This window comes from Ostrea edulis, chromosome 9 (assembly GCF_947568905.1).
Source record: "Ostrea edulis chromosome 9, xbOstEdul1.1, whole genome shotgun sequence".
NCBI classification, from domain to species: Eukaryota; Metazoa; Mollusca; class Bivalvia; order Ostreida; family Ostreidae; genus Ostrea; species Ostrea edulis.
Genome location: NC_079172.1, coordinates 65,028,291 through 65,100,379, shown reverse-complemented (window position 1 = coordinate 65,100,379; position 72,089 = coordinate 65,028,291). Strand labels below are relative to the sequence as shown.

The 72,089-nt window shown below is 35.1% G+C and overlaps 4 protein-coding genes and 2 long non-coding RNA genes across 11 annotated transcripts in view; 1 reads left to right on the top strand and 5 right to left on the bottom strand.

Annotated features, from left to right (window-relative positions):
• The window catches only part of LOC130050293 (uncharacterized), an 18,167-nt gene extending 9,904 nt beyond the window's left edge, over positions 1-8,263 (bottom strand). Inside the window, exon 1 of the mRNA XM_056149929.1 lies at positions 8,156-8,263. The gene's annotated coding sequence lies outside the window, so the exon portion shown is untranslated. The remainder of the gene's footprint in view (positions 1-8,155) is intronic.
• Positions 8,264-14,460: 6,197 nt separating this feature from the next.
• On the bottom strand, positions 14,461-30,493 carry LOC130046576 (uncharacterized). Of its 2 annotated transcripts, XR_008798732.1 has the most exons (6): positions 30,385-30,493; positions 22,002-22,042; positions 17,704-19,691; positions 17,512-17,564; positions 15,403-15,556; positions 14,461-15,196 (listed from the first exon to the last, which is right to left on the bottom strand). It is a non-coding gene; the product is annotated as an uncharacterized LOC130046576 (long non-coding RNA). The 2 variants fall into 2 exon arrangements; XR_008798733.1 differs by lacking the exon at positions 15,403-15,556 and having other exon boundaries at positions 30,385-30,492.
• Positions 30,494-36,586: 6,093 nt separating this feature from the next.
• LOC125660490 (uncharacterized) lies at positions 36,587-49,242 on the bottom strand. 5 transcript variants are annotated; one of them, XR_008798729.1, is made up of 5 exons: positions 49,068-49,242; positions 43,669-43,969; positions 39,937-41,900; positions 39,744-39,796; positions 36,587-37,815 (listed from the first exon to the last, which is right to left on the bottom strand). XR_008798729.1 is itself a non-coding variant. In XM_056149928.1 (3 exons), the coding sequence occupies exons 2-3, from the start codon at positions 43,685-43,687 to the stop codon at positions 40,315-40,317; spliced, it is 1,605 nt and encodes a 534-aa protein (XP_056005903.1). In that variant the 5' UTR covers positions 43,688-43,969; positions 45,320-45,808; the 3' UTR covers positions 36,587-40,314. The 5 variants fall into 5 exon arrangements, 1 of the variants encoding a protein (XP_056005903.1); XR_008798728.1 differs by lacking the exon at positions 49,068-49,242 and adding an exon at positions 45,320-45,808; XR_008798731.1 differs by lacking the exon at positions 49,068-49,242 and adding an exon at positions 45,320-45,808 and having other exon boundaries at positions 39,744-39,759.
• A 5,188-nt stretch (positions 49,243-54,430) lies between these two features.
• On the top strand, positions 54,431-58,181 carry LOC130050292 (uncharacterized). The gene is made up of 3 exons (XR_008798727.1): positions 54,431-54,766; positions 55,089-55,231; positions 57,870-58,181. It is a non-coding gene; the product is annotated as an uncharacterized LOC130050292 (long non-coding RNA).
• A 1,196-nt stretch (positions 58,182-59,377) lies between these two features.
• On the bottom strand, positions 59,378-61,583 carry LOC125660488 (E3 ubiquitin-protein ligase TRIM71-like). The gene is made up of 2 exons (XM_048892326.2): positions 61,348-61,583; positions 59,378-61,246 (listed from the first exon to the last, which is right to left on the bottom strand). The coding sequence occupies exon 2, from the start codon at positions 61,229-61,231 to the stop codon at positions 59,591-59,593; it is 1,641 nt and encodes a 546-aa protein (XP_048748283.2). The 5' UTR covers positions 61,232-61,246; positions 61,348-61,583; the 3' UTR covers positions 59,378-59,590.
• Positions 61,584-69,290: 7,707 nt separating this feature from the next.
• Positions 69,291-71,583, bottom strand: LOC125658613 (E3 ubiquitin-protein ligase TRIM71-like). Its single transcript, XM_048889922.2, has 2 exons — positions 71,305-71,583; positions 69,291-71,203 (listed from the first exon to the last, which is right to left on the bottom strand). The coding sequence occupies exon 2, from the start codon at positions 71,186-71,188 to the stop codon at positions 69,566-69,568; it is 1,623 nt and encodes a 540-aa protein (XP_048745879.2). The 5' UTR covers positions 71,189-71,203; positions 71,305-71,583; the 3' UTR covers positions 69,291-69,565.
• Between the last annotated feature and the right edge of the window lie 506 nt (positions 71,584-72,089).

Sequence of the window (72,089 nt, the reverse complement as noted above, 5' to 3'; positions counted from 1 at the left end):
TGAAAAGGGATTTGATCAGTAGATGCATTCGCAACTGTTAACGTAATCAGGATCACGTTAGCTGGCGTAGATTTACATTAGTCGGTGTCACAATGGTTGTAAATTAATGAAAGGTGAATATAACGGAGTTATTTGTAGTCAAAATCAGTGTGCCAAGAACGGCCTAACAATCGGTATGAAAGAAGTCAGACAGCATTTTACCAAATGATAGGTTGTATTTGCAAATTAGATCATTATAACGACCGTAGAATTTGCGACATGCTGATTTTAAGAGAGACTGTTGAAACCCCTGCACCATCAACTTGTCTGTCAGTAGCCTGCCTCGATTTATAAATTGACCATACGCTGAACGAGTTCTTGCATATCAAATCAGTTGAGAGATATAAACACCATATGCAGGTGATAATGGAATATTGCTACAAAATATGGAAAATTGACGATGGAGAAGCTGAAATCATCCCGTTTCTCATAAAGTTGAGTTGTTAGTTTGCAGTTAGTATCTACTTTCAACAAAATATCTAAGTTTGTTATCTTCACTTTTCATCGAAAAAATAATGCCTGCACGATTTAAAACACCACATTTTCATATATATGTTCAAGCAATAAAAATAATGGTTAAAAATTCTTTAAATATACCATTTCCATCGTCAATGACCATGTAGCTTGTGACAGTATGGCGAGAATTCCATCGTCATCGAAAGCAAGTTTTTTTGGGGGGACTTGACTAAATGGTCGAGCGGTCCAGTGCGATGGTTACATGCTGCTTGGAGATTTCGTTCGGTAGGTCGTGAGTTCAACCACGGGTTGGGGCGGAAGTGGGTATCCAAATAAAATAAAGTGAAATTATCACTGCTTAAAGTTAAGTATTCCTATTTTTTCACTTAGGGCAGTTGTGTTTATTTAAGAGTTGAATGCTAATCCTGTTTGCTATTTCCGTGATATATATATATATATATATATATATAGAGAGAGAGAGAGAGAGAGAGAGAGAGAGAGAGAGAGAGAGAGAGAGAGAGAGAGAGATACAATGGAGCCTCGGTAATCCGGACGCCATTAATCCGGACGCTTCACCTCCCGGACGATTTTTCTAGGGAACGGAATTTCTATACATTATTTTGCATCCTTAATCCGGAAATTCGCGTTCCGGATCCGGACGGTCACTTTTTACTACAAAATGTTATTATGCATTGAAAATTGAACCGTTAATCCGGACGGTAATTTTGTTTAGGGAGGGTCTGTGTCGGACAATTTTAACAAGGCGTCAACTATAAAGAAAACAAATCAAACTGTCTAATTGAAGCGATTACCTGTACCCTGTCAACACCTCCCTATAATTAGGTGGTGTGTGATGATATGTCAGTTAGATAGCACGTGCCGATCGAGACATTGTATTGCCAATTTTCGCACATAAGATCTTTATTGCGTGTAGTGTTGGATCTTGTAATTAAATATGTAGCATATTATTTTATAGTCTTGATCAATAGCCTAATAGTATTACTAAATTAAACATCATGCCGTAATGATAATTTTTTAACTGCTACACATATTGATTGTACTGATTCGTAAATTGATTATCGGCTTATGCAAATCTAAAGAGTGTAGATTATACTTCTAGATTCTGGATTTTATACTGTTGATTGGCGTAAAATATACATGTATGTTCATGCACATGCATAAGTACTAAGTTTTTAACGTTTAAAATGTTGTTAAGATGTTGTAGAGCTTTCTTGCTTTCGAATTTTTAAACTCTGGGTAGAAGTGAGAAAATTATCATTTTAAGGAAAATGACAATTAAATTTTGTATATACCCGTAATGTTAGTTTCACCCGAGTTTTGTTCCGTTATTATCGCATCATGAAAATAATAGGTGCGCGTGGCTAGATCAAAGCAGTAGTAGGTCTTGATATTATGAACTTAAATGATTTTTGTTCTCCCGATATTGTCTTGGATAATTATAGAATAAGAAATATAAACTCTGGCAGATTGAATTTTGGTTAAAGAATGTTGTCAACTGACATGATAATCACGAAATTTTTATATCAACATTGGACGATGAAAATTGTTTTAATAGACCGCCATCAATCGTAACAGATGGAAATTACCGGCCTCGTTAAGAAGTAAAAATGTGATGAAATGTTTGAAGTGTAAATTATTATGTTAGTTATTAATGATTCATTTACTTATAATTACATAAAGTGCTTCATTATTTGTTTTAGTGCATACGGTAAACAGTTTTGTATATTTATTTGTAGAGCTCATATATATGTACAATGTAAGCACAAACAAATACACTGAACACGTACATTAAATTTTAGTGCTTTGAAATACATGTAAATGTTAACATCATAATAATTTATTTACTAATGCAAATGGTCAAATCCAATGATAGAATGTGTTTAATTCACTATGCATCAATAATGTAGGCATATATTGGTTACTTATGTAAAGATAGAAAATATGCGATTCAATTATCCGGACGCTTCATTTATCCGGACGATTTTGCTGGGAACCAAAGTGTCCGGATTAACGAGGCTCCACTGTATATATATATATATATATATATATATATATATATATATATACGAACAGGTTTAAGACCAAAACATTCTTGCGAAACTGTATTACATAATATTATTGACAAATGGCTTGACAACATTGATAAAGGGAAACTTACAGGTGTACTTTTTATTGATTTAAGCAAAGCATTTGACACAGTTAACCATGATGTATTGTTGCACAATTTTTATCTTTTGGTATTTGTGAAAACACCTTTAACTGGTTTCATTCTTATCTATATGAGAGGTTGCAATGTTTCAAATGGAAAGGGGCCATCTCAAAGGAAAAATATGTTACCATCGGAGTCCCTCAGGGTTCTATATTGGGCCCTCGGTTTTTTATTCTGTTTGTAAATGACTACCAAACATGTCTTAAGCACCCTACAGTCAATGTCTTTGCAGATGATACCACACAAGATGTTTCTTAGAAATATTCAAATGTGATGGAATGCGGGTGTGACCGGTCGACAAGGGATGCTTACTCCTCCTAGGCACCTGATCCCACCTCTGGTGTGTCCAGCGATCCGTGTTTGCCCAACTATCTATTTTGTATTGCTTGTAGGAGTTATGATATTGATCACTGTTCGTTATCTTCACCTCTTATGCATAAGAACAAATTGACAATAAAAACGGAAATTATCGAAATTTATCAATGTTGGTGAAATTCTATATGGAAAATGTCAAATGCGCCACACTTTTAGGTGTTTACATCGATGAATGTCTTACGTGGTCTTATCACACAGATGTCTTATGTAAAAAAAAAAATTAAAAAAAACTTAGTCAGAAACTAGGTCTTTTAAGGAGATTGAGTACTTTTAAGACACTACTCAAAATTTACAATACAATTGTGTTTCCTCACTTTAATTATTGTTGTACAGTGTGACAGGATACAAAGAACAAGACAAATATTGATAGGCTTTATAAATTACAAAAGAGAGCAGCAAGGATAATTTTACACATCAAAGTACCTCATTCAGTTTCAACTTCTTGTATGCTATTAAATTGTAGATGGGTGCCTTTGTTTGACTATCTTGTATATCAATACCGCTAACAGTGCAGGGGATACAACAATGTTGAAAATCACACTGTTCATTAGACTGCTACACAGCAAATTCCACATCAATATTCTAAAGCATAATGGACACACGTTCTGTGACACAGGACCTCGGTTTTTGCAGTCTTTTCTGTAGTATCGCCCCATTTAGCATATCTTGTATATCGAAATATTATTCTTGTGTATAAAGTGACTCCAGAGTATTTGAATGTTTTTAGATTTGTGAATGAAGTAAACACAAGAAATATAAGACACAGATCTAATAATTTTATTCATGTTACAAGAGCCAAAACAGAATATTTTAGAGGATCTTTTATCATTTCAGCAGAAATTTTGTGGAACTCATTACCAGATTTTATTAGAAAATGCACAACTACCATATCTTTAAAATCAGCCTATTTCAAACATTATTTTGATCCTCAATAATACTCATGTGTTTATGGTCTCTTTTCATGCAAGGTGAAGATAACGAACAGTGATCAATCTCATAACTCCTACAAGCAATACAAAATAGATAGTTGGGCAAACACGGACCCCTGCACACACCAGAGGTGGGATCAGGTGCCTAGGAGGAGTAAGCATCCCCTGTTGACTGGTCACACCCGCCGTGAGCCCCATATCCTGATCAGGTAAACGGAGTTATCCGCAGTCAAAATCAGTGTGCCAAGAACGGCTTAACAATCGGTATGAAACACGTCAGACAGCATTTGACCCAATGCGAGGTTGTATTGACGAACTAGATCGTTATAACGACCATAGAATTTGCGAAATGCTGACTTCAATCGAGACTGTTGAAATCCCTGTACCATCAACTTGTTTGTCAGTAGCTTACCTCGATTTCAAAACTGACTATACCCAGAACAAGCTCTTGCATATCGAATCAGTTGAGATATATAAACACCATATGCAGGTGATAATGGAATATTGCTACATAAATGTGGGAAGTTAACGATGGAGAAGCTGAAATCATCCCGTTTGTCATACAGTTGAGTTGTTAGTTTGCCGTTAATGTCTACTTTCAATAAAATATCTAAGTATGAAGCAGAAGTGGACGACTCTGTGGTGTCCTTTATTTCGAGCTCACAGGGATATATCAAATCGACATATGAATGAAAGCTATCATTGTTAATAGACAAAACGTCATCGATATATCTATAAGTCGAATTGAAGGTCACAGCGAGAGATTTTTTCTTCTCACGTAGAAGTTTTTGAATAAATTCTGCTTCATATGAATATAAAAACAGGTCAGCTAACAAAGGAGCACAATTCGTGCCCATGGGGATTCCAACAGACTGTTGGAAGACCTGATCACCAAAGACCACGAAGATATTGTCAATGAGGAACTCTAGCATATTTTTTATTTCAACTTCAGAGTACTTGTGCGTGGAATCAGAGTGGTGTTTAACAAAGTAAGTTTTTGAATGACTGATCACTAGATATGAATATTTCCGTTTTCCGTTTTTGTTGAAGAAGCAACTGTCTATGATGTCAGAAAGTCTAGTCTTTAATTTATCGTGAGGAATGGTCGTGTATAGTGTTGAAAAGTCATAGGTTTTAATGCTATTGATTTCGGAAAAATTCTGTGATTTCAAATTTACTAAAAGTTCTTTAGAATTTTTTAGAATCCACATTTGATTAACATGTAGTTCTTATCTCTATGGATATAAACTGTGATATTTCCATGTTTTGGGATGTATGTTCTCCACATATATATATATATATATATATATATATATATATATATATATGTGTGTGTGTGTGTGTGTGTAAAACGTATACGGTACCAATTTTGATGCACCAGATGCGCATTTCGACAAATAATGTCTCTTCAGTGATGCTCAACCGAAATGTTTGAAATCCAAAATAACTATGAAGTTTTGGAGCTAAATATAGCCAAAAACAGCATGCCAAAAAAGTGGAGCCAAATTCGTCCAAGGATAAGAGCTATGCACGAGGGAGATAATCCTTAATTTTGAAATGAATTTCTAAATTTTATAACAGCAATTAAATATACATCCGTATTTTCAAGCTAGTAACGAAGTACTAAGCTACTGGGCTGTAGAGACCCTCGGGGACTAACAGTCCACCAGCAGAGGCCTCGACCCAGGAGTCATAATGTAAAACGTATACGGTACCAATTTTGATGCATATATATATATATATATATATATATATATATATATATATATATATAATCCAAAATATAAGTAAATATCCACACAATTAATAGTATAATAAAGAAAAATTAGAACGCCGAAAATAACTCAACCGGTTTCATTTTCAATTTTCAAGAGTTATGACATTATTGCTTAGTTACACATTATAGATTTAACTATGCCTTCAAACCTGACGGATTGTATTGACGCTTTAACAAAGATCATTATGACGTGATGATACAACGTTATGAAATAATACATGAGAAAAGAAATAAAGGAAATAAAAACACAGCCGACTTTTGGTCTGTGCAAGATAAAAAAAATATACAATATGTACAATAATAATGACAAGTTTGTTTACATAGCAGTTGACTTCTGACCTATGTGTTAACAATCAAATAAAACAGATTTATAATGCGTGAAAATTTTTATAAATCATAAAAATTTTTGCATTTTATGGAGCGTTTAATGCAGGCTTGTATCCTCGAATAAACAATGTTTCTTTAGTTTCACGCTCCGTTTCCGTAGTATATATATATGGAGATCTTTTTATTCCAAAAACAATTTTTTTTTCTGTTTTAATACATTGAATGTTGTCAATGAATGCAGAGAAATTCTAATCGATTACTAACTGCGTGTCGGGTAGGCTTGAAACTCCAGAAAAGCGTGCTCTGGCCATCAAAGGAAATCGAACGCGATATTCAAGAAATTGAGTACTCAAACACGCGTTTATTTTATTAAACTATCCCTTTGAAAATAAAGAGCGATCAAAGAATATGAACATTTAAATATACAGTTTCTTTTTGTCGCTAGTATGAAAGGTGAAGATAACGAACAGTGATCAATCTCATAACTCTTATTAGCAATACAAAATAGAGAAATGAGCACATATGGACCCCTGGACACACCAGATCAGGTGCCTAGGAGGAGTAAGCATCCCCTGTCGACCATTCACAACCGCCGTGAGCCCTATATCTTGATCAGGTAAACGGAGTTATCCGTAGGCAAAATCAGTGTGCAATGAACGGCCTAACAATCGGTATGAAACAAGTCAGACAGTATTTCACCAAATGATAGGTTGTATTTGCAAACTAGATCGTTATAACGACCATAGAATGTTCGAAATGCTGACTTTAAACGAAACTGTTGAAGCCCTGTGCCATCAACTTATTTGTCAGTAGCCTGCCTCGATTTAAAAACAGACTATACCCAGAACAAACTCTTGCGCATCGAATCAGTTGAGATATATACACACCATATGCATGTGATAATGGAATATTGTTACATAAATATGGGAAGTTAACGATGGAGAAGTATGCATCTAATCCAGGACGCCCCCCCCCCCCTGGCACCCTGAGTGAAGATCATAAGGGGGTCTCTGCAGAGACTTTTTCCCAAATATAAACGAGTTATTTGGAAAATAAAGACTGTTTTCAGGTTTAAAAAGGGCAGTCGGAGTAAAAGTAGGATTACCAAAATAAAGTTAACGCCAACTTCGTTTAAAAGACAATGTTACAAGCTTAGTCAGCTGAAACCAAAAACAGAACGTATAACTTTACATCTATAAATTCATAATTCAAATGCTTTCTTTGTTTGTTACAAGGGATATAAAGGTCGCAACCATTGTAGAAAATATTAGCATTAGCAAGTTTTTTCTGCAATGTTGCGACCTTCATCTCCCGTTTGACAAACCAAAGAAAGACATTTTATTATTTGCTTTTTTTATATATAAATACTTTCAAGTAAGTAAAATGTAAGTATTAGTGTAAGTTATTTAAAGGTAACAGCTAAAATGTAAGTATTATTGTAAGTTATTTAAAGGTAACAGCTAAAATTCGCTTGACCTTGACTTGTTTCCATATTTGGTAGTGATTTCTATATTTGAATAATGGTAATGGGCACTAGTCTAAACTCTTAGAATAAACCCCGTTATTCATTATTCTAAATTTAAAATTTCAAATAAAAGGTAAAGAATAAATCAAAAAGAAACATTTTAACAATACCGAGAAATAGGTCACGGAGTACATGGAATGTGAAGATTTACAGAGGGCACTAAAAACCGGATCCAACTAGATGTGTCTTCATAGTTGCAAATGACAAGCAATAGGTTTCGATAAAAATGAAGCAGAATACACGCAATGAATTTGAACATTTTACTGATTATAGATATTGTTCGAAATTCCTCAAAATATTTGCGAAAACAAAAATGAAAATACATGTATATTGATTAGATACTAAATCAGTTGTTACTGACGGCACGCCGCATTACATGGGTATGTTTATAAATAATCTACATGAATAGAAAAGAATGTCTGACAAAAGATTTTAAAGTTGTAATATCGATCTATCTAGATAATAGTAGATATATTGATATACAGAATATTACTTACTGTAATGTCGAAAGATCCTTGCTTTTTACAGATAACAAGACACGGGTATTTAAATAGAATTCAAGCAAAACATTGGAAGATATATATGTCTATAATTCAGACCTAAACGTGCATATACGCAGACTTACAAGTGGAATACAGTAAGGGTTTGTTTTTTTTAAAATCCACATGCAAATTGATTTTCAATTCTTCAGTGATTTAAACGTTAAATAATAATAAAGAGGCGCATTACAGTTTTAAACGCCTTGTTTATTGGTCTCTTCACACGAGAGAGACAGAGAGAGAGAGAGAGAGAGAGAGAGAGAGAGAGAGTAGTGTCCATCTGATCAATGTATAACCACAACAGATACTAAAGAGTCGTCCAGTTTTAGGACTTGTATGTGATGATAAACCACGAGCTTCTACTGGTCAGCATATTGAATGGACATGAATGATATATTTCTTTTACTCACATTTTCACTATTTCACACATGGTGATGGAGATTAGGTCACGTGTATTTATGCACACTTTTAGGCCTATTTCAATAGTTGAAAGGTTATATCATATCAACCTTCAGTTTCAGTTAGCCTGAACGTTAAAGGAGACTCGGAGTGAATGTAAATATCGGTGTAATGTAATGTTTTATGGATTTATGAATAATTCTGGATTAGATTTCTATCAATTTTATTTGATAAAGATTGAATTCAATATATATGTTAATATATAGCACAGAAAAATCAACTTTATTTCATTTGGATACCCACTTCCGCTCCTACGCGTATTTGAACTCATGACCATATCTTCTAGCAACATGTGACTACCGCACTTGACCGCTAGGCCATCTAGGCAAGTTAAAAATCGTGCTTTCGATGACGATATAATTTCCGTCTCGCTGTCACACGCTACACGATCATTAACCATGGAAATGTTGCGGAAAATCAAATGTAACTATGTTCGGCACAAAGTCCCTTAAACCTCATCAAAATCACTCAAGTGTGACAAAACTTCATTTTGAACTGTAAACATACTGTAATAAACCACATACCAAGTTTCAGCTTTCTAAATTAAAACATGATGAAAGAAGTACGGAAGACCAAGTGGGACAGACAGACTGGTGGACAGACGGATTCACTTGTAGAGGATTAACTAGTTAGAAATGTTTGTATTTTAGTGACAGTGCGAAAGAAGACTTGGGTGTAATCAGACAAACAAAAGACCCTATAGATACCTTTAAGAAGAAAATTCTTGACAAACGTCTGACTGACATAGATGAATTAAAGGTAAAGTTACTGATGTTAACTAATTTAATTTGCATAATCCAGTTATACCAGTTAATTGATCATATTTGTGCTCTTCGGGAAATATATCCCCTTTGGTTGAAAATGTTAAGGATTTTTTTAAAGTAAAGTCAGATTCTAAGGTCAAGGTCACTCGATCAAAAGTTTTTGTACCATATGATTATCTCCCTCATGCATAGCTCTTATCCTTGGACGAATTTGGCTCCACTTTTTTGGCACGCTGGTTTTGGCTATATTTAGCTCTAAAACTTCATAGTTATTTCGGATTTCAAACATTTCGGTTGAGCATCACTGAAGAGACATTATTTGTCGAAATGCGCATCTGGTGCATTAAAATTGGTACCGTATAAGTTTTACATGAAAAGCCAACTGTGAAATATCTATTGAAAGCCCCATCGCCATAGTTCAAAAGAGACAAACAATGTTAAAGTCTAAGGTAAGTAAATCAAAGTCGAAGTCCACTAAGGCCAAAGATCTTGGTACCATATGAAAAACCTCGTCATGAGACATTCATATGTAAAATATCAAATCCCTACCCGCTTTGATTGAAAAGAAATAGCCAAAGTTGCAGATTTTAACAAGTAGGTCCAAGTTCAAAGTAAAGGTAACTAGGTCAAAAGTCTTGGTACCAAATAAAAGGCCGATTTTGAGGCATCTTTATATGAGATATCAAAGTCCTACCCCTTTGGTTGAAACGGTAGAGGCAAGGTTAACGTTTTTTCCTTAAAAGTGGCGCCGACACCGGGTCATGACATAGCTCTCATAACATTTGTCCCGGAGAGGAAAAAGTGAATTGGAAATGAAAATGAAGACAGAATTCACAGACTTTGTTGTGTCTTTTATATCGAATCAACATATGAATGACAATTATTATTGTTAGTAGATAAAACGGCATCAAAATATCTACAGACATAATTTATTATATCATCGAAAAAACTCTGAGAAAATATTTCATTCAGTTGAGAATGAACCAGGTTGTAGGAACAGTGCGTACTTAAATTCAGTATATACAGAATGATCGAACTATTGGGATGAAGCACGTTGAACAGCAGGTTTATAATTTAAATCATAATAACGACCGTAGAATTTGCAAAATGCTGACTTTAAGCGAGACTGTTGAAAATTGAAAATTGGGACTTCACACCCACCAAAAAGATTCTCTCTACTAAGTTCATGTATTTGCTAAAATATAAAAGAAACCAACAAAACACTGTTTTCCTTTTCACCGGCATCTTTTGACGAAATTTAAGAGTAATGAATTCTAATGCATATAGTGGGTTGGAAATGAAAATATGTTTCCCGTTCGTTCAGCCTTGTGTAAAAGATTTGGATCTTATCTGATTTCATATATACACGTTGTGCAGGAAATAAATATTCCTTGTAATTTCATACTGTGTACTTATTTTGCGCATTTAAAATTTCCCGCAGTCGGCGTTGATGTACTATTTGCCCCAGTCATGGTTTAGCACTTGTTCTATGTTTGAATAAAAAGAAATTTTCCTATTATAAACTAATGCTTTTGCTTCATCGCGAAAGCCATTACAATTTTAATCCACCTAAGATAAGTACATTTACAGTTTGAGTTTGGCGGATCACCGAATTTTAGTCGACATGAGCATTAGCCAATCAGATAGCTCCATTTACAACCGCGTTCTGCAGCTAAGGATGTTCAGCCATATATCACGATATCGAATAGGTAGTTTAATCGTTTATTTGGACCGAATTTGACGTATATATATATATATATATATATATATATATATATATATATTACTCAAAATTTGATAAGGATCACTAGGTTATATGTGTGTAATTTACCACTAACATAACAAAAGACATAAATTTGACTCAGAAACGTGTTTACTCAGGTTATGAATGAAAATTCACGAACGGCATGAACGTTTATCAATACGGAATGCTTGAAATCTGATAACAACACCAAAAGGCATTTCATTACAAAAAGTTAACAGCAAACCAGAGAAAGAATTACACAGTTTTTGGGAATAGTCCATCATTACACTTAGTCGATGAAGTGTCAATGCCGGGTATGGCCTCCGCTTGCATCAATGACGGCTTGACAACGTCGAGCCATGCTGTCAATAAGCACCCGGATGTTTCCAATGGGAAGGTTCTTCCACTCTTCCACGAGGGCGTTTCCGAGCTCTGCCAAAGACGTGGGTTGTGCTCTACGGTGTGAAAGGGCAACCTGCAGCATGTTCCATACATGCTCAATCGGGTTCAAGTCCGGCTAGCGCGCTGGCCAGTCCATACGGACAATTGTCTCCTGCTGAAGGTACTGCTCCACCACCCTGGCCCGATGAGGACGGGCGTTATCATCCATCAGGATGAACTCAGGGCCAACAGCACCAGCGTAGGGTCTGACGTAAACATCGAGGATCTCATCCCGGTACCGCACCCCCGTCATTGTTCTTCTCTACAGGACATGAAGATCTGTTCTTCCATCCCTGCTGATTCCACCCCAGACCATGATGGAACCACCACCATAACGGTCATGTTCACTGATGTTGGCATCATGGAAACGTTCACGTTATCGTTGCCACACTCGGTACCTCCTGTCTGTAAAGTCTAAACAATACCTGGACTCATCGGTGAACAGAACTTGAACCCAATCGTTCTGTGTCCAAGTGACATGATCTTCAGCCCAGTCCAATCGCTCCCACCGGTGTCGAACAGTCAGAGGAACTCGAACACATGCCCTTCTCGAGTTGAGACCTGCATTGTGAAGCCGATTCTGTATCGTCTGAGTGGACACATTCACCCCCGAGGCGTTCAGGAGGCCGTTACGTAGGCTGGTTGCTGTCCAGAAGGCATGGCGTCGTGCCTGAAGAGCCACAAAATGGTCTTGGCGTTGGGTTGTCGACCTCTGACGACCACCCCCATGTCGGAATGCTGCTGTACCAAAAGTTTGCTGTCGGTTCCAGGCCCTGTTTACAACGCTCTGGCTGACGTTTAGTGCATTTGCATCGTCACGTTGTGAATAGCCAGCGTCAAACATTCCAATACATTTGCCCAGTTGTTCTGTCGTCAGGCGACGCCTTACACGTTGAGGGGGCATTGTGTTGATAAACGTAGTGTAAACACTCAAGTGAGTTTGAAATTTTAGAAAGAATCAGACACCGATGCCTGAGTGAAAATCGTGCAATGGTAGCAAAAGCATAAACTGTGATGAGAAACGCATTTCCCATGGCATGAAATGCACGTGCAAGTTTGTTGAAGACGTTTTTGATTTCACTTGGACACAACATTGCCAGTTATGCAGTTATTAATTTTTTAAACAGAAAAATATCTATGATCCTTATCAAATTTTGAGTAGTATATATATATATACAAATGGTGAAACAGTGTTGCTGGGGAATATGTAATACAAACAGCCAATATCGCCATCGACTTCAGAGGGTATTGTATTTATGCCATTTCCGGGTAGAGATCTGGAGAACACAAGGAAATGGATAAAACTGAGAGGCATTGGAGGAATTCTGAAAGATCGAGAAAAGACCAAACACTTATACGCATGTTCAAAGGAAATATAATAATATACTTTATATATATGCATTGTAAATATATAATTGTATGTGTAATTTGAATCGAATTCGTCTATGTAAAAATGTGCCCCCTCTACAGTAAGGTTATTCTTTTTAGAGAAATGGACGAGAATAGCCTCTATCTATGTAGGCTATTCTTGTCCACTTCTTTAAAGAGAATAACAAGAAGATATGTTGATAGGGAGTCTAGGGTCAAAATACACCAGGCATGTAGAATCAAAACTTGGGTAGAGAGGGTAGTGAGAATTATAGATATAAATTAAAATCTTTTGAAATTTTTTGACAAACACTTGAAAGGCACATTCCTAGAATGAGTAGGGGCAATTACCTTCCCTCACATCCTCCCCTTTGTTCTACAGGCTTGTAGGTTTCGATATTCAAGATTTCATGAATTCAATAACATCAATTAAAAGCTTAGCAAATTCTCTCAAATGTTTAAGCTGATTTTGTTACAAAATTCTAATTGAAAAAGAAAAAGAAATACAATATTGCATGACTAATCAAAGAGAGTAATTTAATTATTAGTTCAAGTCATCATTTTATAAGGTTGCAGCACTTTGTAAATGACAAACCTTCTGAGACATACCCTGATCGAATTCCAGGGAACAGCTATAATATTCTAACACCTTGCAGGAAACCACCTAGTTAGAATAATCTAATGGTGTCTAGAGACAGTTCCTCGCCACAGTTAGAATGCCTTCCACATACCCGTAATGTAACAGAAAATTGCAGAATTGCTCTAAAACAATTTGAAAATCACCAAAGAATAAACGCGTACATTTAGAGTTAAAATTGAATAAAACTAACCTAATTGATAATTGATAAGTAATTGGTAAATATTGTAAATTGAACACTTTGAAACGTTACTTTTCTCGATTGAAATTGGCATCCATTTTACCGGAAACTGTCAATGGAACACCCTGCTGTTTTCGTAAACGAATTCTTCAAATGAAGAACCGCCCAATACTATATAAAGAAATCGGTGAAACGTACCTTTTTCAAAGAGCTTGCAGAGAAAAAGAATACGTTGTGCTGTGGACACAGAATTATCCTATAGATTTCAAAGACGAAGAGACAGAGATCGTCAATGCACTGCTAGAGGGATAAAATGTATTTGCCAGTGCAATCTGTTATTTGTTTTTGTTATCTTCATCTTTCGTCTGACCAACTGATAATCCATATGCATCTGATAAAAATAACTCCTTGATCCGCTCCGTTGTTTTATATTGTCCCCAAGACTCGTGTAGCGACAATATAAAAACAAAAGAGCAGAATGGGAGCTGGTTTTGATTAGATTTACATAATGGTGCACACAAAACAATATTCATGTCCTAGATTTTATTCAAAACAGTTTTTGATTTCATGACTTTGCCTTGGTGGTACATTGTACATGTACTTTGGAATCATGGGCACTGAACTTTCGTGAATCTCCATCCTACAACATTCAAACCACAACGAAATACAAAAATTAATACGATATTTTAATATACCGAAATTATAGAGTTTTACAAAATTACAGTCCATCAAAATTGAAAATATAAAGTCTTAGCAATCCATGGAAATTCAAATGACTCCACAGCATCCATGATAAATTACGTCATTTCAGTAGTTATTGAGTCATACACTAATGGTTTAAAATGTTCAACATAAAACAAAGATGATTTCTGGATTAAGGTATTAATAGTAGATGTGTTTTTTGGGGTAAATGCATTCTACACAAACATCGCAGAGGGTCTCTAACAGAATATGGACATTTGATTTCAATTATACCTGTATAATAGTTTTCACACATAATGCCATCAGGTGTTGCACCTAAAAACGACAAATCAGGAATAACAATGAAACCTACATCATGGAGGTGATTTCCTGTCCTTTTAGGTACATTTGCTTTGCAACAATTTCGTTACCTTTTCCATAAGATGTAGAACATAAGATGAATATTTTTTCTCAAAACCTTTCATTGACATCCTTTTTCCTTTTCATTATAAGTTTAAAGTGAGAGGCAGTTATCTTTCTTCGTTCCTTATGCCACTTTTGATATACACTCTGTCCTCGTGTTGACTTTTATGTTAAGGTCACTCCACTCTTGTTTTAGATGTTGAATATTTTCAAGGTCATGTACAGGTAGGGCCTCCGAAAATGCAGTGTCTGCACAACTATTTGCTCAACAAGACTCTGTAATTGGTTGTACCGGTGGCGCCTAAATAGAATAAAAGTGTTGAAAATGTTCTTAATTACTTTCTAGATCACATGATAAGTGACGGTCTATTTTAAGAACTGCAAAGTTGTCCTATGATGTTCATTAGGCGATCAGAATCCAATATATTAATTAGACTCATCCTTCCATTAATGTAATATGAGTCAGCTCTACTCTACAAAAAGTGCTACGATTTATACATGTCTTACCGGTGCCTCTCAACTCAACCTTTTGTCCATTGTTGGCGAAAACAGAGCATTGACAGAAGAGTGAAAAAACTGTTACAGGCTAACTTTGTTAATCAACAACAAATGCATGACATTGCATCCCAAGAACAAAAGTTGCAGCGGAGAAGACTTGGATCTGAAGGAGAAAGATTATCAGTATAACACTGGACCAAATTGATGCTGTCTCCACAGTTAGAGTACCAACAGCTGAAGATTCTATCGAGTAGAACCAGACAATAAAACGTGCTTAATCATTGTCGAAAAGATGTCAAGTTCTACTTACTCTTATGAAACTGAGACAAAACCTCGACTTTCAGCACAATTGGTATTTATTCCAACTTGTATTTATTCTATTTTCTATTGCTCGTACATGTAGGAGTTACGAGATTGACACTGTTCGTTATCTTCACCTTGCATGAAGATAAGAAACAGGGATAAGCTAACGATATATCATCACAAGACTCTAGTGCAATGTTTGCTCACTGGATAAACTGATATTTTTTCGACTTGTTAGTTTATTTATTTGGTCACATCGTGACACCATACAAGTAATCGAACATATGCCGGGAAATTACAAAAATAATTTTCCAAATACTTTTGTTAAAGTTGACTGTGCAGAACTGAAAATACAGAAACTTAGTTCGCTTCATAGACTAAGCCAGTGCTACTCTGGTTACAAATCCAGCACAAATTTAAAAGGATTGGTTGGTGTTGTTTGACGGGATGCTGTGATATTTTCCTCAATGCTTTTCTATGGTTCTATATCGAATAAAGACTTTACATAAACATAAGGTTTCCTTAAATTGTTATCAGATCTCACTCAGTGTGGAAAACTACAGAATGGTGATGGGGTCATGACAGACAAAGGTTTCCACATAGAAAAGGAAAGAGAAGTTACTGGATTTAAATTCAATATTCCACCCCTTGCATCTTGTTCAGCACAGATTAAAGCTTCTGACGCGACTGAAAATGTCAAAATTGTTAAACATCGTGTCCATGTTGAACATGTCATATACCATTACTCGTATTAAGCAGTTCATAATATTCTCACGTGTAGTAAGTCTCACATCATTTAGCATTATTGACCAAATATGGTAAGCTCTTTGTTTGTTGACAAACCTCATGTCATTAATGATTAAGGAATGGAAGTAATTTTTATTTGTTTTATACGATATAAAGTAAGTTGGGGCAGCTTACGCATTATAAAATGCGAAGCGCTTTATAAAATTGCGTAAACTGTCAAAACAAAAAAAAAATTACTTTCATTCTTTATAATTTAATTTAGTAAACCACGTTTGATATTATTTGGTGGATAATTCTAAAGAAAATATCAATTATATATGACGCGACCAATATCGCCGTAGCAACAAAATGGAAACTGAACGACAAAACGTATTGTGATGTCATGTAGCGGAACTAAAGGGCAATTTTGTTTTTACGATATAAAGCATGTTGATAAAGTGAAATGAATCTATCGAATTGCTTGTAACAAGTGTAAAATTAAATTATTTCGAGATAAAGAAAAAGAAAATTTTAAAAAATCTAGGCCGACAAATACCTTGAGGTTTGAACCCCTTCAAACTTTAAGAAAAGATGAAAGGTACGACTGAAATTGGAAAGTTAAAAGTGGGAGGGAACAACTCTATATATATCTCCTACATGTCCTTAAAACAAGCATAACATATGCGACGCTTGGAAGAATTTTACTTTGATATGAACATGCTGTTATGACTTGTTATTTTACTCGGGACACCTTAACCCCGCTGTGCAAGGAGTAACCGGGAATGATAAAGACTCGACATATTATATATACCTAAATCGTTCTAGATCATTCAATTCATTGAACATGTATAATTTAAAGGACAAAGTACAATGTTGGATCGAGCTCTAGTACAAAAAACATCACGTTTAATCAAGAAAGATGAAGATAACGAACATGGATCAATGAAATGAAAATATATATGCCTTGGGCATTCTCGTCCTAAATATTGCTAGAGATGATATGCAGATTCAGATTCAGTGGACATACCATGCATGGTGCAAAGTGATTATTATTATTTGCTATTATGAATATTACATAAAAACACAAACCTGATCTTGGATAAACCTGTTTTAAACGGGTCACAAAATTAAAATACATCAAACTGAAAAGAAATATCAATTTTTACAAAATAAACATTTAACCCTAATGAAGCTGTAATAACTTATGAAAGCATAAACAGAAACTCAACAAAAGCAGAAACTTTTGTTACAGTTAGGCCTACTCCGACAGAATGTACATACCCCGCCTTGCAGCTGCAGTGAGCATCGTCAAATTTCTGAACTGGAACGTTCATGTCTAAGTTCACTTTGCGTGGTTCTTCAGTCTTATGCAGGCTTCGGAATACATGCTCTTCAATCTGAATATTTTCATCTCCAATTGAATATAAATTCATGGATTTAACATATGAGTCTTTAACAAAACTTGTGGCCCTTTTCTTTTAAGGCAAGGAAGGTGTATAGTTAAAGAACGTATCAGAAAAATCATCTGGTATGTCCTTCAAAGACAATACGGTCGTCATATTGTTTACATCGAATATCTGGCATAATACTTCTTAGTTACCGTCGTCACCTTGGCCGGGTTTATTTGAGAATCGGCGATCCGCAAATTGCATGTCAAAGTTCATATCGTTTCACGATTTATTTTGGCAGACCTCAATTGAACAACCTCCCGAGAAAAATTGTGAGATATTGCAGCTTCTTCAGTGGGTATGGATTCGTCAGATGGCATGTGGACTTCATTTCCAATTTCTTCCTCTTTGATGGAACCTTGCACTGAAATAGATACTTCAGAGACTGATCGAGAGGTCAACGTTAACAAATGATCGCTGAAGTTTGACGATGATGGAAGATGATAAAATGGAGGAAGATGGATTGGTTCTGCGACAATGATGTCTGTGAAATTATTGTTGCTCTCCGTTTCAACAAATAAGGGTTGTACGTCAGGCAGGAGTAGAACCTGCTCCGCAGCTGAAATAGTGTTAACTTCACTGAAGTTGCCTCTGCAAGCGATCTCTTTAGCCTGAGAAATATATTCCAAGGCTGCATTATTGTCACCTTTCAAATTCCACAATCGGGATTTGGCAATGGCAAAATACATCTGCAGACGACACTCAGCATCCGGCGAATCATACTTGCTAAGTAATCTCTCGGCCTCTTGTAGTATGTAGAAAGGGCAGATAAACTTTTCAATAAAACGACAACGCATCCCCAAACCTAAGAAACAACAGAGGAAACGGAAGATAAACCTCTGCGTCCAAAACCTTCTAAAGTCATCTGGCTCATTTTCTAAAATTTGCATTGCACTTTGCATGTGTCCATAAATACGATTCAGTATAATTTGAGGAAATCGTTCAAACCATGCCCTGAGAAAGAGAACACTTTTATAGTGTAGGTCAACGATCTCTAAACAACTGGAAACTCTCTGTGCGCAAATAAGACCTTCTCTTAAGAGCCCTTCTCCCTCTCCTTTTTTTTGTTCGCAAACGACAAAACCACAGCTCTTCTGTCATACAACATACAGCGAGACAGGTCTGGGCATGACGTTAAAGAGATAATGGACTCCATATCCTGGAAGAGTTCGTGGTTAGGATCAATATGGTTAGTTTTATTTGCCATTGTATCAATAGTGAACGCTAAGGCTACAACATATTTATCACAAAATTCTTGAAGAATTGTGTCTTCTGAGGAAGGCACAGTAGTGTATATCTTTTGTCTAAATTCTATCGATCGTTTCATGAAATAATCAACGGGATCAAGGAATATCATGTTTTGAAGATTTGTCTTCATAGATTTGAAATAAATTTGAATTTTTTTTCTGTTCCGTGTATCTAATCTTTGCACTTGAGGTGGTTTTCTTTTGAACATTTCCAGGATATTTTGATATATGGTGTTAAGTGTATAAGCCAGGTTCTGGTAACCAGAATGGTACAATACAAACAAAACGTACGGTAAACCTGAAGTACATCTCTGAGACAGGTGTGTTATGAGCAAGGTAAACATTTCGTCCATATCTCCACTTTGACGATGAATTTGATCTAGACGAGTATACATCTCTTCGGAAATTAAACATCTGGTTTTGAACATCTTCAGAAGCTGTCGAAGTTCTTCTGTGGTAACAGTATAGAGGAATTCTTTAAGTGAATTGACTTCTATCTGAGTGAAATAGAGGGTGGGTGATGCTAATGACGGCGGGGTAATTTCTCCAGTACTGGCCTCCATTATCGTTCTAGCTGTTAAAAAAATTAAAATTGAATGGACGACAATGTTTGCACCACACCGGTCATTTCACTATTATATTAAAAACTCAAAACATTGAGTCTAATATGGTGTGATGCTGATAATAATCCAAAAAAATTGGATAGATTATGTTTTCAATAATGATAACTTTTGTCCCAAATTTAGCGGAATGATAATGTAAAAAATTGCAGGCACTCACTCCAAAGGATCTTGTATGTCTCATCATAGATTTTCAAAATTTTCATAATTTCAAACGATAAGAGAGGAACAGGGTACTTGAAATTAAACATAGCACACTTACAAGGTGAGAAATATAAAAAGGAAATTAAAAACGGCATTACAAACATTGACAACTCATTAAACCCAATTGATAAATGGGAACAAATTAAACGTGCAGTAAACGAATTTTCAATGAATTTTTCAATATTTAAACAAAGATCAGTTTAAAAAAGGATCAAAGCAATTGAGCGAGAAATTGAAAAATTAGAAACTGGGAGACATGAAGACTTAAATTACAAAAAACTTAATACTTTAGAAGCAGAGTAGTCATGATAGAAAATCTAAAGGCGCACAAATAAGATCAAAAGTAAAATGGATAGAAAACGGAGAAAAAAGTACTTCTTATTTCTTAAACTTAGAAAAAAAGCATCAGTTCTCAAATGTCATTACAGAAATTTTAAACTCAAACAATAAAAAGATAAACAAACCTAATACAATATTGGGGGAAATTATTGACTTTTATCAAAATTTATATGCTAGTAAAAACATAAATGATGAAATCATTGACACTTATTTGTCGGGGGTAAATATACCACTATTAAGTGATGAAAATAAAGACATGTAGGAACTTTTCTCAACATTCGAAGAATGTACGAAGGCGGTTTCTAGTATGAAAAGTGATAAAGCACCTGGTCTCGAGGGTTTGTCTGATGAATTTTACCCAAGTTTCTGGAATCAAATTGGACCATATTTTTATTGTGTTCTAAAAGACATTGTTAACAATGAAACAATGACACATACTCAAAGATTATAAGTAATATCATTGATTTTTAAAAAGGGAGCAAAGAATCAACTAAAAATTATAGACCGATAAGTTTGACATATACTAACTATAAAATAATTGCCATTATTTTTGCTAAAAGACTGCAAAAATTTTATCAGATATAATTAATGAAAACCAAACTGCTTATATGAAAGGATGTTACATTGGGGAGAATGTAAGACTCGTACTAGAAGTATTGGAATATTGTGAAACTGAAAATTTGGAAGGAATATTACTATTTTTAGATTTTGAAAAAACATTCGATTCTGTGTAATGGAATTTTCTTTTTAAAGTGTTGTTATTCAATATAGGAAATAATTTTATTAAATGGACCAAAATTCTACATACAGAACCAATCTTTAAAATGAAAAATAATGGATGGCTTTCTAAAATATGCACGATGACAAGGGGATTAGACAAGGGTATCCCCTATCAGCCCTCCTTTTTCTTTTAGTAGCAGAAATCTTAGCGATTAGAATAAAAAATAATAACAGCATTAACGGTGCTGTGATAAATAATTCTGGAAAAAAAATATAGAGAACGCAGACGATTTCACAGTTGTGGTAAATAATGAAATTTCTATGAAAAAAACCCTAGATAAAATAAATAAATTTTGTGAAAGTGCTGGCTTTAAAATTAATATCAACAAAACTTAATGTATTTTGCTTGGAAGATTCAAAAATCAGTTTGAAGAACTTTTTAGCATTAGAGTTACAAGTAAAGCGGTCAACTGTCAAGGTATTTTTAGGTCACGATAAAGAAGAACGTTACAATAAAAATTGGATGAGAATATATAATGAAATGGAAAAATTGTTGCTAGAAAAGAAGAAAATTAACACTTGTTGGTAAAGCATGCATTATAAAATTAACGTATGTATCGTCAATTCTATGTCTTCCTGATAAAGAATATATGAAAAAAGTACAACGATTAATTCTTAACTTCATATGGAAAAAAGAATCAAATGAAACACTTTGATTGGATATGTAACAAGAGGCGGTCTTTCAATAGTAGATATAGAATGCAAATCAAAAGCATTAAAAGCAGCATGGATATCAAGATTATTAAATTCAAAGGGAGTCTTACTTGAAATTTTAAATAATTATTGTAGAAAACTTAACGTTGATATATACTATATGTTAAAATGATCAACCACTGATGTGGAGAATTTAAACAAAACTAAATTGCCACTATTTTATGGAGAGAAGTTGTTGTGTTGCTTTAATGAATGTAAAAGCGAACTTAACTATGATAAAAGATTACCTGATGCTATTTTACAATAACCATTATGGAATAACACAAATCTGAAATATAAAGGAAAACCCATTCTATTCGATAATTGGGCGAGATCTGGTATCTTATATGTTAGTGATTTGTTTGATGATGGAATTTTTAAACCGCTAGAACATTATTGAAATATCAATGACAAATCTAACTGGTTATGTGAGTACAACATTATTATGAAAATCACGAGAAAAATTCGAGGACTACACGATTTTTCAAATTCAAGCTGTGTAAATAAACAAACTGTCACTAATTTTAACTTCCTTCTTGGATTTACCAATATACTTGAATAATCAAGTAATTTTTTTAATAAACATTTAGTTGAAAAAAGTTTTTGCAAACCTAATTTTCAAGCATTACTGTCTGAAGAATTCAGAATATACGGTGATACAAATTGGATAAATATTTATAAATGTAAGATTCAAGATTTGATAGACAAACAAATAGGGAATTCAGTTATAAATTATTGAATGACATTTTACGTAATAATGGATATATTATCAAATGGAAAAAAGATGTAAAGAATGAATGTACACATTGTAAGCAAGTTCAGACTAAAAAACATTTGATTTATTCATACCGATTGTTAGGCCATTGTTGGCACACTGATTTGACTACGGATAAATCCGTTTACCTGATCAGGATATAGGGCTCACGGCGGGTGTGACCGGTCGACATGGGATGCTTACTCCTCCTAGGCACCTGATCCCACCTCTGGTGTGTCCAGGGGTCCATGTTTGCCCAACTATTTACTTTGTATTGCTTATGGTAGTTATGGGATTGATCGTTGTTTGTTATCTTCACCTTTCATTTACGAGTGTGATAATGTTTTGAATATATGGAACACAGTTAGCAGTTATTTATCCTTCAAAGTTCAATGGAAGCACATTGTTGATGGATTTTTTCTAGAACAAGATGGCGAAACCAAATCCTTAAATTTACTTATTTCTTATGTAGCCTATAGAATGCAAGGTGAAGATAACGAACAGTGATCAATTTCATAACTCCTACAAGCAATACAAAATAGATAGTTGGGCAAACACGGACCCCTGGACACACCAGAGGTGGGATCAGGTGCCTAGGAGGAGTAAGCATCCCCTGTTGACCGGTCACACCCGCCGTGAGCCCCAGCATAAAATGTTATGTAGATTAGATTCTTTAAGTGAAACGACCTTTAATATGTATAATCATGTTAAAAAATCAATGTGTTTCTATTCATCAGAGACAAATTTTGTCGAAATGCGCATCTGTTGCATCAAAATTGGAACCGTATAAGTTTTACATTATGACCCCTGGGTCGAGGCCTCTGCTGGTGGACTATTAGTCCCCGAGGGTCTCTACAGCCCAGTAGCTAAGTACTTCGTTACTAGCTTGAAAATACGGATGTTTTTTAATTGCTGTTATAAAATTTAGAAATTCATTTCAAAATTAAGGATTTCCTCCCTCATGCATAGCTCTTATCCTTAGACGAATTTGACTATACTTTTTTGGCACACCGTTTTTCCCTATAATAGCTCTAAAACTTCATTGTTATTTCGGATTTCAAACATTTCGGTTGAGCATCACTGGAGAGACATTATTTGTCGAAATGCGCATCTGGTGCATCAAAATTGGTACCGTATAAGTTTTACATCAGTATTGAAGTATATAAATGCAAAAGAGCATAAATGTTTTGAACAACTTTGTAAATTGATGTAACTTGACGACTGTGAAGAGACCAGTATATATTATCCTTAAATATTTATCAATATAACTATGGGGTCAACTTTGGACTACAGTGTTTATACATTATTCCGTAAGTAATTCCTGTTGTTCTACTGTTGCTATATCTACATCAACGTTGTATATGATATTTCTATGACTTCAAAAAATATTTGTAACAAATATTTGATATATGTTATTATACATATAGTGATATTATGTATTTTTATATAAATTATATATATGCCTTATATAAAATAATGATCATAATAAAATACATTCAATCCAATTGGCCCCTGGCACCATTGGTGAGAATTATGCGAGAGTATCCAAGGATATTCTATTCCCAATGATATATATACTTTTTAATAAATGATGCAATTACAAAAAAAGACCTCAAAACACAAAGACATTGCAGCAAGAGACCCATGAGTCACATTGGTCCTACTGTTCATCAGAAAAAGACAATCAAAAAGATTTTCCCTTTTTATTCCCACAAAGAAATTAAACCCCATATTATGACCCCATCTAAGTCCCATGGGGCATGACTTAAGGAGGTTAACCCCTGAGGTTTTGAGCACAACTGCGCAGGATGCAACAACTAAGTATTTACTTGCTCAATACTGATCCCATTGGTGCAAACATATTACACATCTATTACTCTATTACAGCTATCCAGCTGAAAAATTTGTGCCAATTCGAATTTTGAAAGGGATTTGTAGTAACTATACTTTGTGGCGGAAGGATTTAACAATCAGAAAGTTCTAAATCTGCGTGATATTACAGTTTCTGTTTCATCTAATATATCTTCTATTTTTATGCTCTTATACGTGTATTTTAGTTTTATAATGTATGATGCGAGTAGTTGAGACTTGGAACAAGATTAAATGTTGTAATTTATTAATTTGGTTGATACATTTTTCGACATAAAACACCAAATCTTAAAAATGTTTTAATTAATTTACTCGAAATGTTGCATTAAAATTCAATATTTTCGCAAATAATTTAAAAATTTGGTCTCCAATCCCCACTTTTTTATTTCCATTTTCACAAGACTAGAAATTGATATTACTCCTAATATGTCTTTTTAAACTCTCCAATTTGATATCATGAATGTTTTCGTATATCAAGTGCAAAAATGTCATTATTTATTTCCATTACTTCTATTAAATTCTTTTTTATCTGTATTGTTAGAAGACATTTTTATGCATCTATTTCATGTAATGATTGATTCCTGATGCTTATATTGTGTAGACACCAACAGGTAAATCAAGTTTAATTGAATAAATTTAAAGTGCAAAAAGGTCATATTTAGAACACTGTAGCTCTATAACAAGCATCGCGACCCCAGTTTTTTTCTCTTCAATTTCCTAATTCTCCTTCAACATAGAAATCAAAAATGGACTTCCCAATAATTGACATTACTCCAAATTTCAGGTGCAAACCTCTATAACAAACTTGAATTTGAAGTCCCATTTCATCTCGCCCTAACAATAGTGTCAATCATTTGAAAACAAAAGAAGCCACATTTGGGAACGTTGCATATGAACATAATTTAGTGTGTTCTTGAGACTTTTGCATGTGTTTTCCTTATATATTCTCGTGTTGAAATATAACTATTCTAGTCCCACCATAACCTCGGGTTCATGATTTGATCTAATATAAATCTGGAATCTTTCCATATTGATGAAAGGCAAAGATAGCAAACCTTGATTAATCTCATAATTCCTATAAGCAAAATAGAGAGTTGGGGAAACACAGACCCCTGGAGACACCAGAGGTGGGATCAGGTGCTTCGGAGGAGTAAGAATCCCCTGTCGATCGGTAACCCCGTGGTATCCGTAGTCAAAATCAGTGTGCCAAAAACGGCCTAACAATCGGTATGAAACACGTTAGACAGCATTTGTCCCAATAATAGGTTTTATTGCCAAACTAGATCGTTATATCAACCATAGAATTTGCGAAATGCTGACTTCAATCGAGACTGTTGAAACCCTTGTTTCATCAACATGTTTGTCAGTAGGTTGCCTCGATTTAAAAGCTGATCATACGTAGAACAAGCTCTTGCATATCGAATCAGTTGAGAAATATAAACACCATATGCAGGTGATAATGGAATATTGTTACATGAATATGGGAAATTGACGATTGAGAAGCTGAAATCATCCCGTTTGTCATACCGTTGTGTTATCAGTTTGTCGCTAATATATACTTTCAATAAAATATCTAACTATGAAGCAGAAGTGGACGACTTTGATCCTGGTCCTGCTGCTCTTGAGAATAAGATTTTCTCCTATTTATTTTTATCTAAAATTTTGATCCCCTATTGTGGCCCGATACTACATCTCCAAACCCAGTAATAATTTGGGGAAGAAACTCGAATCTGTAGAACTTGATGATACTTTCATATTGATGAAAGGCGAAGATAACACCTCCTATAAGCAATACAAAATAGAGAGGTGGGCAAACACGGGTCCCTGAATATACTAGAGGTGGGATCAGGTGCCTAGGAGAAATAAGCACCCCCTAGATTGAATCACACAATAGACCGACATTACATAAGTGGTATCTACATCATCAACTACAACAATCCATTGGAAAGGGATTACATTAGTTGGTACATTCGCAACTGTTAACGCAATCAGGATCACATTAGCTGACGGGAATTACATTAATCGATGATACAATGCTTGTAAATTAATGAACGGTGAATATAACGAACAGTGATCAATTTCATAACTCTTAAAGGCAATACAAAATAGAGAGGTGGGCAAACACGGACCCCTGGATTTACCAGAGATGGGATCAGATGCCTTGGAGAAATAAGCATCCCCTGTCGACTGGTCACACCCGCCATAAGCCCTATATCTTGATCAGGTAAACGGAGTTATCCGTAGTCAAAATCAGTGTGCCAAGAAATGCCTAACAATCTCGTCACGGTTAAATTGTCTTCCACTATTATCAAAGGAATCCTTCCATATGTTGTAATTCCAGACCATAATTGAGGGTATTGGCCGCCGAATTGGAGGAGCTGAATAATGGAAGGGTCAATGTAACGTTCTCTGGCACGACGGTAAGCCCAAAACGACCGTTACAGCTGTCGATATGAAATCTCGATTCCTTCGTAAACAGATTTTACACCCATTATATGTCATTGAAACGACAATACCTTCTACACCACGCTAGCATCTCAAGACAGCGACGCCAGACGAGAACAGGACGAATAACAGAATGTTGAGGACGAATGTTGGCTTCTTGCAATCTGTTCCTTATGGTACGAGGTTTTATCCGTCGATGCCCAAGGTGGAATCGATTACGCAAATGACGTCCGTATATAGGTATCTTGTCTTTTTAATCCACGCTGAGTTAGTATCCGCGCATTGTATTGTGCCGTCAAATGTTTTACAGTTGTTGTACGACTGTTGTACGAGCATGTTCCATTTCTTGCCACTCAATGCTCGCAGGTCTTAATGAACATCTTGGGGCTTTGTAAATTGTATAAGTCAAACTTTGATGTATTACTACATCATCGGGGTCGTATATCACAGCTAAAGTATGGAGGTCCTTCTACTCCAAAAACAAACGTTTTTCTGAATATCAGTTGTCGAGGTATTTTGGAGATACAGAGATCGTAACTCTTTGTTATGTAAACAAGACTCGTACCATGATTTTGTTTACATATGTTAAATATACTAGTAAAAGTTCGTTTAAAGCAGATTTTTCAATTTACAGGATAATTCTGAACACAGTTAAATAATTTCTAGTGTTTAACACAAATCATTTTATTTTAAACATGCTTTATTTTCTATCAAGCAATATATATATAAACAAAAACATGGCACGAGCCTTGTTTACATAACAAAGAACTGGGAGTCTTGTATCTCACTTGTAACTCAAAAATTGATATTCAAATTTTGGTTGACCATCAGAAATACTTTAGTTAAGCATTGTAAACAAAAATGGAACAAACATTTTGCCTCGATTGTATCCATGCCCCTTTAACTTTTAAAGACGAAGGGTTTAAGATATTGGTGAAATTATGCATGTTCCAAAAAGGTGGCGAAATTTAAGATTATAACCAGAGAATCAGACAAAGTTCTTCAGAATGTTTACAAACACATTGGATACGATAGTAATTACAAAAATAATTCCCTGTTTTCAATTGCCTAAACTGGTACCCTGTTGACTTCACATCTCTTATGTTTGTGTGTAGCTACCAATCAGCGGGGTACCAGTTTGATATATTGTCCTCTAGACAATTTTTTTTATAAAGGGCTAAAACGTCAAAATTACTTCAATTTCAAAGCGCTGCAGCTATACATCTATAGATAACTCATAATTGATACTACAAATTTGTTTTTTGGAGTTCCTCTTGCAAAATATTGTGATGTCATTTTTTAGATAAAAGATGCCTTTAAGTATACAGTTTCTATTTTCCGCTAGTATGAAAGGTGAAGATAACGGAAAGTGATCAATCTCATTACTCCTATAAGCAATAAAAATAGAAAATTTTGGGCGAGGATCATAAGGGGGTATTTACAGAGACTTTCTCCCGAATATAAACATGTATTTTGGAAAAATAAAGACTGTTTTCATGCTTAAAAGGTGGCAGTTAGAATATAAGTAGGATTACTAAATGTGGAATGAATGGCAAGTTCGTTTCAAAATGAACCTTATAAACAGAGACAATGTTACAAGCGTTGTCAAATGAAACAAAAAACAACAGAACGTATAACTTTAAATATATATATTCATAACCTATTCAGATTTATTTAACTGTTATAATAATAACAATAATAATAATAAATTCTTTTATTTATAATAATAATAAATTTAGACAGGATAGCACAATTAGTACAAATGACTAGTTTACATTGTGGTCCTGTATAAAACATATTCACAGACAGATAGATGAGAGAATAGAAAAATAGATAACATAATATAAAATATATACGTAAAATATACACACGATATCACTGGGGAAAAATAAAGATATACATCATATCTATATATCACTTATTTGAGTAATAATGCTGCAAATATGCTGATTTAAAAGATGTAAAGTTGCATTACATTATTGCACATTAATATTATATTGTATTCTTTTTTATACGATTAAACATTCTTTTTGAAGAATTTATCGATGTGTAAACTCTGGATATTTTATTCACAAACTGAATGAAAGTGCGAGGCGAATGTTTGATTCTTATAATTCCAATTTGTTCCCTGTATTATCAATTTCAAAAATTTGAACAGTTTTCCTGTACTATGTTATTTCTTTTCATGCGCGTATGTATACACAGCGTTTTGTGGATTTAATGATGTGGATTTATTTTTGTCCAATCAAAACAACTGTAATAAATAACATTGGAATTATTCTACATTTTTATACAATAAAACGTATAAGTTTCCAATAATGAGCCGTACAAGTACGTTATTTAAGTAATAAAATGCTTTCTTTGTTTGTTAAAAGAGATATGAAAGTCGCAACCAATGTAGAAAATATTCGTAACTCGCATTAGCAATTTTTTCTGCAATGTTGCGACCGTCATCTCCCGTTTGAAAAAATAAAGAAAGACATTTATTATTTGAATTTTTTTGATTTTTTTTTAATACAAATACTTTCAAGTACGTAAAATGTAAGTATTACTATAAGTTACTGAAAGGTACCAGCTAAAATTTGCATGACCTTGACTTGTCTCCATATTTGGTAGTGGTTTCTATATTTAACCAATGGTACTTGGAACTAGTCCAAGAAGAATAAACCGTTATTCATTATTCTAAATTCGAATAAAATGTAAAAGATTAATTAAAAAGAAACATTTTTCAACAATGCCGAGAAATAGATCGTGGAGTGCATGGAATGTGGAGATTCACAGACGGCACTAAAAACCGGATCCAACTTGATGTTTCTTCATAGTTACAAATGACAAGCAATAGGTTTCGATAAAAATGAAGCAGAATACACAGAATGAATTTGAATATTTTACTAATTTTAGAAATATTTGCGAAAACATCAGATTTGAAAAAAGCAAATGCATTGATGAGATCCTAAATCAGTTGTTATTGACAACACGTCACATGACATGAGTATGTTCATAACTATTCTACATCAATAGAAAGGAGTGTCTGACAAATGACTTTTAAGTTGTAAAATCGATCTATCTATATATCGATATACAAAATATTACTTACGTACTGTAATGTCGAAAGATCCTAATGCTTTTCATAGACAAGAAGACATGGGTATTTAAATATAATTCAAACAAAACGTTGGAATATATGTATGTCTACCATTCAGACCTAATTGTGCATATACGCAGGCTTACAAATGGAATACAGTGGGGTTTTATTTAACGATTCATATTCAAATTGATTTTCAATTCTTCAGTGATTTAAATGTTTGATAATGATTAAGAGGCGCATTACAGTTTTACACGTCTTGTTTATTGATCTCTTCACACGAGAGAGAGAGAGAGAGAGAGAGAGAGAGAGAGAGAGAGAGAGACTAGTGTCCAAATGTTCCATATATAACCACAATTTACTTTAACAGATATTTAAGAGATTTTCCCAGTTTTAGAAAATATATGTGATGATATACCACGAGCCTCTACTGATCAGTATATTGAATGGACATGAAATATATATTTCTTTTACTCACATTGACCGCTCGGCTATCTAGGCACGTCAAAAACTGTACTTTCAATGACGATATCATTTTCGCCACGCTGTCACATGCTTCACGATAATTGAGAATGAAAGTGGCGCGGAAAATCAAGTGGAACTCTGTTCGACACAAAGTCCAATAAACCTCGTCAAAATCACTCATGTGTGACAAAACTTCATTTTGAACTGGTAACATATTGTAGTAAATTACATATAAAGTTTCAGCTTCCTAAATCAAAACATAATGAAAGAAGTGGGACAGACTGACTGACTGACAGACAGACAGGTGGACAGACGGTTTCACCAGTAGGGAATTAACTAGTTAGAACTATGCGTGTATTTTAGCGACAGTGCGAAAGAAGACTTGGGTGTAATCAGACAAACAAAAAACCCTATACCTACCTTTAAAAAGAAGATTCTTGACAAACGTTTGACTGGCATAAATGAATTAAAGGTAAAGTTACCGATGTTAACTAGTTTAATTTACATTATCGAGTTATACCAATTGATGGACTTTCTTTGTGCTGTTTTTTAAAGTAAAAAACTTTTTGCAAAGCACCGAATAGTTGACCTGTTTTTATATTCTTAGGAATCAGAATTTATTTAAAAACTTCTACGTGAAAAGAAACAATCTCTTGCTATGGCCTTCAATTCGACATTAAGATATATTGATGACGTATTATCTATTAACAATGATAATTTTGATTCATATGTCGATTCGATATACCCATGTGAACTCAAAATAAAAGACACCACAGAGTCGTCCATTTCTGCTTCATACTTAAATATTTTATTGAAAATAGATATTAATAGCAAAGTAACAACTCAAATTTATGACAAATGGGATGAGCTTCTCCATCGTCAACTTCCCATATTCATGTAGCAATATTCTATAATCACCTGTATATGGTGTTTATATATTTCACCTGATTCGATACGCAAGAGCTTGTTCTGCATATGGTCAGTTTTTTTAATCGAGGCAAGCTACTGCCAAACAAGTTGATGGTACCGGGGTTTCAACAGTCTCGATTGAAGTCAGCATTAGAAAGTTCTATGTTCGGTATAACGATCTAATTTGTCAATACAACCTATCATTGGGTCAAATGCTGTCTGATGTGTTTCATACAGAATGTTAGGTCGTTCTTGGCACATTGATTTTCACTACGGATAACTCTGTTCACCTGATGAAGATATAGGACATGCACGGCGGGTGTGACCGGTTATCAGGGGATGCTTACTCTTCCTAGGCACCTGATCCCACCTCTGGTATATCCAGGGGTCCGTGTTTCCCCAATTCTCTATTTTGTATTGCTTATAGCAAGTATGAGATTGATCACTGTTCGGTATCTTCACTTTTTAATAAGACTATTTTATCCCTGATAAAACCTACTGGTACATGTGTCAATTGTATGTTCAACGAAACATCTAACAAAATTTGATATTGGTAAACATAGTGACTTGATAGCAATGTACAACAGCATTAAATAAACATTGTCTGAAATATTACATCCGTCAATTAATGGGGACGCCGGTAGGGAACATGTATTGCTTATACGTAGCTGCAGCTCTTTGAAAATGTTATTATTGTTTTTACAATAAGGTTTTGCAAAACATTTATATGCACATGTGCTATTTAGGCGTATTGTTGCATCCTTTTTTAAAGTGGGAGTTGAGCGGTCAGAGAAGTTGTTTTTAATTTTCCCGAATTTTTACCAAGCAAAAAAGGTGGGTCTTCAAACTTCAAATTCCTCAATCATAGGGCAGGGGGCTCATTTGTCCTTTTACTGCATGTGTCAATACTTGAATTAAAGTTTACATTCGTACCATTTAAAGGACATGTCCCACGTTCGTAAGTTGTTTTGAAACTAAAGTAGGTTTTATCGCATTACATATAAAAATAATCTCTCAGTTTTTAAAGCAAAATTTCAGGTTTGATTTAACATTTCAATCAACTCAAATCGATTCCTCGATTTCAAATTCTCTGTAAATGAGTATAGCGAGTCACGTGATGCCGTAACTTCATATGCGATAGTCGCATCTCTCGCCAATCATCTTATTGTGAAAAAAACTGTTATTATTTTACTTCGTTTGATGTCATTGTGGTACTGGTACATAATTTTGTTTACACCAATAACGCATCTGTTTTAATAGATAGTATTCCTTAACATTCAAACTGTTCAACAAGAAAACGATAAATGTAATTTATTGATATAGCTTAGCGCATATCTTGCATACTTCTACATTACGTTAACATTTTGTTTGTTTGCATTATCTATAGCCATTTAATTAATTACTCGTGTTCTTTGTTTATATATCTTTTTAAAAATCATGTCTAGATATGAATATTTTACTTAATAATCCATTAAACAGTTACAGTCTATCGAACGAAATAAACATGGACTGGCGAGATCAAAATAAAAAAAAAGTTGTTAAAATAGTACGTAAATTGGGCAGAGGTTTTTACATGTATCATCAAATATATGATATATAAATTCTATTTCAATTATGAACGTAGTCAAAGCTGTAAGACACAACGCCACCTCCTTTAAATTATTTGCATAAAGACGCCGGCCAATCATCAAGGTACCTTTCTGTCTGAGGGTATATTGGATAATGAATACCTGTTTGAATACTACACATAATGTAAAACGTACACGGTACCAATTTTGATGCACCAGATGCGCATTTCGAAAAATAATGTCTCTTCAGTAATGCTCAACCTAAATGTTTGAAATCCGAAATAACAATAAACTTTTAGAACTATTTAGGGAATAACAGATTGCCAAAAAAGTGGAGTCAAATTCATCTAAGGATAAGAGTAATCCTTAATTTATATAATGCAACACAGACGGTTCAATGAGCGTATACTTTATAGGAAACAATCGACAGGAACAGGCAATTAATTTTGTCTGTAATAATTATAGTGAATAATATGGCCTATACCATACCACCCCATAGTAAAAGAAAATAATTAACATACACACGCGGACCTTTAACTTTATTTGTAATAATAGTAGTGGTCTATGCCATAACACTACCTAGTAAAAACACAGGAACCGGTAATTGTTTTATGATAATAGTAGTGGTCTATTTCATAGTATCTAACATTCCTAGTTTAAAAATAACAACAACCACAAAAAAAAACACCCAGAGGAACGGGTAATTTTGTCTGTAGTGTAACAATAATAGTGGCATATATCATACCACCAGTTCTTACTTGGGGTGGTATGACATATATTAATATTGTACTATCATATTATTACAGACAAAATTACCGGTTCCTGTGTTTTTACTATGTGTGTTATAGTATAGACCATTACTATTATTATTATAGACTCGTTGATCAGAATACAAACAGCATCAGTCATGCATTGAACACTGGGCATTTTTACAAGATCACCATTTATTGAGAATCATCAACACGCAGTTTGAACTTGATACAATCGATTTGAAAACAAATAAACATATTGTAGCATAGAGAAATATTTTTATATGTGACAATAAAAATCCCAACACATTCATAACATCATCAACAAGTCTTTTCATCTTCAAGTTCTTGGACCCCTCAAAAGTCACCAGATTGTAATGCACAAACCTTGTCCGTCTTGTGGCAACGAGTCATCCTTATTGAAATAAGCGAAGGAACAGATGAGAGGTAGTGGTCGGTAACATATGCCTCTGCCGGCTTCCCCAGGAACTGCTGGAATGTATATAACATAAACTGAAGATGGTATCCACTAAGTTAATGCACAAAATCTTCACATATCTGAAAATATAGAAATATAAGTAGGATTTAAAAATTTCATATTCATATCATTGAATATTAATCATATTCAATAATCAAAATCAATAGAAGTACAATATGTATTTTAACAACAAATATGATTCATGGCAATGTAATGATATTGTTTGATTTGCAAACGAAAATACATATAGGACTATCTATCATTATCATGTATGCCAAAGTTTGTATAGATAAGATAGGGGATATTTATTTCAATTTGTCACAAATGAAACAGATCCAATTCCTTTCATTTTCCCCTTTTATAATCATCACTTTTCATTAGACTTTACAGACATATTACAAGTTATTATCTTATACTGTAATGTTGTAAAATATAAAACTTAATTTCGAAATAAGGGGAGGGGAAGCCGAATGAGATGGGATTTTATTTATTAGTTTATTCAACTACAACATGTCTGAAAAGAATTGACAACCAACTACACTGTAATAATAAAATAATAATCAATAAAATGTTATTTTGTCTATAATCTTCGAATTTCTAATTCATGGGGAAGGCAGGGTAGCAGGATTCCCTTACTTTCTCAATTATTTTTTTTTCGAGAGGGGTGGAGGAGGTTTAGCAGTCGTCCTTTAGAAAACACATTTGCTTCTTGTCTTCAAGCTTACATTCTTAAAATTTTCACTACCTCTACTTAAATTTTAAAAGGGGGTCACCCCAATAAATAACAGAAAATTGCGTTGAAAAAGTGCGGACAGCCCCATCCCTGGTTCTACGTGCCAGAGATGCGAAGGGGTATCCCCACCAGCTAACTACGTCTTAAACGGTACAGCTGTATGTTTATAAAATACGATCAAAGACGATGAGGGAATATGCTCCTATTCTATTTGAAACACAAACATTCCATTCATCTGTTGTTGATGACATAATTGTTTGGTTTTTTTTATTTCAGGAATTAAGTATTCTCGCTATAAACAGATAAACTTCATATCATTTAGAAACACTCGCATTAGCCCGTGGTCGTTTCAAGAAGACTCCTCGAGGTTGGGGCATTTTGAAATCAGGGACTTCAGTCCAGGAAAAGAGGTACATCTACCACGCATCACTTTTAAGTCGAATCCCTCCCTCCCACACACACACAAAACCGCTTGCCTTCAAATTCTAGAGATTTCGGTTTCGCTGAAGTTTTGAAAAGTGTTTTGAACACAACCAACTGATTTTTGTTGCATCAAATTGTCATTGAGCCATGCTATCTTCCCAGCTGCATTCTTTTGGGGACTAAAAAAGTTAAATCCGTAACCATTCTTCTGAATATTGGGGCAACCCTGTACTGCACAAAACACCATTACTTGATGAGTAAATACACAGATAATGATGTTAAAACGGAATGTATTGATAAAATAGATGGATTATTACCTAAATTGCCGCCGACTGACTACATGCCTTCTCATTCCCATTGCCGCATATGACGTCATAGTGATATGGCTCATAAATCTCCGATCGAAATATGCATATTGCTGTTTTAAAATTTCAACTCAATATGCTCACAATAATTTATGTATTTAGTATGCTTTTCAACTATATTATAAAGATCCCTCCTCATAGGCACCTGACCCCACCTCTGGTGTGTCCAGGGGTCCGTGTTTGCCAAACTATCTTTTTTGTATTGATTATAGAATTTATGAGATTGTTCACTGTTCGTTATCGTCATCTTTCATAAACTTATGCAAGTTATAAAATTACGAGACAAGTCCTTTAATGCTACTATAAAAGAAAATAGTTGCGGGTGGGTAAGTCATTAAACCTTACTTTGAAAAATCAATAACTTTGCAAATAAGTATGACAAACAGGATGATTTCAGCTTCTCAATTGTCAACTTCCCATATCTATGTAGCAATATTCCATTATCACCTGTATATGGTGTTTTATCTCTCAACTGATTCAATACACAAGAGCTTCTTCTGCGTATGCTCAGATTTTTTTTTAATCGAGGCAAGCTACTCACAAACATGTTGATGGTACAGGGGTTTCAACAGTCTCGATTGAAGTCAGCATTTCGCAAATTCTATGGTCGTTATAACGATCTAGTTTAGCAATAAAACCTATCATTGGGTCGAATGCTGTCTGACGTCTTTCATACCGATTATTAGACCATTCTTGGCACACCGATTTTGACTACGGATAACTCCGTTTACCTGATCAGGATATAAGGTTCACGGGGGGGTGACCGGTCGACAGGGGATGCTTACTCCTCCTAGGCACTTAATCCCACCTCTGGTATATCCAGGAGTCCCAGTTATCTAGTTTATATTGCTTATAGGAGTTATGAGATTGATCAATGTTCGTTATCTTCACCTTTCATACAATAGAACACCACTAGATTCCTCTGCAGCTGCCCAGGGTAACACGGGACAGTGATGACTACGACCACTCATATAACACAGTGAATTCAAATACAGGTAAGTTAACAATTTACTAATTATTTCATGTTCTTTATGATATATCTGACCAACTGATAATACATATGCATCTGATAAAAATAACTCCTTGATCCGCTCCTTTGTTTTTATATTGTCACCAAGACTCGTGTAGCGGCAATATAAAAACAAAAAAGCAGACTGAGAGTTGATTTTGATCAGATTTACATAAATCTACAATTTACATAATGGTGCACACAAAACGATATTCATTCCTCCTAGGCACCTGATCCCACCTCTGGTGTGTCCAGGGGTCCGTGTTTGTCCAACTATCTATTTTGTATTGCTTGTAGGAGTTATGAGATTGATCAATGTTCGTTATCTTCACCTTGCATTCATGTACTAGATTGTATTCAAAACAATTTTCTATTTCATGACCCTGTCTTTGTGGTATATTGTACATGTACTGTGGATTCATTAAATTTCGTGGGCACTGAACTTTCGTGAATCTCCATCCCACAAAATTCAAACCACAACGAAATACAATTTTTTTTTTTGATGTTTCATTATACAGGAATCATATTTACAAAATTACAGTCCAACAAAATTGAAAACAAAGTCTTAGCAATCCATGGAAATTCAAATGACTTCACAGTATCCATGATAAATTACCTCATTCGGTAGTCATGCACTAATGGTTTAAAATGTTGAACATAAAACAAATATGATTTCTGGATCAAGATATTAATAGTAGATGTGTTTTTGGGGTGTTGGTGTCAATGCATTCTACACAAAAATCGCAGAGAGGATCTCGAACAGAATAGGACACGTGATTTCAATTGTACCTGTATAATAGTTTTCACACATAATGCCATCAGGTGTTGCACCTAAAAACGACAAATCAGGAATAACAATGAAACCTACATCATGAAGGTGAATTCCTGTCGTTTTAGGTACATTTGCTTTGCAACAATTTCGTTAGCTTTTCCATAAAATGTAGAACATAAGGTGAATTTGTTTTCTCAGAACTTTTCATTGACATCCTTTTTCCTTTTCATTATATGTCTAAAGTTAGAGACAGCTATTTTTCTTCGTTCATTATGCCACTTTTGATATACACTCTGTCCTCGTGTCGACTTTTCCACTCCACTCTTGTTTTAGATGTTCAATATCTGCAAGGTCATGTACAGGTAGGGCTTTGGAAAATGCAGTGACTGCACAACTATTTGCTCAACGAGACTCTGTAATTGGTGGTACCAGTGGCGCCTAAATAGAATAATGACAAAATGTTGAAAATGTTCTTAATTAGTTTCTAGATCACATGATATGAGTCATGATAGATGACGGTTTATTTTAACTTGTCCTATGATGTTCATTAGGCGATCAGAATCCAGTATATCAATTAAACTCTCATCCTTCCATTAATGTAATATGAGTCAGCTCTACTGTACAAAAAGTGCTACGCTTTATACATGTCTTACCGGTGCCTTTCAACTCAACCTTTTGGCCATTGTTGGCGAAAACAGAGTATTAACAGAAGAGTGAAAAAAGCTGTTGCATGTTAACTTTCAGCACAACTGGTATTTATTCCATGAAAGGTGAAGATAACGAACAGGGATAAGCTAACGATCTATCACCACAAGACTCTAGTGCAATGTTTGATCACTGGATAAACTGTACATTTTTACGACTTCTTAGTTTATTTATTTGGTCACATCGTGACACCATACTAGTGATTGAACATATGCCGGAAAATTACAAAAACAATTTTCCAAATACTTCTGTTAAAGTTGACTATGCAGAACTGAAAATACAGAAACTTAGTTCGCTTCATAGACTAAGCCAGTGCTACTCTGGTTACAAATCCAGCACATATTTAAAAGGATTGGTTGGTGTTGATTGACGGAGTGCTGTGATATTTTCCTCAATGCTTTTCTATGGTTCTATATCGAATAAAGACTTTACATAAACATAAGGTTTCCTTAAATTGTTATCAGATCTCACTCAGTGTGGAAAACTACAGAATGGTGATAGGATCATGACAGCCAACGGTTTCCACAGAGAAACGGAAAGAGAAGTTAATGGATTTAGATTGAATATTCCACCCCTTGCATCCTGTTCAGCACAGATTAAAGCTTCCGATGTGACAGAAACTGTGAAAATTGTTAAACATCGTGTCCATATTGAACGTGTCATGCACCATTACTCGTATTAAGCAGTTCATAATATTCTCACGTATAGTAAGTCTCGCATCGCATTATTGACCAAATATGGTAAGCTCTTTGTTTGTTGACAAACCTCATGTCATTATTGATTAAGGAATGGAAGTAATTTTTATTTGTTTTATATGATATAAAGTAAGTTGGGGCAGTTTACGCATTATCAACCGTGAAGTGGTTTATAAAATTGCGTAAACTGTCCAAACTTACTTTATATTGTATAAAACAAATAAAAATTCTTTATAATTTAATTTAGTAAACAATGTTTGATATTATTTGGTGGATAATTCTAAAGAAAATATCAATTTTATATGACGCGGACCAATATCGCCGTAGCAACAAAATGGAAACTGAACGACCAAACGTATTGTGATGTCCTTCCTCTGACGTCATATAGCGGGACTAAAGGGCAAGATTGTTTATACGATATCAAGCATGTTGATAAAGTGAAATGAACCTATCGAACTGCGTGTAACAAGTAAAATTAAAATTATTTCGAGATAAAGAAAAATGAAATTTTGATAATATCTAAGCCGACAAAAACTGTAAGAAAAAAATGAAAAGTACAACTGAAAGGAGGGAATAAAAGTGGGAGGGAACAATTCTATATACATCTCCTACTTGTCCTTAAAACAAACATAACAGGGAGTAGCCGGGAATGATAATGACTCGAAATATTATATATACCTAAATCGTTCTAGATGATTCAATTCATTGAACATGTATAATTTAAAGGACGAAGTACAATGTTGGATCGAGCTCTAGTACAAAAACATCACGTTCAATCAAGAAAGATGGAGATAACGAACAGTCATCAATGAAAATGAAAATAAATATGCCTTGGACATTCTCGTCCTCAATACTGAATATTGCTAGAGATGATATGCAGATTCAGATTCAGTGGACATTCTATGTATAGTACAAAGTGATTATTATTATTATTTGCTATTATAAATATTACGTAAAAACACAAACCTGATCTTGGATAAACCTGTTTTAAACGGGTCACAAAATTAAAATGCATCAAACTGAAACGAAATATCAATTTTCACAAAATAAACAGTTTAACTTTAATGAAGCTGCAATAACTTATCAAAACATAAACTGAAACTCAACAAAAGCAGAAATTTTTGAAACAGTTAGACCTACTCCAACAGAATGTACATACCCCGCCTTACAGCTGCAGTGAGCATCGTCAAATTTCTGAAGTGAAACGTTCATGTCCAAGTTCAATTTGTGTGGTTCTTCAGTCTTACGGTGGCTTCAGAATACATGCGCTTGAATTTGAATATTTTCATCTCCAATTGAATATAAATTCAGGGATTTCACATACGAATCTTTAACAAAACTTGTGGCCCTTTGTTTTTAAGGCAAGAAAGGTGTCTAGTTAAAGAACGAATCAGAACAATCATCTGGTATGTCCTTCAAAGACAATACGGTCGCCATATTGTTTACATCGAATCCCGGGCATAATACGTCTTAGTTACCGTCGTCACCTTGGCCGGGTTTATTTGAGAATCGGCGATCCGCAAATTACAACTCAAAGTTATATCGTTTCACGATTTATTTTGGCAGACCTCAAGTGAACAACCTCCCGAGAAAAATCGTGAGATATTGCAGCTTCCTCAGATGGCATGTGGATTTCATTTCCAATTTCTTCCTCTTTGTTGGAACCTTGCACTGAGATAGATATTTCAGAGATTGATCGAGAGGTCAACGTTAACGAATGATCGCTAAAGTTTGACGATGATGGAAGATGATAAGATGGAGGAAGATGGATTGGCTCTGCGATAATGATGTCTGTAAAATTATTGTTCTCCGTTTCAACAAATAAGGGTTGTACGTCAGACAGGAATAGAACCTGCTCCGCAGCTGAAATAGTTTTTAATTCACTGAAGTTGCCTCTGCAAGCGATCTCTTTAGCCTGAGAAATATATTCCAAGGCTGCATCATTGTCACCTTTCAAATTCCACAATCGGGATTTGGCAATGGCAAAATACATCTGCAGACGACACTCAGCATCCGGCGTGTCATACTTGTTAAGTAATCTCTCGGCCTCTTGTAGTATGTTGAAAGGGCAGTTAAACTTTTCAATAAAACGACAACGCATCCCCAAACCTAAGAAGCAACAAAGCAAACGGAAGATAAACCTCTGCGTCCAAAATCTTCTCACGTCATCTTGCTCATTTTCTAAAATTTGCATTGCACTTTGCATGTGTCCATAAATACGATTCAGTATAATTTGAGGAAAGTGTTCAAACCATGCCCTGAGAAAGAGAACACTTTTATAGTGTAGGTCAACGATCTCTAAACAACTGGAAACTCTCTGTGCGCAAATAAGACCTTCTCTTAAGAGCCCTTCTCCCTCTCCTTTTTTGTTCGCAAACGACAAAACCACGGCTCTTCTGCCATATAAGATACAGCGAGATAGGTCTGGGCATGACGTAAAAGAGATAATGGACTCCATATCCCGGAAGAGTTTGTGGTTAGGATCAATATGGTTAGTTTTATTTGCCATTGTATCAATAGTGAACGCTAAGGCTACAACATATTTATCACAAAATTCTTGAAGAATTGTGTCTTCTGAGGAAGGCACAGTAGTGTATATCTTTTGTCTAAATTCTATCGATCGTTTCATGAAATAATCAACGGGATCAAGGAATATCATGTTTTGAAGATTTGTCTTCATAGATTTGAAATAAATTTGAATTTTTTTTCTGTTCCGTGTATCTAATCTTTGCACTTGAGGTGGTTTTCTTTTGAACATTTCCAGGATATTTTGATATATGGTGTAAAGTGTATAAGCCAGGTTCTGGTAACCAGAACTGTACATTACAAAGAAAACGTATTGTAAACCTGAAATACATCTTTCAGACAGGTGTGTGATGAGCAAGGTAAACATTTCGTCCATATCTCCACTTTGACGATGAATTTGATCTAGACGAGTATACATCTCTTTGGAAATCAAACATCTGGTTTTGAACATCTTTAGAAGCTGTCGAAGTTCTTCTATGGTAACAGTATGGAGGAATTCTCTGAGTGAAATGACTTCTATCTGAATGAAATAGAGGCTGGGTGATGCTGAAGACAATGGAAGAATTTCTCCAGTACTGGCCTCCATTATCTTTCTTGCTGTAAAAAAAAAATTAAAATTGAATGGACGAAAACGTTTGCGCCATATCGGTTATTTCACTATTATTAAAACTCGAAACTCAAAAACATTGTAACAAGGTCCCATTAGCCACAACGCTCGCATTGGTCCTGCTATTGTTCCCATCTGAGCCCCATGGGATCATAACTTAACAAGCTTAAATTTGATCCCCCATCTTAGCCCTGTCCTAACACTGGTGTCCATCATTTGAAAACAAAAGAATCCACACTTGGGAACAGTTGCATATGAACAGGATTTGGTGTGTTCTTGAGACTCTTCAATGTGTTTTCCCTATATATCTAACTATTCTAGTCCCATTATAGTCTCGGGGTCATGATTTGATCAAATATGAATCTGGAATGTTTTGATAGTGATATGATTCACCATGGCCAGTGGTTCTTGAGATTTTTAAAGATTTTTAATATATTCTAGTATTCCAATGTAACATTTTTATATATATATTGAGGTTTCCAAACTTTGGTAACTCCCAGGACCATAATTCAAACAAACTTGCATCTCTACAACTTGACATTGAGTGCCTACTATTCGTGGCCCTATTGTTATTGAGTGCCTACTATTCGTGGCCCTATTGTTATTGAGTGCCTACTATTCGTGGACCTATTGTTATTGAGTGCCTACTATTCGTGGCCCTATTGTTATTGATTGCCTACTATTCGTGGTCCTATTGTTATTGAGTGCCTACTATTCGTGGCCCTATTGTTATTGAGTGCCTACTATTCGTGGACCTATTGTTATTGATTGCCTACTATTCGTGGCCTTATTGTTATTGATTGCCTACTATTCGTGGACCTATTGTTATTGATTGCCTACTATTCGTGGCCCTATTGTTATTGAGAGTAAGATTGTAAACATGTAAAACTTATACGGTACCAGATGCGCATTTCGACAAATAATTTCTCTTCTGCGATGCTCAAGCCGAAATTTTGGAAATTCGAAATAACAATAAATATGTAAGAGCTAAAAGGAAAACCAGAGTGCCAAAAACTGGAGCCAAATCAGAGCTTTGTATGAGGGAGATAATCCTTAATTTTGAAATGAATTTCTAAATTTTATCCCAGCAATAAAATATACATCCGTATTTTCAAGCTAGTAACGAAGTACTTAGCTACTAGGCTGTATAGACCCTCGGGGTCTTTAATTTACCGTGAGGAATGGTCATGTAAAGTGTTGAAAAGTCACACGTTTTGATGTTGTTGATTTGAGAAAAGTTCTGCAATTTCAAGTTTACTAAAAGTTCTTTAGAATTTTTTAGATTCCACATTTGATTCACACCACTTCTGGTAAATGTAGTCGCACAGTAAGTTTGAAGTTTTTCCTTCACAGCTGTTAATATTTTTTGAGGAGCTAATATAGGGGCTTTGTAGAACACTTACTGGATCCAGCAATGTATCTTTTTATGAAGTTTAGGAATACAGTATAGGTACGGCAACTCATATTCATCCGACCCATTGACTGGGATATTAAATGTGTATAAAACTGAAGCATGGTTTTGAAGAATTTCGTCTTTTGAAAAGGCAATTGGAGTATAAGTACGATTACCAAAAGTGGAATTAATGCCAAGTATGTAAATTATATAAACATTACTAATTGTATATTTGGTGATGTTTATAACTATGTAAATTATACAAACATTACTAATTGTATATCCTGTGATGTTTATAAGTATGTAGATTATACAAACATTACTAATTCTGTAATTTGTCATGTTAATGGAACCTTTCTACTGACCATGGGTATTGTTATTCATATATTGATGTTAAACTTCCGTCAGAGTTCTTTTGCCCACGAAAACCAAACACTTTCATGCAGGCATTGTGGGATTGGGAATTCCCGCGAACTACTTTTCATAAAGATGGCGATGGGGTCATCAGAAAGAAATGGCATCAGCTGAAAAAAAAATGATTCTTTTTCCATAGCCAGATGTTGCTACTACGAAGGCATGAAGTCCAGCGAGTTGTTCCGACTTTAATTCATATTTTATTCTCAATGTCTGTTTCGCAGGTTTTATGGCTGAATCCACGTTTTTTTCCTGAAGTGAAAGTAGAAAAGTTAACCATTTATAACATTTACTTCGATATTTCATTGAAATTTACTCTCTCTTTTTATTATCATATGATTGCAAGGGCGGACCCCCCTTTTAGCGGACCAAAAAGTTTAATATTCATTCAATTTTAACGAGTCTTTGAATCAAACTTATATGAAAGGTGGATATACTTAAATGAATTGCATCATTCAAATTTATCAACACCAGTGTATTATTTAATTCTAGAATAAATAAGACGACACACTGATATATATTCACGATATTTTCGTCAGATACAAGTAATCACTTAAGAATTCCTTAAAAAATACATGTAACATAAAAGATTCTGTTTAGGAAGTAGACAATTTGAAAGTGAAAAAAGAAGTGTCAGGAAATGCTCATAATGCAGGATTTTGCACGATTTACCCGAGACCCCCGCCTCTCGGCCTCTTGGAAGTAACCTTTAAATCATTTTTTTTTTCAATTCGAATCCAGATCTGAGTATGGCAATTAGAATGACTAGAACTTTGAAAACTAGTAATAAATAAGCTAAACATTTTCATGTATTAAAAACTATCTCAAGATTCCCCCTTATGATGTTATGTACACACGCAAAATGTGTAAAAATGGGGTAGGGGTGGAGGTTTTGAAAAGTACCTCAATAATCAGGTGCTACCGCCCCCCCCCCCCCCCCCTTTCCACCAATTATGCTGATTATATATATATGAAGCAGAAGTGAACGACTCTGTATATATAAAATTCCTGTGAGCTCGAAATTAAGAACACCACAGAGTCGTTCACTTCTGCTTCATACTTAGATACTTTATTGAAAGTATACATTAATTTATTACCTTGCAAATTCAATTCAGTGAAACCTCCGACGATAGGTGTGCACCTATCGCGCTATGTAATTAGGCCGCATTGCAATCGCGGATGTACATATCCCAAATTGGTATGTATTATGCGGTAACTGTTAGCGGGGGGGGGGGGGGGGGGGGTGTGCGGAGACACACCGAGATCTCTGGGTAGTATGATATTGATGTTTGATTTCGTTGTCTCCAGCAAACGTTTGTCTAAAGGTCATTTCTGTATGATGATTCATTTAAAATCCCCTCTGCTATAACGATGGCAGGGAAATTAATTTTCTGTCTTCCCGTCTATCTGTCTGTAACGGTCTAGTTTCCGTTTACATCAATTACTCACATGTGCTTTAGCAAACTTTAGAGGAAGAGTTTGTATTATTTGAGGAAATAAAGAAAGACGTGAGAACAAATTATTGATTTCTTTTCTATCTAATCTAGATATTCTTTATCCATAAGAGCTAAACCCTACAACTATAAATCAAACATTACGCACCAGACGAAACTCAGCTGAATTTCGTTTAAAGCACTCCTATTGGATGGAAGTATAAAACAAATTGATACTTCCTGACATGTCGTCTTTATACTGACGTAAGTAATCGATTACACATTCTTCCTTATATCACATTTAATACTATATATAGATCACTGCAGTTTAAAAAAAAAATATGAAAAATAATTATTCTAAATTCACTGGTTAGATTCCAATATTGTACGAACTATTCTGGTAGGTAAGGCATTAAACGTCGACTTTGTGAATCCCTGGTGTATTAATTTCTTTGAAAGCCTGTATTTTTCTTGAAATGTACAAAACAATAGTGTTTTCATACAACGGAAGTTGCTTCCAATACATCCCGATGAGGGCGATACTTTCAATGCAGAAGGATAATTCGTAGTACCAACAAGTAGGACCCAGGGTCACCCCTATATTAGTATGACCCCGGGTCACCCTATTTTCTACAGTTTACTACGCAATAAAAATAGTCCCCCATAAAAGTGAAAGTACAATGCAAACAATGTATAATGCACACTCCAGGAATATGAATATTGAGCAAGTCATTATTGATCATTTACATGTCATCATTTCTAAGCAAAAAATATAACCTAATTCTGAAAATGATAATTCACTGTTATCTGCATCCCCCAGATTTTCCTAAATACGAGAATTTGATATGAACCTAGCTTATAATAAATACAATACAGTGAAAGTGAAATGAACTTGAAATATCACACTTTTATTTATCTATTTGCAATTTATTTACAGATAATTGTAAGATAATGTTCTGGGGCTGGAAGTGGGCTGATCTCCGGTCACCTTCTGATAACAGACATGAAAATTAAATTGTGTTACTATGGATTATATTTTATGATGCTACAACAGTGTCACGGTGAAATGTTTAGCTCACCTGAGCCAAAGAATAAAATGAGCTTTTTTTTATTTGTAAGTATATGTGGGGTTTTATATCTACTGGGTATATTTTCACCAAACCTTAAGTAAGGGTTGTCCAAATTTATGTTCAGATGGTCCATGGATGTTTTGTATAAATTATATTATGCCTTAACTTTTAATTAGAATTGTTGTAGATAGAAATTATAACATATATAAGGCGTGTCTGTAAGATCACGGGAAGTGTGAATTTCGGACATAGCAGGAGATGTGGTCACGTGGTCACTCTACCCTTTACTTGACTGTATGTATTTAAAATAGAAGTATAAAGAAAGGGTGACCTAAGGTCATCCATACATTGAGATATCGGTTACCTCAGGACACCTCTCTATGATATGAAACTATACAATATGTACAACAAGGTATACCAAAAGGTAACCGTTGTCAAACTAGTGCATCTATGGAATGATAATAACAATTGTAACATACATAAGAAAGGCACAGAAAAGTAGAAAGATCTAATAAACGGATTCGTAACAGACTTATCCTTCTGCTGTTAATGATAACGCCAACAGTCGGCGGTTTTTGTCCCCCCCCCCCTTTTATGTCTCTGCATAAAGAGGGGACTATTTCAATGGGTGTTTATGAATTGTTGCTCACATGAATTGAATGAACGATATCTTTAATTGAAATGAATCTAAGAACATTTTTTAAATAATTGCGTGTATTATGTTATATTTATTGATATCATAATTATATAGTAAATAAAACTTGATTATTGGGAAGTCAGTTGGAGTTCCAACTTTTAGAAATGTTCCTTATGTAACATGCATGATCTCTCTTGAAAATTAGATAATGATTTTCCGAATTCAATTGTAATCCGCCATGCCGAATAGTTGATCAAAGACAAAATGAACAGTCATTCATAATTTCAAAATTTTAAACTCAGTATTGCGAATGCCTTTACAAAGTTAGTTTTTGTCCAGTGCGACAAAATCATGAAAACACTGCATGTCTTTTCTTCTCGTCAAACGCAATAATCGAAAACATAACACACTTTATGAATGACGAACAGAAAAACTGCTACATTGTAAACAGTGGTCTGATTTCTTGGACACTGTCAGGTAGAGTACAACCTAATTTCGGTAAAATGTTTTAACTTTGAAGTTATAAGGCACAAACTTCCCAGAACAATCCCGGACCATTCAATATCTAACATATTGCACTGTTTTCTACTTATTACTTACTTTCAAGATGCAAGATCAAACTCGAGCATCGATAAACAACGGATTTACTTCATATCGTATTATCTTAAGATGCCATTTTAAAAAAAAACTGGCTTAGATCCGCCATTTGAAGTGTGTCTGCTAATTTACTCTCATTTTCGCTATTTCAGGGTAGTTTATCGAAAATGAAAGTAAGTTTTTAAATAATTTTACGATATTTACTAATCAAGTAAGATTCTGTTATAGCTTACAGACTTCACCTCACATGTGAAACACTATCAATGGGGCAAGCAGTAACTCTGGAGCAAGCGTTGCGGAGTTCATTGGCAAAAAATTGTTGACTTATAAGTATAGATATATATAATGCACTGTTGGGAAAGATTCAAATAGATAGCATCAACATGACATGAAAAAACAAATTTAATGCAAAAGTTGGTAGCGTTTGAGGATTATAAATGTTTATAGGTGGCAATAAAATCATGTATGTATAATCACGTGATATTTTTAAAATACTATATAATCATACATGTATACAAAAAATGAAGTTTTGACATGTATACTGCTAATGAAGTAATTAAATTCGTTTTTCATCTTACACAGAGAATTATTTCTCATTTTTTAAATGTTGAATAAGATTTGCTCAGTCTGATTAATAATATATTGACATAATCCACATTTAAGTTCTCTTTACTGATTGAGTATGAAATTTTGACTTATTTCTAGCTATGCACGAAAAATTCCCTGTCTGTCACTTTCAAATAAAGGACATTCAATCAGCGAATGTACCCCATCTTTTCTACAATTCATGTCACATATTCTAAAAAATTTTAAAAAGATTTCTTTCAAGTGCGATTTTTGTTCATCGGTGTTTCCACTTCTTTTTTATACCTTCTAATTTTAATTATAAGATTATGTACACTTATTCTATATTTACATAAACTCTTTCTTTGTTCAAAACGTTTTAAAAATAAATACTTCCCAATTTCATTTTAAAGGTTGAAAAATGTCAGTTTTCCTGCCATACAACCTTCTTCTTTTTTAACAGAATTGTAAAAAAAAAAAAAAAAAAATCTCTAATTTTTTTCTTTCTTAATTTTTAGTTATTGATTTACGTGTACATTTAGACGATACTATACATATTTTATTACACAAGTATGTTACATTTATAAAGCAACTATGTATATTACAATCATTCAGGATCATGCTGTTTTGTATATTCTATATATCTAAGAGTTTTCTGGCATACTTTCAAGTCTATGATAGTAAGAGAAAATTGCTATAATAATGAAATAAGATAATTGTAAATTACACCACAATCTTGGTTTCTATAGATCTGTGTTTTTCGATTTAAACATAAAACGCTTCACGGAGCCCTCGTTCAACATTACATGTCTCGAAGAATCAATGGTGACCTATCATCTCGATGTGGTGTAGCTATGAATGAATTTTGGGGTTCGCTAATGCGCTCTAACAGATAGGTCATTATGAATGTAGGATGGGAGGGGGCTGGAAGGGAGTACAACTTATCTCAAGATTGATAGTGACGTTTTGGGAAAATAGGGAGGGGGAGGGGGTGCCTCCCCTTATTATTCTACAAGTACGACATTAAACTTACAAGCAGCGTCACGTACCTTCTGATATGTATAAATCTCCATCTATAAATCCTGTCTGAAGAAGAATTTCTCCCTTCGTGTGTAGAAAAGCGCCATTTTATCAATATTGCTTTGCACCTTGAATTTATGCCAAGATCAATAAAATTTGTTGTAGACAATACACACTGAGCTCAGCTGCTGTTTCAGCGTCCACACAGTGCAAGCTCTTACTTCCCTGTAAATCGTTCCGCGATCTCTAATGCTCTTCTATCTCTCATTTCTCTCCCACTCTCTTCCTAGACCTCTTCCCCCCCCCACCCTGCCTCCCCCCTCCCTTTTCCTAGCCCTTTTCCTCCCCTCACCCCGCCCCCCCCCCCCCCCACACCCTCCCTTTTCCTAGCCCTTTTTCTCCCCTCACCCCGCCCCCTCCCTTATCCTAGCCCCTTTCCTCCCCTCACCCCGCCCCCTCCGTTTTCCTAGCCCTTTTTCTCCCCTCACCCCGGCCCCCACCCTCCCTTTTCCTAGCCCCCTCTCCTCCTCCCGCCACGGCCCCACCCTCCTTTTTCCCTCCCTTCGCCCCGGCCCCCACCCTCTCCTTTCCTCGCTCTTTCCTCCCTCCGCCACGGCCCCCACCTTCCACTCTCCTAGCCCTCCCCCCTCGTCCCGGCCCCACCGTCTCTTTTCCTAGCCCCCTTTCCTCCCCTCGCCCCGTCCCCCTCTCCCTTTTCCTAGTTTCCTTTCCTCCCCTCGCCCCGTCCCCCTCTCCCTTTTCCTAATCATTTTTTGACATTTCCAAATCTTCACACGCCCCTCATTTTTGGCGGAAAATGTATAAACTTGGTAGCAACTTTCCTGATTTCCATCGATCATTGGTACAATTATTTTCAGGTATGATCTTAAAATTCACAAAATACTTCAAACGTCGCGAAAGTAAAATAAAAATTTTCTTTCATTAATTGGACGGTAATTGTGCTAACTCTAGCAATCTCGACCAATCAGATGTTGATAAATTTATTACATATTTACGAAGAAGTTACATTAAAAACCTGCTCTTTACGATTGGACGACTGAATGAGATTGAATGAGATCGGAAATTGTGTATATTTCAGCAGCGAAAACAGTGAACACACGCATAACGAAACCTAAACTTTTATCAATACACACTTCCCACGCAATAAAATAAATAGAAAATTGGCAGTGTCATCATTTCTTTTATATCACACCAAGGTTGAGCATGCTTACAGCTGAAGTTTAATTTCTTTACAAAAAATATTTTTCACATTATTTTGTAATTTATGTATGCATTTCATCGTTTTCAGAGGGGTGGGGGTGGGGGTCTTTGGAACTAGAGGATTCGGTACGCTTCACCCACTGCTAACCAATACTACGAAAGCTTATTACTGTCAAATGAAAACATTTTTACTATGTCGAACGAGGTGATCTATCCGTACCTACGAGATAAGTAAGTCGAACGGCCTTGCCTATAATAAGTAACTGAAAAATGATCATCTCAGGGTAACAAATAATCCCTTTTTAGATAATACATGAATTAAACCACGTGATGCCATGCAATCACTACCTTAACTCTTACATTTATTTAAGAAATAAAATATAATCATTGAGTGTTATTAGGATACAACATGAAGTTGGTCATGTGATCAAATCCTAAAATGCCCGAAGGGCGTTATAGTAGATTTGATCATGTGACCAACTTCCTGTCATATCCCAATAACACTCAAAAATGATATTTCATTTGTCATATCCATATCTATTCTTTGATTTGTTTTCTTACTGTCTCATATCCAGGACCTCTCGTTACAACCATATCACTCCAATACTAAGAGAACTACACTGGTTACCTGTACAGTATAGGATACAATATAAGATACTTACTTACACTTACCAAGTCTTACATGATGAGTGCCCAACTTATATCAAACGATTACTAGAGGTATATAAGCCTACCCGAAATCTTATAAAACAATCGGTCACTCTAGTTGTTCCAAAAAGTCAAACCGTTATGTACGGGGATCGGTGTTTCAGAACAATAGCTCCAAAACTGTGAAATGCCCTTCCAGAACATGTAAGGGACTGTAGAACACTGTGAGCGTTCAAGACGTCACTGAAAACACATTTTTTCCATCAAGTTTTCCAGGACTAGTTTCTATCATTTCAGTCATTCGTGTTTGCTGTTTCAGTGCATTAAGATTATCTTATCTGTTTTGACTGTGTGTCTTAGTTTTCGAGTACCATTTTGTGATGTTTTATGGGGGGGAAATCTATGTTTTAATGTATTATAACTCAGACATTATATACTGTGTGTGCGTGTGTGTATTTCATTATTATTATTATTTTAATACGCCCTGAAACTGATGTTTATTCTTATCTAGCATATTTATGGTATCTTGTGTTTTCATGTTTTATATGTACAATCAGAATAGGTACAGCTACGGACTGTTTACATGTGATAACGCCTTTTATATCATTGCTTTTTAATGTTTTATCTATTTTATGTATTATGTGTATAACATTCTGTAGTAAGGTATATATGCATTGTAAAACACCTTTGAGCGTACATAGTGTATGAAAAGGGTGCTATATAAATATGGTATTATTAATATTATCATCATCATCATTATTATTATTATTATCATATACATTAAATAAAACTTCATTATTAGGATGTCACTTGGAGCTCCAACTTAAATGATCTATCTCCATATTTGAAAATTAGATTATGACATTCGAATGCAGTCGTAATCTATCATGCCGAATAGTTGACCAAAGATAAAATAAACGGTCGTTCATAATTTCAAAATTTGAAATTCATTATTGCAAATATATTTATAATGGTTAGGGTTACCTGACGAAACGTCCATAGGAGCAAACTTATGAATACGCGTCGTTTCTTCTCGTCAAACGCAATAATCGACAGCACAATGCACTATATGAATGACAAACAGAAAAGACTGCTATATTGTATGTGTAAACAATGGCCTGATTTCTTGGACACTGCCAAGTAATGTACAGCCTACATGTAATTTCAGTGAAATGTTTTAACGTTATAAGGCACAAACTTCGCAGAACACTCCCGGACCATTCGACATCTGACATATTAAACAGTGTTTGACTTATTGCTTACTTTCAATGTATGTGTCATTACAAAACATGTTCAACCAAAATAAAAACTTTCTTGTGTTTATCCATGTGTTTGTACATGTCAGTAACTGTTAATAAATGATTACAAAAAGTCGTAACAATGACTTCTATAATCACGGAAACAATTAAGAACATCGAAAATATCAGTTGAATATCGTATTTAAATTTTTTATCGATGTGTTCGATCATTGGTCTTGGGAAGGGGGCTGTCCTTCGTTGAATGAGATGTATATATAAGTAATATAATTATAAATCCTAAAATGTTAAATATGGGCCTAGTCAAAACTATTATAATTATAACTAACACTGAACACCTACACGATTTTATGCTGATCATGTTGTAAACCAATCGAAACTTCTCGGCTTGCCGGAAAGGCCCGAAAATGTGCGATTGGTTTTATGATGTTGCCTGGGCGCTTCGTTCTGGAAATTTCCACGAGGCTGATTCAAGACTAAAATCACAGATTGAAGAAATGAACAGGCATATTTTATTTAATGAACAATTATCAAAACCTACATGTATTTTATCTGCAAGATCAAAATTAAACATAAAAAAACAACGAATTTACATCATGTCGTATTTTTAAAAAAAGAAAACTGATTTAGATCTGCCAAAGTGTGTTCGCCACTGTGCTCTCATTTTTGCTATTTCAGGATAAATTATCGAAAACGAAAGTAGGTTATTGATTAATTTTACGGTATTTACTAATCAAGTAAGATTTTATTATAGTTTACGGACTTCACCTCGCATATTAAACAATATCAACGGTGCAAGCAGTTACCCTGGAGCAAGTGTTTCGAAGTTAATTGGCAAAATTTCTTAATTCATAAGTATAGATAATTAGGAACAATATCTAAGAGAATATAAGATATGAATATCTAACTTAGAAGAATAAATATAAACAAAACAGGTGTGAAATAAAGGTAATTTAGAGCGAAAAGTCAACTGAATTGAAGACAAGAAGAGCGGAGTAAACTACATCCGCAGTGTGATTTGGTCACGACCAGCGTTGGAGAAACCGTGGCGTTGGTCTACTTGAAGTTGAAAACGCAGTTGTTGAACACAGGTTTCGACTAAAGTTCAGAGAATCTGAGAGAATTGAAGGAAAATAGATGGATCAAGTTAAGGTTAAACTCTCGGTCAGGTTTTTGCAAGTTTTGGAAGGGAACACCGGCATGTTCATCAATAGGACCCGTGGTTGTAGCCATGTAGGACAGATTTAGACTAAGTGCAAGTAGTTTATTTATCTATTTTTTACTTTCAGGGTGTGTAAGAGAAAATAAATACGCACTGGCAAATTTTTTTCCCTTGGGAGATTTCTGTTGTAGGATTTTAATGATGACTCGCAGCGGTGCCCTGACATGGACATAATCTTTCGAGCCTCAAAATCAGCCTCGCTTATGCCAAGTTTCCTAGAAATCATTATCATAAAGTCCTATAGATCTAACTCTGTCTCCATTTCTACGCTTCTCTTATCAAAGTCATCGTATGAATTCGCCAAGTTGCAGAAGTTGAAGTTTTAGGCCTTGTTGCAGACGGTATTTAAAATGAAACAATTGAACGGTGTGTTTTATGTTTCTAATTTATCAAGTAATGAAATGATTGTCTGTTTACAAATTAAACTCTGTATAAATATTCTGATGCGGTTTTTCAAAATTTTGTTTCTGTTATGAAGTCATGGCAATGGCGGATCCAGAATTTCTTAAAGGAGGGGGGGGGGCATGTGAAAGTAGAGTATTAGCCAAAATACTCAGCCATTTTAGGTACCAATCTGGACACTATTTCTATTTTTAAATTTGTGGCAAAAAGGGGAAGGGCCTCTAAATCCGCTAATGCATTGCTTGAGCAAGAAGTCAGGTGAAAGTACTTGACTTTTTAAGCGGTAATTGTATTCATACGCAAGAAAAGGCTGATCACGTGACCAACTTCATGTTATACGAAATTGAATATCAATATATAGTGATAACTAGACGTTAACTGTCAGTTAAACTTTACTAACTTTTGTACAACTGGGTCCTGCTTCCTAAATCAAAGCATGATAAAAATTGCGGAAAACCAAGTGGGACAGACGAACTGATAGACAGATGGTTGGTTGCTTGGATATTGTTTAACGTCCCACTCGAGAATTTTTCATTCATATTGCTGGTGTAGGGGTGCAAAATTTAGGCTTACGACCTTTAAGCAGGGGGGGGGGGCTTTTATCGTGCCACACCTGCTTGGTTTTTGCGGTCTTAACTGAAGGACCTCACCATTAAGTCGTCTCTTACGACAAAGATTTATGAAATACCTATTCTAACCCGAATTCCCATGAAAACACAAACAGATTTTACCAGTAGGGGATTCACTAGCTAAAACATGATTGTATTTTAATCACAAGAAGAAGACTTGTTTGTAATCAGACAAACAAAAGACTAATGTGCTGACTTGTAAGCCGGAATTTTTTTATCCGGCATGGCTCGGGTTTTTTCTTTTGTTATTATCGCTGATGTTTCCGTGCGTGCAGCACGCAGAGCTTTCCCTCGTCTCCTTTCTGTACAGTCATATTGTCTTGTTACAGTAGTTTTACTCTGCCCACAATGTAAGTATTCTATATTTTTGTCATTATAAAAATTGTATAATGTTCCTTATTATTCCTGCTGTGAACTTTCCTATTTATTTTCTTCTAAAATGAGTGTGAAGTATGACAGTTTATTTCGCGGGAATTCTGGGTGGCTTGTTATTTTATTTCTTTTGCATATGTTCGCGAAATATTTGCAAACCTATCTATTTATATGAAATGAAGTTATATGTATGCTTATCTACTGTGTCAAATTTATCGCAGATTATATACTTTTCGGATTTTCACAACTTTATTATTTCTGTGCATTCATATTTACTTTTTCTTTATATATTTATTGTAGTTTTTCACCAGTCAATTAAGCAAGCAATCATACAAGCATACATACAATCAATAAAGATCATGAAACTGTTGTCATGTTGTGGACTAGATACCTTTAAGAAGAAAATTCTTGACAAACGTTTGATTGACATAGATGAATTAAAGGTAAAGTTACATCTGTCAACTAGTTTGATTTTTTTTTTTTTTTATCTTTGATGAAAATACTCATTTCATAATACATACATACATCATAACAATCGTAATGCATATCATACATCAGAAAGATCAGAATAATGCATTTCATATATCGCATACATACATCATAACAATCGTAATTCATTTCATAATGCGTTTGTATCATGCTTTAGAAGGATCAGAAAAATTCATTTTATATAATGCATACATCATAATAATCGTAATGCATTTCACAATGTTAAGCACGCATCAGAAAAATATACATACATGTACATCATAATAAGCATCAATGTATTTCATATGTACACAAAAAAAATCACCATGCATCAGAAAAATCACAAACATTCATCTCGTAATGCAGAAATACATCACCATGATCGTAATTCATTTTATTGAAAGTTATTAACGGCAAACTAACAACTCAACTTTATGACAAAAAAATGGGATGATTTCAGCTTCTCCAACGTCAAATTTCCATATTATTGTAGCAATATTCCATTGCCACCTGCATATTTCTCAAATGATTCGATACACAAGAGCTTCTTCTGCGTATAGTCAGTTTTTAAATCGAGGCAGGTTACCGATAAACAAGTTGATGATGCAGGGGTTCCAACAGTCTCGTTTAAAGTCAGCATTTCGCTAATTCTATGGTCGTTATAACGATCTAGTTTGCCAATACAACCTATCATTGGGTCAAATGCTGTCTGACGTTTTTCATACCGATTGTTAGGCACACTGATTTGACTAAGGATGACCCTGTTTACATGATCAATATATAAGGCTCACGGCGGATGTGACCGGTCGACAGGGGATGCTTACTCCTCCTAGGCACTTGATCCCCCCCTCTGGTATATCCAGGGATCCGTGTTTGCCCAACTCTTTACTTTGCATTGCTTATTTAAGAGATTGATCACTGTTCGTTATCTTCACCTTTCTTTTAAGAAAAGACCTATAGTAGATATCATTCCAAAACAAACTTGGTAGAATTATGTTGGTGTACCATCCTGTCCTGGAGATTTATTATTTTTCATATACACTGTCATTTTATATTCATGTATACTTGGTATATCATCACACATTTTCTTTTCATTGTTCGTAATAATTTAACAGTTAATGTTCTCTAGATAGTTTTGAACATTCACATTATCTTTATCGCTACTCGTATATAATGTTTTATAAAATTTGATTAGACAATCCATTATTCCTGTGGTGTTTGTATATTCTACTCCATTTTCGTCTTTGATCTTATTATCGTGTTATTTGATTGCTGTCTTTTTTTCAAAGTATAGAAATTAAGACGAGCTCTTTTCTCCTTTCTTCTATCCATATAAACCTAGAGCGTATGTATGCCCCACTACATTTATCGGCATAATAATCATCTATTTCTTTCTCAAGTATACGTTTATAGTTCATATTCATTTCAGAGAAGGGTTTTCATTATATTTTATAAATTTGCATTTATACATTTTTTCTTATTTTCAGCTAAATGTTTAGAATAGTTTGTACAACAATTTTTGATTTGTTCCCATTTACTTATAGGGTCATTTATTTCCCAATTTGCAATTTCTCCCTCAATTTTCTGCAATTTTTTTTTTATCATTTAATAATGACGAATTTAGTTTCCAATAGCCTACACCTTTAGGGTTTTCCAATGTGCACAGTTCAAATACCATGCCTTGGTGATCTGTAAGCTTGTTATTATCTACGTTAGGTGTTTTTCTTACATATATATTATTCAATGGGAAGCATGAATAATCTGAAATACAAATATTACCTATTGTACTCTTAAGTAAAAACGCAATCTATTTTACTCTTGTGAATATTGTTTCCATCAAACCAAGTTAATCCTTGTTCACAACCTTTCCCTGAATATATCCAACCATCCTTGAGACAAAACGTTTTAATGTTAAGATACCAACACTTTTGTCATTCCTTTCGTAATCGAGCTGACAATTAAAATCGCCACATAATATGATACTATCCAAATTGATAGCATGTTTTTAACCAAGTAATTCATCCTTTTTTAAAAATCTACACTGTCTTTTTCGTTGTTCGGGGCATGAATATTCACCAAAACATTGCCTTATCATTACATTTGATATTAACTAGTCTTTTCCTTCCATCTGTCGATTTTCATTGTTTGGGGCATAACTATTCACCAAAACTATTATCTTATCATTACATTTGATATTAACTAGTAATTTCCTTCCATCTGTCGATCAATTGTAATTAAGAAGTTCGATGTAACTATTTTTCCTAAATAAAATTGATACAACTCTACTGTAAACATATTCTTGATAGCAATGTATTATATCTCCAAACCATTGTAAATTATATAAAAACTCTTTAACAAAATGTGTTTCTTGTAAAAATATAACATCATAATTCACATACCTTAGTCAGTCAAAAAGAATGGTACGTTTTTGTACTTATTCAAACCTCGAACATTTAAGGGGTAATTTTTAAAGCTGCACTGTCCATGTATGATTGTAGGAGTTGTCATTGTGTATTTACTAACCAGGTTTAACTAGTTTGATTTACATTATTGAATTATACCAATTGATAGACCAGATATTTTTATATAAAATATCTCCTTTCCACAAAACAGATTATAGAGGATGCAGTTAGATAGGAGGTGAGGACCGTGACAGAGAAAGTGAAAATGGACCAAGAACTTCCTCTACTTTCGATTTATGAGGACGTCTACCAAACCATTCAAGTGATCTGATCAAAGTGTCATTCATAAATCTATACAGTGAGACCTGCCTAAGCCGACATGCTGTGAGGAAAATTATGTCCCATTAAACAGGACTTCAGATTGTAGAATGTGCAGAACGAGGATAAAAGAAAATTGGAAAATTAAAATGAAGTCAGAATTCTACAGTGAAACGGAGTACACGGTGCTGCATTAAACAGGTTTAACTGTATGTTTAATAGAACATTTATTTCAATCCTCACACTTCGGTTTTGGATTCTAGAAGTACATTCTAAAAATTTAAAAAAACGCACCAAAATATTTATAGAGTTTATTTTTGTAAACAGACAAGGATTTCATCAATTGATACAACAGGAACATTAAACACTTCGTTAAAGGACACATCTCATGTTTTCAAAGTATACAACATTACAGGCATTTCGTCTTCTTTATGCTTATAGTAATTAATTCTAATAGTTCGTTCGCCGAAATTTTGCGATAATTAACTACAATACAGACTTAAATCTAAGCCCCGATTTCAAAAAGTCTAGTTAATTAGGTAGGTGGTTTCTTTTTAAGACACCGTCTGTCGCTATTACACCTAAGCCTAAAACTGCAACATGGCGAATTCATACGATGACTTTGATAGTGGAAGCGAAGAAATGGAGACAGAGTTAGATCTATAGGACTTTATGATGATGATAACCTGTTGTTTCCAGGCAACAGTCATCTCGGCATAGGTGAAAAATTACTTGCACTTCGTCTAAATCTGTTGCACATGGCTACAACCACGATCGAGTCCTTACGATGAACATGCTGTTGTTCACTTCCAAAACTTGCAAAAAGCTGACCAAGAGTTTAACGTTAACTTGATCCATTTATCCCCTGTTAATTATCTCAGATTCTCTGCTACTCAAGTATGGAAGCACGGTAAGAACACTAATCAAAATATAGATATAGATATGAGAAATAAAATATCATTTTTGAGTGTTATTGAGAGATGACATGAATTTGGTACGTGATAAGACTTGATCGCTTGCCCAACTTTATGTCATATCCCAACAACACTAAAAAAAATGATATCTTAGTTCTTAAATGTATGCAGAAAATTCACTAGATCATCATGTAATACACACAAAATGCAACATAGCGGGATATCATGACGTCATGCAAATGCAATGCATCATAGCGGGATATCATTACATCATAGAAATAAAATACATCATAGTGGAATATCATGACGTCATACAAATAAAATGCATCATAACGTGATGACATGAAGACATACATATAAAATGCATCATATCATGTAACTAACAGTTGATTTGAACTCTCATTCGTCAATTCTGAAAGCAGCATATCAGGTTTCTTAGCAAAAGAATTTTCATTTGACCTGTTCGATTGTCAACCACAACATAGTAACAATTTGAATCCTCTCTTTATTAAATAAGAAATATTTGAAAATGTGCAATTTTTCATCGACATTTCAAACATCCGGGAGAAGTTGAACATCATATTTCTATGTTTCATAAACTTTTTAAAAATTAATATATCGCAATGTTTAACTATGCACGGCTTGTTTTTTCTGGTTTTCCCTTTTGTGTCAAGCATTGAATTCCAGGTCTATGAAATTCTCATTGAAGAAACCAAATCTTTATAACATCACCGGATGCATAATCCGCGACACACAGGTAGTTATCCAAACCGACGCACAGTCCCCAGGGCTGCACACGTGGACAGTCTATAAATGTAAGAAACTTTCCGTTTTGATCAACGACGTGGACACAACCATTACCTAAATCTGAAACAAGAATATTACTCAGGCTGTCGGTAGTTATACCTTTCGGTTTGAATTCAGTTTTGCGCAAACTTGATGGATTTCCTTCATACCGGAACCTGAGTTTCGTATCTTGACGGACAACCACCACTGCGCACGCATCTCTGTCTGCCACACAGATATCAAAGTTCCTGTTCTCGCAAATGCATTTTTGGTTTGGACCAACTGAATAGAAAGGCTTCTCTTTACTTTCAAACTGGATAATTTCCTTCTCTTCACGTCCATGATATCGGACAACTCTAGTTTCTCTATCGTAGTCACTTACACTTGTCATGACGACCAGCAGATCGCCAGCGGAAGTGACACAGAAACCTTGAATTCTCCAACCTTGTAGATTGATCAATTTTTCACTCTGTTCACGTTTAACAATGTGAATCGTCCTGCCGCCCTTTTCTGTGTAAAGAAGATCGCCTTCAATTGTCACTGATACAAGTTTTTCGCCTGACAGCTTGGTGTCGATTGACTTCTTTATGGAATTGTCATTCACATCAAATAATTTTATTTGTTGGGCATCTCCTGTTGCCCATATTCTAATCCTGTCTAGAAATGCAACACCATAAAGGTGAGAATAGCCAGTCGCTATTCTATGGACCATTAGCGGTGTTTCCATCAGTCTGACTTTTGTTATAGCGGTGGGTTTTGTTACGATGTCGGAAAGTGTTCCAAACATTTCACGGAGTTGTACGGAGTCAATCCTCTTTGTAGAGAAAACCGGCATCGTCAGCACGGGATCGTCTGATAGACTTTTGTAAATCTTGTTGTTTGGTGTAAAATGGAAGACTTTGTTAATGTCGTTAGAGTCTAGTCTTTCTTTTAATGAGGACACTTCCTTGTCGATCTCGGTCAAATTCTGCTGGACTTCTGTTTTTCTTGTGGTCAACAGTTCCATGTGATTTTTCCTGATACTCTTAATTTCGGACTGCATCTCCTTAACAATTTGATCAATTTCTCTTTTCAGTTCTTCTCCGTGTTTAGACACAGTGTCTAGAAGTATCGTGAATTCCTTTTCTATATCCGCAATTCGCTTCTCCATTTTCGAAGCTTGATCCGCGTGTTTCACTCGAATATTTTCTTGGATATCTTTTATCTTTTTTTCAAACTCTCTCTTCTTTTCATCAAAAATATCTACAATTTTTCTAAACCTGTGGCCAACATGTTTCTCAGATGTTGCGCAAATGAAACAGATTGGTACCGTGCACTGCTGGCAGTGCATTTCACACCGCTTGCTATCATGTAATGCACACGTTGGATACACAGGGATGCATTTCCTGAACTGGAATCTAACGACTTTGTGATCCTCGCGTTCATCAGATGAGATGTGGTCTCCTACACAGGTCTTACACAGCTTGACAAGACACGTATCACAGTGCATCTGCACCACATTCTCTTCACATAAGTCACAGCGTAGGACGTCCTGGGCTCGGTTGTGAGGGTCCATCTTTACTTTAGATTCCTGAAATGAATTACGTCAGAGATCGAAACAAACACGTATTATTACTTCCGTGTGTTGTCTTTGCTATACACTCTTTGAGTATGATGATCTAGAGTCCTCACCTAATCTATCACAATGGCGGCCGTCCACATCAACAAAAGATATCATATGATCCAAGGCAGATAATCCGTGCTTTAAATCTTAACGCGATTGGTGTAGAATGAATATAAAATGAACTGAATTTCAGAAGTTGTGTTTTCTACACAATGGATTATGTCAGAGATCGTAACAAGCGCGCATCAGCATTCCCTCCTGTTGTATTTCCTTGTATAGTATATAGGTCCAATACACTGATCAAGAGTCCTCACCTGCACTATCACTATGGCTGCCGTCCTCGACAATGAACGATATCATATCATCCCAGGCATGTGACCCGTGATTTAAATCAGAAAGCGATCGGTGTAGAGTACTCTACGTCGTCCTAATCGCTTACTTCCTTTTAAAACATGAATGAAAATATAAATATTTTTATTTATTCTTTAATCCTGAAATAAAATGCATGAGAGAATTTTGAAGGATATTTGTTGATAAATGCAAGGATCGAATCACTGTAAATATGTAAGGCATATGAACAATGTCTATCATGTCGTCTGCAATTAGCCGACAGGAACCAGTTATTTTGTAATTAATAATAGTAGGGGTCTATACCATACCACCTTCTAAAATGATTATTATAACCCTACCTGATCCAACCTCTGGTATATTCAGGGAACCGTGTTTGCCCAACTCTCTATTTTGTATTGTCTATGTGAGTTATGAGATTGATCACTTTTCGTTATCTTTACCTTTCATTAAGGGGGCGGTATGATATAGACCTCTACTATTATTATTACTACAGACAAAATCACCAGTTCCTGTGCTCGGTGCACGCATGCAGAATGAAAACAAATGTTTGTTATCCATTCCCGTCTCAAACAACACAACTGCACCTCATTCGATGGCAGAGAAGTTGATCTTATGATAGAGGCAATGGTTTTTAAGAGGTAGTCTCATAACTGCAACGGTGTATGCAAACAAATTTAGTTAATTTTCTCAATGCGCGTTATTTAATTTGTATGCACACACCGTTGCAGTTATGAGATTACATCTTTCAAACAAGAGGCCCATTGGCCACATCGCTCACCTGAGTCACCTTGGTTCATATCAGAGGACTTTCCATATATATTTGCATGTAAAACCATAGTCCCTATTATGGACCCAAACCTACCCCTTGAGGCCATGGTTTTTGCAAACTTGAATCTACACAATGTCAGAAAGCTTTCATGTAAATATGAACTTCTTTGGCCCAATGGTTCGTGAGAAGAAGATTTTTAAAGATTTTTCCTATATATTTGTATGTAAAACTTTGATCCCCAATTGTGGCCCCATCCTACTCCAAGGGGCCATGATTTGAACAAACTTAACTCTGCACTATGTTAGGAAGCTTTCATGTAAATATCAGCTTTTCTACCTCAGTGGTTCTTGGGAAGAAGATTTTTAAAGATTGTCCCTATATATTTGTTTGTAAAATTTGATCCCCTATTGTGGCCCCATCCGACCCCCGGAGGCCATGCTTTTAACAGACTTGAATCTGCACTATATCAGGAAGCCTTCATGTAAATATCAGCTTCTCTGGCTCAATGGTTCTTGAGAAGATTTTTAAAGATTGTCCCTTTATATTTGTATGTAAAACTTTGATCCCCTATTGTGGCCCCATCCGACTCCCGGGGACCATGATTTTAACACACCTGAATTTGCACTATATCAGAAAGCTTTCATATAAATCTCATCTTTTCTGTATCAGTGGTTCTTGAGAAGAAGATTTTTAAATATTTTTCCAATATTTTTGTATGTAAAACTTTGATCCCCCTTCTGGCCCCATCCTACCCCCGGGGGCCATGATTTTAGCAAACTTGAATTTGCATTATATCAGGAAGTTTTCATATAAATCTCAGCTTTTCTGGCTTAGTGGTTCTTGAGAGGAAGATTTTTAAAGATTTTCCCTATATATTTGTATCTAAAACTTTGATCCCCCTTGTGGCATCCGACCCCCGGGGCCATGATTTTAACAAACTTGAATCTGCACTACCTAATAAAGCTTATCTATATATTTCATCTTTTCTGGCCCAGTGGTTCTTGAGAAGACGATTTTTTGATGACCCTACTCTTTTTTTTACCTTTTCTTGATTATCTCTCCTTGGAAGGCCTTGCCCTTTATTTTAACAATTTAGAATTCCCTTTACCTAAGGATACTTTGTGCCAACATTGGTTGAAATTGGCCCAGTGGTTTATGAGAAGAAGTCAAACATGTTAAAAGTTTACAGACGGACGGACTCCGGACTACGGGTGATCAGAAAAGCTCATGTTAAAAGTTTACAGACGGACGGACTCCGGACTACGGGTGATCAGAAAAGCTCAAAATAATAAGAGCTAAAAATGATAATTCATTGCTTAACTATCAGCAATGCTTGTCTATTCATTGCTTAACTATCAGCAATGCTTGTCTATTCATTTCTTAACTATCAGCAATGCTTGTCTATTCATTGCTTAACTATCAGCAATGCTTGTCTATTCATTGCTTAACTATCAGCAATGCTTGTCTATTCATTGCTTAACTATCAGCAATGCTTGTCTATTCATTTCTTAACTATCAGCAATGCTTGTCTATTCATTGCTTAACTATCAGCAATGCTTGTCTATTCACTTAACTATCAGCAATGCTTGTCTATTCATTTCTTAACTATCAGCAATGCTTGTCTATTCATTTCTTAACTATCAGCAATGCTTGTCTATTCATTTCTTAACTATCAGCAATGCTTGTCTATTCATTTCTTAACTATCAGCAATGCTTGTCTATTCATTGCTTAACTATCAGCAATGCTTGTCTATTCATTTCTTAACTATCAGCAATACTTGTCTATTCATTTCTTAACTATCAGCAATACTTGTCTATTCATTTCTTAACTATCAGCAATGCTTGTCTATTCATTTCTTAACTATCAGTAATGCTTGTCTATTCATTTCTTAACTATCAGCAATACTTGTCTATTCATTTCTTAACTATCAGCAATGCTTGTCTATTCATTTCTTAACTATCAGCAATGCTTGTCTATTCATTTCTTAACTATCAGCAATACTTGTCTATTCATTTCTTAACTATCAGCAATACTTGTCTATTCATTTCTTAACTATCAGCAATGCTTGTCTATTCATTTCTTAACTATCAGCAATGCTTGTCTATTCATTTCTTAACTATCAGCAATGCTTGTCTATTCATTTCTATTCATTGCTTAACTATCAGCAATGCTTGTCTATTCATTTCTATTCATTGCTTAACTATCAGCAATGCTTGTCTATTCATTTCTATTCATTGCTTAACTATCAGCAATGCTTGTCTATTCATTTCTATTCATTGCTTAACTATCAGCAATGCTTGTCTATTCATTTCTTAACTATCAGCAATGCTTGTCTATTCATTTCTTAACTATCAGCAATGCTTGTCTATTCATTTCTTAACTATCAGCAATGCTTGTCTATTCATTTCTTAACTATCAGCAATGCTTGTCTATTCATTGCTTAACTATCAGCAATGCTTGTCTATTCATTTCTTAACTATCAGCAATGCTTGTCTATTCATTTCTATTCATTGCTTAACTATCAGCAATGCTTGTCTATTCATTTCTATTCATTGCTTAACTATCAGCAATGCTTGTCTATTCATTGCTTAACTATCAGCAATGCTTGTCTATTCATTTCTTAACTATCAGCAATGCTTGTCTATTCATTTCTATTCATTGCTTAACTATCAGCAATGCTTGTCTATTCATTTCTATTCATTGCTTAACTATCAGCAATGCTTGTCTATTCATTTCTTAACTATCAGCAATGCTTGTCTATTCATTTCAAATGTCTAAATTTTGCAGCCCTTCACCGGTAATGGTGGCGTCTCCTATGAGTTAAACATTCTCGAGAGGGTCATTAAACAATATGCATATAGAATCAATAAATATCATTTCCTAACTGAGTAACTCAGCAGCTGAACTGCAGATCGTGGATTCGAGTCCAGCAGGCGTTTTTTTGTTTTTTTAAGAAGAAAAAGTTCAGATTGCTTTCTACTAAAACTGCAATTTTTGATTAAATATAGTAAATTTGAAAGTTTTCAATTCCAAATTATTGTTGTACATATCATTCACTTTAAAACCATATCAGATTCCTCTGATGTAGCATTCCTCCTTAAAATGAATTGAGTTTCAAAAGTGTCATATCCTACACTGTAGACAATGTTGATAGAGTATAGATAACATACTTAAAGATTCTCAATCTTTCCTCCACAGGACTATCTTCAAGGATGTTATCTATATCATGTAGGGGAAACATTGACAACCTTTAATGTTATCTATGTCATGTAGGGGAAACATGGACAATCTTTAATGTTATCTATGTCATGTAGGGAAAATATTGACAATCTTTAATGTTATCTATGTCATGCAAGGTGAAGATAACGAAAAGTGATCAATCTCATAACTCCTATAAACAATACAAAATAGATAGTTGGGCAAACACGGACCCCTGGACACACCAGAGTTGGGATCAGGTGCCTAAGAGGAGTAAGCATCCCCTGTTGACCGGTCACACCCGCAGTCAGCCCTATATCCTGATCAGGTAAACGGAGTTATCTGCAGTCAAAATCAGTGTGCCAAGAACGGCTTAACAATCGGTATGAAACACGTCAGACAGCATTTGACTCAATGTGAGGTTGTACTGACGAACTAGATCGTTATAACGACCATAGAACTTGCGAAATGCTGACTTCAATTGAGACTGTTGAAACCCCTGTACCATCAACTTGTTTTTCAGTAGCTTACCTCGATTTAAAAACTGACTATACGCAGAACAAGCTCTTGCATATCGAATCAGTTGAGATATATAAATACCATATCCAGGTGACAATGGAATATTGCTACATAAATATGGGAAATTGACGGTGAAGAAGCTGAAATCATCCCGTTTGTCATACAGTTGAGTTGTCAGTTTGCCGTTAATGTCTACTTTCAATAAAATATCTAAGTATGAAGCAGAAGTGGACGACTCTGCGGTGTCCTTTATTTCGAGCTCACAGGGATATATCAAATCGACATATCAATGAAGTTATTATTGGTAATAGACAAAAAGTCATCGATATATCTAAATGTCGAATTGAAGGCCACAGCGAGAGATTTTGTCTTCTAGCGTAGAAGTTTTTGAATAAATTCTGCTTCATATGAATATAGAAACAGGTCAGCTAACAAAGGAGCACAATTCGTGCCCATGGGAATTCCAACAGACTGTTGGAAAACCTGATCACCAAAGACCACGGGGAAACATTGACAATCTTTAAGTTTGTTATCTATGTCATGTAGGGGAAATATTGACAATCTTTAATGTTATCTATGTCATGTAGGGGAAACATTGACAATCTTTAATGTTATCTATGTCATGTAGGGGAAACATTGAAAATCTTTAATGTTATCTATGTCATGTAGGGGAAACATTGAAAATCTTTAATGTTATCTATGTCATGTAGGGGAAATATTGACAATCTTTAATGTTATTTATGTCATGTAGGGGAAACATTGACAATCTTTAATGTTATCTATGTCATGTAGGGGAAACATTGACAATCTTTAATGTTATCTATGTCATGTAGGGGAAACATTGAAAATCTTTAATGTTATCTCTGTCATGTAGGGGAAACATTGACAATCTTTAATGTTATCTATGCCATGTAGGGGAAACATTGACAATTTTTAATGTTATCTATGTCATGTAGGGGAAATATTGAAAATCTTTAATGTTATTTATGTCATGTAGGGGAAATATTGACAATCTTTAATGTTATCTATGTCATGTAGGGGAAACATTGACAATCTTTAATGTTATCTATGTCATGTAGGGGAAACATTGAAAATCTTTAATGTTATCTATGTCATGTAGGGGAAATATTGACAATCTTTAATGTTATTTATGTCATGTAGGGGAAACATTGACAATCTTTAATGTTATCTATGTCATGTAGGGGAAACATTGACAATCTTTAATGTTATCTATGTCATGTAGGGGAAACATTGAAAATCTTTAATGTTATCTATGTCATGTAGGGGAAACATTGACAATATTTAAGTATGTTATCTATGTCATGTAGGGGAAATATTGACAATCTTTAATGTTATCTATGTCATGTAGGGGAAATATTGACAATCTTTAATGTTATCTATGTTATGTAAGGGAAAGATTGACAATCTTTAATGTTATCTTTGTCATCTAGGGGAAACATAGACAATCTTCAAGTATGTTATCTATGATCTTGAAACATTGTGTGCAGTGTAGGATATGACACTTTTGTCAATATTTCCCCTACAGGCACTGGTCGCGGTAGCTCATTGTTAAAGTGTTCGCTTTGCACCCGGGATGTCGTGAGTTAGAGCCCCCCCCCCCCCCTCATGCTATGTCAAACATAAGACGTTAAGACAAGTAGTTATTACTCCTTCGTCAAACGCTTGACATTTATAAATGAGAATCACGGGTCTTTCGGATATGACCTAAAAACCTGAGGCCCCGTATCACGGCAGGTGTTGGCACGATACAGAACCTTCACTGCTACAGCAATGAGCGCTAAGCATAGGTCTAAATTTGTAGTACTTCACATACAGCTGGTGACGTCTCAATATTAGTGAAATATTTTCAACGGGACGTAAAACAATCAATCCCTTAGAGGACACAAAATGTTGTAATATATTTTCTCTATAGAACTTGCATTCTAGAGAACAAGAAAATGGGGTTTTCATTAAAACACGGTAGATTTTTCTCTGTAGACTGAACATTTTAAGATAACCTTGGTCCCAGATTTGCTGTGACCCTTTGATCCAACAATAATGTATCACCACACCACTAGACGAGACCACAGGCACTTGTTTCTGTAAAGAAGTTTTGACGTCTGTACATGTATACTAATAATAACAGTGTTATTTTTCGATCTTAAAATTCAAACCCCATATCATGGACCTGGAGTATTGGTGTGAAAGAAGCTAAATCTACGATATCTTGCTCACATTTTGATGTCCTGGGCCAGAGTGGGTATGGTGGTCGCCCACGTAGGTTTCCCAAATATCGCAATCTTTTGTTTACAAAATAAGTGAAATTAAAGTAATAAACTCTCTAAAATGAGCCTCTGTGATAATGTATTTATACAACCTTGTTTTTGTGAATACTTTTAAACAAAATTGGCATGGAAATCGTGGATCAGTCCCTTTAAAAGAATATTTCTTTCAATCTTCACACTTAGTTTTTGGATTCTAGAGTTATTTTTGATAGATTGATTTTATATTGTTCAACGTCCCTCTCGAGAATTTTTCACTCTTATGGAGACATCACAATTTACGGTGAAGAGCTGCAAAATTTAGGCCTATGCTCGGCACTTCGGCCTTTGAGCAAGGGGGGGTCTTTATCGTGCCACACCTGCTGTGAAACGGGACCTCCGTTTTAGCAGTCTCATCCGAAGGACCGTCTCATATATTAGCCTCTTTCGACAAGCAAGGGGTACTGAGAATCTATTCTAACCCAGGGGATGGTATGTTTTATATCCTTATTACATGTATATGTCAATAACATAATATGCTTTAACGTATAGTTAACTGTTTTGCAAATCCGCAAAAAAATGTACTTGCTTCCCCAACTCTTAATTTTGTATTTTTATAGAAGTTACAAGATTGATCACTATTCGTTATCTTCACCTTTTCATGTCGGTGATCACTACTTGTTTGGCCCCACAAATACACAGACAATGCTATATATAGAAATGTCATGATTTAAAATTCTGTCAATGCGTTCTCGCAGAAAAAACTCCTTACGATTCGATTACTTATGTACAACGTCAGAAATACGCCAAAAGTACATTCGATCCACTTTTCGATAAACATGTCTCCGCAAGGACATTTTTCGGCTAGAAAGAATTCTCAATTGGCCTGTTCGATTTTAAGACACAAAATAGTAACAATTCGAATTCTCTCTTCATTCAAGAAAATAATTTGAAAATATACAATTTATCATCGACATTTCAATCATCCAGGAGAAGTCAAACATTTATTACGTCATATTACGGATTTTCTAATCACGTACAACAGGCATTTAGAATTCATCATATAACTGTAGAAAGTGTTTGTGTATTTCTATGCACGGCATGTTTTTATTTTTCATTCCTATCTTTTTATTTTGATCTCTCCCATTTCATTGTGTCAAGTATTGTATCCCAGGTCTATGAAATCCTTATTGAAGAAACCGAATCTTAATAACATCACCGGATGCATAATCTGCGACATACAGGTAGTTATCCAAACCGACGCACAGTCCCCGGGGATCCACACGTGGACAGTTTATAACTGTAAGAAACTTTCCGTTTTGATCAACAACGTGGACACAAGCATTACCTAAATCTGAAACAAGAATATTACTCAGGATGTCGGTGGTTATCCCTTTCGGTCTGAATTCAGTTTTGCGCAAACTTGACGGATTTCCTTTATACCTGAATCTGAATTTCGTATCTTGACTGACAACCACCACTGCGCACGCATCTCTGTCTGCCACACAGATATCAAAGTTCCTGTTCTCGCAAATGCACTTTTGGTTTGGACCAACTGAATAGAGAGGTTTCCCTTTACTTTCAAATTGGATAATTTCCTTCTCTTCACGTCCATGATATCGGACAACTCTAGTTTCTCTTCCGTAATCATTAACACTTGTCATGACGATCAGAAGATCGCCAGCAGAAGTGATGCAGAAACCGCGAACTCCCCAGCCATGTAGACTGATCAATTCTTCATTCTGTTCACGTTTAACAATGTGAATCGCCTTGCCACCCTTTCCCGCGTAAAGAAGATGGCCTTGATTTGTCACTGATACAAGTTTTTCGACTGACAGTTTGGTGTCGATTGACTTCTTAGTGGACTTGTCATTCACATCCAATAGTTTTATTTGATCGCCATTTCCCGTTGCCCATATCCCAATCCTGTCTAGAAATGCAACACCATAAAGTTGAGAATAACCAGTCGCTATTCTATGGACCATTAGCGGTGTTTCCATCAGTCTGACTTTTGCTATAGCGGTGGACAGTGTTCCAAACATTTCACGGAGTTGTACAGAGTCGATCCTCTTTGTAGAGAAAACCGGCATCGTCAGCACGGGATCGTCTGATAGACTTTTGTAAATCTTGTTGTTTGGTGTGAAGTGGAAGACTTTGTTAATGTCGTTAGAGTCTAGTGTTTCTTTTAATGAGGACACTTCCCTGTCGATCTCGGTCAAATTCTGCTGGACTTCTGTTCTTGTTGTCGTCAACAGTTCCACGTGATTTTTCCTAATACTCTCAATTTCGGACTGCACCTCCTTAACAATTTGATCAATTTCTCTTTTCAGTTCTTCTCCGTGTTTAGACACAGTGTCTAGAAGTGCCGTGCATTCCTTTTCTAGATCCGCAATTCGCTTCTCCATTTTCGAAGCTTGATCCGCGTGTTTCACTCGAATATTTTCTTGGAGATCTGTTATCTTTTTTTCAAACGCTCTCTTCTTATCATCAAAAATGTCTACAATGTTTTTAAATCGATGACCGGCGTGTTTTTCAGATGTTGCGCAAATGAAACAGATTGGTACAGTGCACTGCTGGCAGTGCATTTCACACCGCTTGTTATCATGTAATGTACACGTTGGATACACAGGGGCGGATTTCCTGGACTGGAATCTAACGACTTTGGGATCCTCGCATTCCTCCGATGAGATGTGGTCTCCTACACAGGTCTTACACAGCTTGACAAGACACGTATCACAGTGCATCTGTACCACATTCTCTTCACATAATTCACAGCGTAGGACGTCTTGGGCTCGGTTGTGAGGGTCCATCTTTACTTTAGATGTCTGAAATGAATTACGTCAGAGATCGAAACAAACACGCATCATTATTTCCGTGTGCTGTATTTGCTATACACTCTATAAGTATGATAATCTAGAGTCCTCACCTAATCTCTCACAATGGCGGCCGTTCACATCAAGAAAAGATATCCTATGATCCAAGGCAGGTAACCCGTGTTTTAAATCTTGACGCAATTGCTGTAAATTGCATTTGAAATTAACTAAATTTCAGAAGTTATGTTTTCTACACAATGGATTATGTCAGAGATCGTAACAAGCACGCATCATCATTCCCTCCTGTTGTATTTCCTTATATAGTATATAGGGCCGATACCCTACCGTAATCAATAGTCCTACCTAAACTATCACAATGGCTGCCGTCCTCGACTATAAAAGATATCATATCATCCCAGGTATGTGACCCGTGATTTAAATCAGAAAGCGATTGGTGTAGATTGCAGTTAAGGAGGTACTCTACATCGTCCTAATCGCTGACTTCCTTTCAAAACATGAATGAAAATATAAATATTTACATTTATTCTTTAATCCTGTGATAAAATGCATAAGAGAATTTTGAAGGATATTTGTTGATAAATGCAAGGATCGAATAACTGTAAATCTGTAAGGCATATGAACACTGTCTATCATGTTGTCTGCAATTAGCCGACAGGAACCAGTAATTTTGTAATTAATAATAGTAGGGGTCTGTACCATACCACCTTCTAAAAAGATTATTATAACCCTACATGATCCAACCTCTGGTATATTCAGGGAACCTTGTTTGCCCAACTCTCTATTTTGTATTGTTTCTATGAGTTATGAGATTGATCACTTTTCGTTATCTTTACCTTTCATTAGGGGGTGGTATGATATAGACCCCTACTATTATTAT

Bases quoted from the DNA above. Each gene is read 5' to 3' on its own strand.
- LOC125660488 (XM_048892326.2), bottom strand. From the start codon at position 61,231: ATGGACCCTCACAACCGAGCCCAGGACGTCCTACGCTGTGACTTATGT.
- LOC125658613 (XM_048889922.2), bottom strand. From the start codon at position 71,188: ATGGACCCTCACAACCGAGCCCAAGACGTCCTACGCTGTGAATTATGT.